Source organism: Mus caroli, unplaced genomic scaffold (genome assembly GCF_978045245.1).
Source record: "Mus caroli unplaced genomic scaffold, Mus_caroli_1 scaffold_20, whole genome shotgun sequence".
Lineage (NCBI taxonomy): Eukaryota > Metazoa > Chordata > Mammalia > Rodentia > Muridae > Mus > Mus caroli.
In genome coordinates, this window is record NW_028227275.1 from 33,616,474 (window position 1) to 33,688,203 (window position 71,730).

Consider the following 71,730-nt stretch of genomic DNA (forward strand, 5'->3'; position numbering starts at 1 on the left):
CACTTCTCTACCCCAAACAACAAACACCACCAAGGTTCATTCCCTTAGTTCTTCCCAGGCCCAGGACGGGACTTCAATCTGCCCCTTCCTGATTTGATTTTCTCTGTATTGTTGTATGAAATTTACTAATTTTTTGTTATCTCCCTCCCACTGCTAAAGCAATCTCTATGGGAATGTAGACAGTTGTCTCCCAGCTAGTGGCAAATCCCCAATGTCTAAAGCAGTGCTAATCACAGGACAGAAGATAGAATGTCTACAAGTTGTAAGACCCCCATGACTTTCCATCCAGATACTACCCTGCACCTGCCAGTGGGCCTGCAGCAAGATTGGCCCCTTCCTCGGTGCTCCAGGATCCAAGATCCAGGAGAGTCCTGGGGAGTTGAAGAAATAACAGTATACAAAATGGCAATATTTGGTTTTGTGAGGTTTGGCTTGGGGTTGCTTTCAATTAGGTTTTGCTATATAGCTTTGGCTGTCGTGGAATTTTATACGTAGACCAGGCTGGCAAAGGAGTCCATGTATAGACAAGACTGGACTAGGATTTCATATGTAGACCAGGCTGTCCTGGAGCTTGCTGCAATTTCCCTGTTGTTTGGCTTCTCGAATCCTGGGGTTACAGGTAGGCATTGTCAAGCCCAGTCTTTCATATTTGCACTCTAGTTCCTCCATGGGGGTTTTATAACAATTATTTTTCAAAGGGTTTTAAATGATAGTAGACACATCATAATGGTAGATATTTATGGCGTTCCAGACAACATTTAAATGACTGGGTGTAGTGTGTAATGATCAGACAAGGGTAGTTGGCATATCCATCACAACAAATATGTATTTTCTTTCTGTGGGAACTATTCAAGAACATCTCTGCCAGGAATTTTATTTTTTTAATTTAATTTTATTTTAGTTTTTTACTTATTCACTTTACATCCTGTTCAATGCCCCACTCCCAGTTACCCCCTCCCACAACCCTTCCTCCATCTTCCTAACCCTTCTCCTCTGAGCAAGTGGAGGCCCCTCTAGATATCCCTCCCACTGTGGCACTTCAAGTTTCTGTGAGGCTGGGTGCTTCCTCTCCCACTGAGGGGAGACAAGGCAGCCCAGCTAGAAGAACATATCCCATGCACAGGCAACAGTGGTTGGGATAGCACCCGTTTCAGTTCTTCAGGACCCACATGAAGACTAAGCTGCACATCTGCTACATATGAACAGAGAAGCCTAAGTCCAGCCCATGTATGCTCTTCAGTTGGTGGTTCAGACTCGGAGAGTCCCAAGGATCCAGCTTAGTTGACTCTATTTTTCTTCCTGTGGAGTTCCTATCCCCTTCAGAGTCCACAGTCCTTCCTCCTACTCTTCCATAAAAGTCCCCAAGCTTCATCCACTGTTTGACTGTGGATGTCTGGGTCTGTCTGAGTCAGCTGCTGGGTGGAGCCTCTCAGAGGACAACATACTCCTGTCTGCATCTGCTAGGTATTTCAAATACACAACTGTTAACAAAACTCATCCTGCTGGTTTAGACCATAAGAAGTCGCACCTCTGATTGTACCACTGATTTGATAACCACCCTTTCACCAATCCCTATCCTTCACCCTTCTCAGCTTTCGTGAGATCAGCTTTTTAACTTCCACCTATAAATGAGAGGATATGTTCTTTGTCCTTCTGAGTCTAGCTTATTTTACTTAGCATGCTATCTTCCTGTCTACCTATGCCACTACAAGTGACAGAATTTCATTCTTTATGTCTGGACCACATTCTGTTGTGTGTCTATATCACATCTTCACTGAATACCACCAACCAATGAACAGCAGTTTAGCCTATGTCTTGGCTTTGTTAGTAGCAATGCACAGAGTGCAAGCGCCTCTTCAGTACACTGGTTGTATTTCCTTTGGGTGTATGCCTAGTATCAGGATAACTGGATCATAAGGTAATTCTATTTCCTTGAGGAACATTCAATATTACTTCCCATTTACATTCCTACCAATAGTGTATGAGAGTTCTCTTTTCTCTGTATGGATGCCAAGAAAAGTGTCCTGGTTTTCCCCTATAGTAGTTTTGTAGTTTGAGGTCTTTCACTTAAGGGTCTGTCTATTTTGAGTTAGTTTTTGTTCCTTAGGAACAAACATAAAGTCCTATTGGGTGTTGTGGCGCACGCCTTTAATCCCAGTACTCAGGAGGCAGAGGCAGGCAGATCTCTGTGGGTTGGAGGCCATTCTGGTCTACATAGGCTACAGGCTATCCAGGCTATCGAGGGCTACAAAGCAAGACTCAATCTCAAAACAACAAATGTGAAGGCACCCCCCCTCAGCATGAATTATGACATAGCCTGAGGGGTGGGGTGGATGGAGGTCCATCTAAGCATCAGAGAGTTTTAAGTTACTAAGTGATTACAAGGCACAGCCAGGGCTGGAAGATACTACCACTTCAGAAACTGGCAGCTTGACCAAAACACTTCTGGGCTGTGTCACCACAAGAGATGGGACAACAGGTTTCTGTTCCCATTTTACAGGAGCCTCAATCAGATAACTGACCTGGCCATCCAGTAAGTCTCCGAGGTGGAACTTAAATCTGTCTTCTGACTCAAATTCTAGACTCTTTTTCACACAAGTATAGCAGAAGCCATCTGTAAATAATGCTGTCTATCCATGCATAACCATCGCCACTGCTTCTTCATATTTAGATTGCATTTCTTTTTCTGTCTTGTCTCAATAGATCACTAACCGACAAAACTTGGGAACAGACCCCAGGCAGCATTATTCACTCAGGACCTAGCATATTCTGGGTTCTGCACAAGTTATTTTTTGAATGAATGAATGAATAAATGAATGAAGCTGTTGTTCCCAATGTTCTCTGAAAATTCTTGTCCTGCTTTAGTGATTGTACTGCCTGGTGGAAGTCACACTCAAAGGTTGGTAATTAGGTCTGGTGAGATGGTTTAATGGATTAAAGGTGTTTGCTGCCATGGTGTGTGTGTGTGTGTGTGTGTGTGTGTGTGTGTGTGTGTGTGTGTGTGTGTGAATGCCATGACACACCACGCATACTTATTTTGAGGCAGATGGTGGTAGTTTAACTCCAAGAACAAGTGAGCTCAGGGCATGCTCCTGGGCCTAAGGAACATGCCCTGACCCCGAACACTTTCATAGCTGAAAATGTCACTGAGTGTTGAGATTTTTAAAATTAAGGTTCTGCTTAGAAGTCTTTTAACTGCAGGCTGTCATAAATAGGTTTCAGTGGAACAACTTGCTCTGCCAGCACGATTGCAAATCTAAGAAGACAAAGGAGGGAAGAATAATCTTGCATTAAGTTGCTTGCAGTTATTTTCCCTGAAGGTGAACCTAATGACTCCCCCAAACTAGAAACGTCAGGTCCCTACCAGGCAGTAAGGCTTTCTGTGGTCTCCTTCTCTAGCTTAAGACTGGAGGCTATGGACAATGGTTTTTCAGTCTTGGCAATAGGGATGTTTAGGTTTGTAGAATGTTGCTGTGGGTGGGGATTTGTCCTATGCACTGTAGGAGTTTAGAGGTGTCCCTGCCCTCCACCAACAGCTTAGCCAAAGCCTTTCCCCAGAAGTCCACACAATCCTAACAGAGGCTCTCTCTTAACCTCTTTCATCCTTTCTCTTCCACAGGCTATTTCTTTTATAACCTCTCTGCCTTTACTTCCACTTATTGCAACAGACAAGCTAACAAAACTGGTACCAAACATGGTTCCACAACGTTGAACGCCGGATGGAATTCTGAGAGTGACCCATTCACTACCACTGGGCAAGGAGGACCACAATCCAAACTGAATATGGGGCACACAATGGTCCAAAGGGCAGCATGGCTCCTAAGTTGCTAAGCAAATCACTATCCATGGGCTAGGATGTCTGATGAAAATACTCTTGCCAGAGCAGCCAGTGGCTCAGGCATTTGGAAGCTTTCAATTATGCTTTTTGTCCATGTACTGTAATGCCCTACAGAAACAACCTAGGAGAGGAGCGGTTTGCATTGGCTCCTGATTCACGGTGATGCAGTGGCTAATCTTGGTTGTCGAAGCAACTGAAACCCAAGCTGCTGAGTACCCCTGGGAGGGAGTTTCTTAGGTAAGGTGATGAGAAAGACTCCCCTAAATCTGGGCCACACCTTCTGGTGGCAGCCCACAGGAAAGGACACCAAAGAATGAAGCTTTGTTTTTTTTTTGCCTGCTTGCCCTCATTCTCACTAACCCCTTCCCTGAGATTAGAACCTACACCTCTGGGGTTTCAATTTAGACTGAAGATTGGCAGTCAGGAATCAGCGATGACACCAAGATGGATGTGATGGTGACCTTTAACCCTCAAGGCCAGTCTCTTAGCAACCTACTTCCTTCAGCTGGGTCCCAAATTCTGAAGGTTCTACAACTTCTTTAAACACTAGCTGGGGACCAATGGTTGAAACACAGGGCCCTGTGGGGACATTTCATATTCAAACCTTGACAAAAGGTTCTGTCAATGGAGTTGAATGATTTCCTGAAGAAGAGTAACGAGTGTCTTTAGCAATGAAGACCTAGCAGGAGGTCCATTGGACATTTGGTAGATTTCAAATAGGCTTCTACCTCCTGTAGGCAAAAGGACAAGCTGAGAGAAAACACATTTAAAAGTCACGAATTTAGAGACTCTTGCAAGTGTTCAGCCATTGTGGTCTATTATAGTCAGGTCAGTGTTCTGGTTGAAAAAACTTGAGACACTGAAATGTGAGCTAGGGACATGAGTAGATACCCAGTGTCAGTACGGAGCACCCCAGCCAAAACCTAGATCCCCTACCCCCCACCCCATGCAGAAAGACATATAAATGTCTCTCCTGTAAGAACCCCTGTCTTCTCTCCCCAGCCAACAGCTGCCCCATTGCCTCTCTTAGCCATCAGAGCAATAACTAAGATTAAATCTCAGCAGCAATGATAGTGATTGCCCTAGAGCAGACTTTCAAGAGTTTCCCTGTGCACACACTGTCCAAGGCAGAATACTGAGAGACTGAATTACAAGGATACTGAACCAAGGGACTAAAGGGAAAAAATGAACATGCAAAGATATACTTAGGGTCACTTTCTCAAGGCATGCTTCTTAACGCCTTGGCATGATCTCCAAAGGTCAGAGCAGAGCCATTGTTATATGGCTTCCCGAATGCCTGAGCTTACCATAGCAGATGGTAAAAGATAATGAAAGCAGTTGGAAAATAGGATGAGAAGCAGTTCAAATTACTTTGAGTGAACAACATTCATTTCTAGTTTTGTACCAGGGCTATGTTAGCTCGCCCACCCTCTGTCTTAATTTAGTCCGAAGAGCTCTGGGCCATCTGGACACTACGCAGAATGTCACTTCATACCAGTACATCAATAAAACAAAGGCATGGCTGGAATGCTAGAGACCTTGATTAGAAACAGGTGTCCCATGGGGCAGGCAGTGAACTCTACAAAGTGGGCCACTGCAGTAAGGCTGCCAGGAATTCCGTGAGCATGGGTGTGACATGGTGACATTTTTGCAGGCTGATACATATCCACAAAGGAAGAGTCACTGAACAATTACTTTAGCCAGTTGACATTAGTCAGTCTCCAGCTATGGATATGATGGGTGTAGTGATGGAGTAACTAGGGTGGCAGAGATGGAATCTCTAGATATAGGCCCACAGCACAAATAGTCACTAACCAAGACAAATGTAACTGCTACTTCCAGTGGCCAAAATCCAGTAAAGGACACTCTATGGCACTTTTACACAAAGAAACCAGTAGGCAGGCCACTTGGTGGCAAGTTCATGACACAAGGGCTCTACTCATTCTGAAGGGACCACTAGTTCCTTCTGATAGAAGCAATGTCCAATTTTAATTATGTTTTGTCCTTTGCCATTCACAGAGCCTCCACTAAGACTTGAATCTACTAGCCTGTGAAATGCCTGGTCCTTGGGCACAAATTCTACAGAACATAGCCTGCACACGGGAAATGTGCATCAGAGTGAAGTAGAAGCAGTGGGGGCCTGTGCCTTGAGATTCATGGGCCATATCACACCCTGTACTACCCAGATACAGGCAACCTGACAAAGCATGATGCTGGCTTGTTGGAGACATAGCCAAAACACTGGCTGAGAGATAAACATCTGTGAAAATGAAGCACTGCCTTCCAGAATACAGAGCAAGTGGTATACTCCTCAAAATAATGCATGTGTGTAAAGATGATACATGTGTCTAGGGACCAAGGGATGGCAGTTCTGAGTGGAGACAGTTACCTTCATTCTCTGTGTCCCTCTGGGAAAAAAAATTATGCTTCCTGTCTCAAACGATAGGATCTGCAAGGTGAAAATAAACAATGAAAAAATTTTCCCAATAGGGACGCACTTGCCAGAGGAGAGAGGAAGAGACCCATTGAATTATGGATGTCATCTAGATATTTTGAACTGGTTGTATCCAAGACCAGCAGATAAGAAGAGGAATCACTCTCGTGGCCAGGAAAATTAACTCTGGTTAGTAGAAGTTATGGCTGCCTCTATACACTAAAGACACGAAGAAGAGGATGAAGAGCCCACTGACCCACTTAGATGTCTTGCAGGGGTTTTTAGCCCCCATTGTAGCTGTAGACATGTGGCAAAGCCTTAGAAAAGTATGCTTAGAAACAGCGCAAATGTTTATGTAAGCCCACTCTCAGAACCGTATGGATAGCGAAAGGTGAGATGAGTTTCAATGAAGAGCAGAGAAGGAAGCCCTTGAGGCCCTGTTGTAGGGGACTTTCGAGGATCTGCTTCCCAGTATAGAGAGATAGATTGTTTGAGGGTTGGACTCTAGTAGCCATGGGAGTGAACTGTTCTGAGTGCTTCCCAAGGAAGAAATTGAAACTAGCGGTGCCATGATTTCAGGAATCACGGTGACACGAATGCTATATCTATGTTCTTCCTAGACCCTCTGTACTGGCTAGTTTTGTGTCAACTTGACACAGGCTGGAGTTATCTCAGAGAAAGGAGCTTCAGTTGAGGAAATGCCTCCATGAGATACAGCTGTAAGGCATTTTCTCAATTAGTGATCAAGGGGGAAAGGTCCCTTGTGGGTGGGACCATCTCTGGGCTGGTAGTCTTGGTTCTATAAGAGAGCAGGCTGAGCAAGCCAGTGGAGGCAAGCCAGTAAAGAACATCCCTCCATGGCCTCTGCATCAGCTCCTGTTTCCTGACCTGCTTGAGTTCCAGTCCTGACTTTCTTTAGAGATGAACAGCAGTATGGAAGTGTAAGCTGAATAAACCCTTTCCTCCCCAACTTGCTTCTTGGCCATGATGTTTGTCCAGGAATAGAAACCATGACTAAGACACCCTCTTAGCCAGTGGTTGAGTGCAGCAGCTACACTAGAGCCCAGATGTTCCTACCCTACAGGCCTTCTTTCACAGTAAGTGTCTACTCTGTTGCTTAGCCAAGACTTCCTTGGAGCTTTTGTTATTTGAAGGCTTCTCACCACAGTCGCCTCCTTCTGTCTCTCCCTTCACAGATGTCAGATCTAAATGCCCCTCCCACCAGATTCCATTTTCCTACTCACTCCTCCTTCACAAAGTCCCCCCCCCCCAGGATAAATCTCTTGTCCCTTTAAATCTATCTTGGCATCTGCAACCTGGCCACAGGTGGAGTTCAATTTTCCCTTCATCACAAAAAGCAGTGGCAGGTACAGAAAGGGGGTTAGGTTATTATTATAAGGTCCAAATCAAATTTTTATTATTTTTTGTTCTTTTGTTTTTTTGTTTTTCAAAATAGGGTTTTTCTATATAGCCCTGGCTGTCCTGGAACTCACTTTGTAGTCCAGGCTGGCCTTGAACTCAAAAATCCACCTGCCTCTGCCTCCCAAGTGCTGGGATTAAAGGCGTGCACCACCACATCCCGCTTTTGATTTTTTGTATTTTTGTTTTATTATTTTTTTAAAGGCGAAATTGTAATGATAATTAGAAAATTATTCATTGGGACTGGAGAGATGCTTCCCTCACTAAGAACACGTGCTTTTCTTCCAGAAGACTTGGGTTTAGTAATTGGCTCACAACTGCATGTAACTCCACGCCTGGGGCTCAAGTCCCCTATCCTGGGCTGCTAGGCTTTCCACACATAAGTAGTGGCATCCACACACAGAAACACACACACACAGAAACACACACACAGAAACACACACACACACACACACACACACAGAGAGAGAGAGAGAGAGAGAGAGAGAGAGAGAGAGAGAGAAAAGAGAGAGAAACAAAGATAACAATAAATCTTTTTTTTTTTTTTTAAAGAATGTTATTCTTGAAAGCACAAGTTTCCTCTCTGTTCATCTAGTGACAAAATATATGCTTTGTCATTGTGTCTTTATTGCTCATGGGTTAAAGAAATCATAAAGTAAAACAAATCGGGGCTTTGTAAAGGAAATAGCTTTCATCAAGTGCAAAAGCCAAAGTTAAACGCTTACACTACAAGCCTTCTTATTGTCCTCATTCTGGTTAAGAGCTCAGAACTCTTGAGAATTGTTAGGTACAACATCCCAGCACAGCGCACTGTGCTGTGTATGAGAGACTGAGTGTAGGCTTTAGGTAGTGCTCATTTTTTCTGTATTTTCCCATCACATGTCGATGTGACAAATCAGTAGAGGTGGCACTAGTACAACTATCAGGTCAACTTTTACCCTGGACACATCACTTTCCTCTTGCTCCAAAGCATGTCACACTAAAAGCAAACAAGGACAAGGTTGACTTCATGTTTATTGGACAACAAGAACATAATGGATAAGTAGTGGTTAGACTCACTAGCTCACATTTTAAGAAACTTGAGGTATGAGAAAAGACAACGTACCTTACCGTGAAGCAGTTCTTTACTAAAGGAAAATGCGTCGATGATGGCTCTGTTTCCATGGATTTATTATTCTAATAGATTCTGAAAATAAAACCACCTTTGCTAAATGTGTATTTATGCTTCACATCAATATACCCTTTATCCCTGCATAGGCAGGTGAGAAACAGAAAACCTAAATTGAAAACACATTAAGTAGAATTTTAAAGAAGTTAGGGGAGGGGAGGTGTGTGGAGATGACACTGGACATACCTTATTTTTAATGGAGGGAGGGAGGGAGGAAGGGAGGAAGGGAGGGAGGGAGGGAGGGAAGGAGAGAAAGAGAGAGAGAGAGAGAGAGAGAGAGAGAGAGAGAGAGAGAGAGAGAGAGAGAGAGAGAGAGAGAACAATCATGCTGAATTGAAAAAGAAAAAAGCAAGTATTTCCCAAACAGGTTTTGAGATACAGTTCAAATTTATATTTTTCAATTTCTCATGGGGATTAATCATTATAAGAGATCTCGGTCAATAAAGGCATGTGTCCAGGACAGTCTACTTAGAGAAGCAAGGATATTACACATTAATTCTTATCTTTGCTGGCTGCAATAAAAGTGAAGACCAGGGCATTGCAAGGTTTAATTAGAAAACCAAATCAACATTTTGAAGCTCATTCCTTAAACAAGTGGCTCTTGATTTAGCTGCGCATTAAGGCAACCCTGGGAGCTTCCACAGTCTTTCCACCTAGGTCCACTCAAGATCAATTAAAGGAGAATTGCTGACATTTTTAACTCTACAGGTGATTCTGGTGTGCTTCCAAGATTGACATAGATTTCCTTGGATACTAAAGCTATTTTAAGCTTTAAAGCATTTTCATCTAAGCTACAAATTAAATATCTACAGCTCCACAGCCTTTCAGTCCTAGAAGTAGTGCTGCACCCAGTTTTAAACCCTGATATAGAGGAGCATCCTTGCTGGGTCTTTTCTTTCTGGGATGAGAACTGAGCCCTTTTAGAGCAGGAAAAGTGAACTTCACCCCTTTGTCCATTCCCCTGGCCCAGGACTGTGCTATACACCCTAAAGGGAAGAGGACATCCGCCCATCAGAAAGTACCAGACATGAGAATAAATACAAGCTAACTATGTTGTCTACATTTACACAGAAGTTGACTCAAAGATGATCACTCTTAACTATATAGCTACAGCAGTGATGAACCTTTTATGTAGATTCTCACCTAACTACAGATTAAACTTTATGCTGAATCGAATAGCCTCAAAAGCATCTAGAAATATGGAGCTCCACACTGAGGTCATTAGATAGTTGAAGGATGGGCAGAGTTACTGGGTTACAAGCAAAATCATAAGATGCAACTTTTGTATTATGCTATAAAAATGAAAAATACTTCCTGAGGGTATGGGGGACTTTTGGGATAGCATTGGAAATGTAATTGAGGAAAATACGTAATAAAAATATTAAAAAAAAAAAAAGAAAAAGAAAAATACTTCCTTACTCCAAACAAATAAAACTCCATGTCAAGAGCTTAGGGGACTAATAATGAGGGCTTTGCTATAGAGCAAGTTTTTATCCCTCTTGGTGGAGAGGCAGATGAGCAGTAGGGGGTTAGTCTATATCTTCAAGAGGCTTAGATGTGTTGTCCAGAAGATGAGGTGCTGCTAGCCCTGAAATTAAAGACACAAACATTTCCAGATTGTGTGGTTGTGGTGGTTTGAATATGAGTGACCCTCCCCCCCCCCCATAGACCCGTATATTTGAAAACTTTGGATTAGAAAAATCTGTTGAATGCCTTAAGTGGGGTTTAGTGGGACACAGTAGGAGCATGGCAGGCAGTGGTGCTGAGGGTGATTTGAATTGTGGGGGCCTGGTTCAAAAGGTTTCCAGAGGAGAATATGTGTATGTGATGTGGAGACTGTTCTTGTGATATTTTGGCTAAGAATGTGGTTGCTTTTTGCCCTTGTCCAGAAAAAAATCTGCCTGAGGCTAAATTGAGTTTTGGATTGTGTTGGCAGAAGAAATCTCAAAACAGCCTGGTATATTCTCTGCCATGAGGTTTATTAGTGTTCACTCTTATGAAAATCTATAATGAAAAGGAGCAAGCTGAGCAAGGAAAAATAGAAAATGTGCAATTTGAGGAGAAAAAGGGCACCAGGAAGTGGAATGGAGCTAAGTCCTGTGTTTAAGGAGATCAGGAAATTAAAGAAAAGCCTGATATTAAATGAAACAAAGGAGGTTGTGACCTCAAGGCAAGACCCCCACCCAAGTAAGCTTTCAAACTTGTAAAAAGGAATTAAAGAAAAGTTTAGGTCCAGGCCTAGTGGTACATGCCTTTAATCCTAGCACTTGAGAGGCAGTGACTGTTCAGTCTCTGAGTTCAAGGCAAGCCTGGTTTTCAGAACAAGTTCCTGTACAGCCAAGCTTAGGCAGTGAAGGAAACCATAAAACCAAAAAGCTGGTGGAGATGTGATTTGATAAGGAGGCCATTTTCCAGCCCAGCAAGCAGTAGAACTTGGCATTTTTGGTGTAGGACCCTGAAAGGCAGCCTGGTTTCTGGTTGAGCTAAGGTTGGAAACCCCAGCGATCCTGAGGGATGGTAGGTGTTTTGCCAAGCTCCTGGACACCAGGCTCCTGGCACGAGGCCATAGCTCTCCATATGTATTTGTGTCCTTCAGTCTCGTAAGGGCAACGCCCCAAGCCCCTCCACAAGTAGACCACAGGTCACATAGCCTCAAGACAGATCTCCATTTTAATGAGGTACCTAAAGACCTGGAGGCTTAGCCAATAAACTCCCCTTCCCAGACACTCTTCCCTGCAAAAGGAATTTAACCTCAGGCCTGCCCTGAGAAAGTTGGGTACGGTTTTATTTATCTACTCTCTGCCATGACAATAAATGTCTTAAAACCATGGACTGTCTCTTTCCATCGGGATCAGCCTAATAATCTGTGGAGGGCCTCTCAGCGTTCCCAGTCACGGCCTCCACCAAGCCAAGCCACCCACTGAACAAGTCAAAGACTCTGCTACCCGCAGGACCCAGCCAGAGATCTCCCTTCTTTTCCCCCTTGGCCCTGGGCTAGATCCAACCTGCGGGCCCATACCCCATTCTCAGCTCTTCCACGGCTCCCAGCGGTACCTGGGTGCTCAAGAGTCTGAGAACCAGATGAGCCCGGCCTCTCTGCAGTTCCGGGACCCCTGAGCAGGCTCCGGCAGTCTCTGGGACCTCAGACCGAGCTCCCCCAGCCCTGGAGCGGTGTCCAGTAGCTTCTGGTAGCCTGTGGGGTAAGCACAGTCAAAACTCCCAGGTCCTGTCTCCACCAGCGGCTGGAGCCCTATGGAGCAGTGCACGTGGGATACCCCACCCCAAACCTTACATTTTGGCCAAGGGGTCAAATCTTGCTCCATGGAAGCTGCTGAGGCCACTTGTGTGGCACGGGTGTCCTTGCATGGAGGCCCAAAGAAACAATTGTCTGAAGCTGTGAAGGTGAAGCCTGGATTGTCTTTGAGACACAAAGATATTAGAGATACACACTCGTGGGATATCTGCCAAGGATAGCTGCAAACAGGGGGTGGAGCCAGCCCAAGAGAAAGACCTGTGTTGTAGTCAACAAAGCTGAATGGAGTTGGAGATCTGAAGAACATTTTGCCATCAGACAATCAGACATGGAGATGTAGTTTGGAGTTTGCCCAGCTGGTTGTTCGTCTTCTTTTAGTCCAGTATTCCCTTGCTATGCTCCCTTTCCTCTGCTTTGGAGCGGCAATGTATAACCTGTGCCATTGTATGTTGGAAGTATGTGATATGCCTTTTCAGTTTGGTTTTACAGGGGATTACAGTTAGGAGACCGCATGGGTCTCAGAAGAGACTTTGAAGTTTGGACTTTTAAATAAGTTTGAGACTGTTATAGACTATGGGAACTTTTATTAAAGTTGGACTAAATGCATTTTGCATTATGATATAGTTACAAACCTATGAGGACCAGTGAGTTGAATGTGGTGGCTTGAATAGGAAAGACCCCCATAGTCTCATGTATTTGAATGCTTGGCTCATAGGAACTGAAACTATACGGTGGTATGGCCTTGTTGGAGTAGATGTGGCTTTGTTGGAGGAAGTGTATCACTGAGGATGGACTATGAGGTCTCCCATGCTCAAACCAGACCCAGTGTGGCATTGCCTTTCCCTGTTGCCTGCCAATCCAGATGTAGAACTTCTCCATCACGATTTCTGCCTGTGTGCTGCCAGGCTTTCTGCCATGACAATAATGGACTAAATTTCTGAACCTTTAAGACAGCCCCAGTTAAATGTCTAAGAGAGATATTTAACTCAACTCTACTCAACTGGAGTTGCCTTGGTCATGCTGTCTCTTTGTAGCCACAGAAACTCTAACTCAGACAGGGGTATTCTGTAGTTCTTTTCCTTCTATGGGGCATTTACTTGTCAGGAGTTTCTAAGTGCCCAATAGACACTTGAAAACCAGGCTCTTCTGGGCCTTGATTTCTTGATCCTTATTTTCCTTTCTTTGGCATTTGTCAAATTAATAAATTCCAGTTTGTTTGTTTGTTTGTTTGTTTTTTCGAGACAGGGTTTCTCTGTATAGCCCTGGCTGTCCTGGAATTCACTCTGTAAACCAGGCTGGCCTCGAACTCAGAAATCTGCCTGCCTCTGCCTCCTGAGATTAAAGGTGTATGTCACCACACCCGGCTCAAATTACAGTTTAAAAAAAAGCAGTACAGAGACATCCCATTGAATTTGTAATCTGACTCTTGTAACCAAAGCTAGTGCATCCCCTGCGAGCCCATACTCCATTCTCAGCTCTTTCACGGCTCCCATCAGTGCCTGGGTGCTCAAGAGTCTGAGAACCAGATGACCTCGGTTCTGAGAAAAAAAAAAATCACCTTCATAATTCTTATTTAATGCATTTCTTCTTAAGCTATCATAGAAACTAACTGGTTTCATTGTGAAATTTTAATATACATATGTGTATATATTTATACTTTGTTCTTATATGTCCCCTCACTGTTCTTCCCACCCCACCTCCCCTCCACTTTCTCCTTTCTCCCTTCAAATATCATTTCTTTGTTTTCATGTCACAAATATATTTTGTTCCCCTCTCCCTGTAAAGCTCCCCATCCCATCAGTCTCCTCTCATGTCCTACACACACTCAAGGATAGGAGGAGTAAATATATTTGTCACAATAAAAGCAGACAAGTATTTATGAAATCTGTGTGCCGAGCAGTGGGATGGGTACCTGAGAAGTAAGTGTGGCTTCTAACCTAGCAAACTGCACCGACTTATGTATATTACCCTTCTCAAGCTGAATGTCTCAAAGAGAAAACACTGAGTGAGTTGGAAGATACGACAATCTTAAGGTCAGTGTCTTAGTTGCTGTGAAGATGCAGGCTGTGAGGATACACCATGACCAAGGCGACTATTAGAAACAAAAGCATTTAATTGGGGCCTGCATACAGTTTCAGACATTTAGTCTTTTATCATCATCATGGTGGGGAGCGCCTTAGAAGCATGGCAGCACTCACGGCTAGATAAGTAGCTGGGAGCTACATCCTGATTCTCAGGCAAAGAAAAGGAGAGAAAGTGGGCCTAGCTTGGGCTTTTGAAACCTCCAGGCCCATCCCTCAGTGACACACACACTTCCTCCAACAAGGTCATACCTACTCCAGCAAGGGCACACCTCCTAGTCTTTTTCAGTTTCATTTCTTTGTGACTAAGTATTCAAACATATGAGCTTATAAGGACCATTCTCATTCAAATGGTGACGCAGTACACCAGGGATCAAATACTAAAGTTCAGCTTTTCCAGATGTAGTTGGCTGGTCTCTGCCAAAGATGTCCAGACTTTAATCCACAGGATATGTAAATATGGCTGGATTTGGATAAAAAGGTCTTTCCAGGTATAATTAGGAACTGGAGATATTATCCTGTTGGATCTTAAAACAAGCTGAGTTCTTTTTGTAGGCCCTTGGTCTTGTAGATAAAAAGAATTGAAAATCAGACTCAAAAGAGAACAACTCAAGGACAATTTTATTGGAGTTTGCTTTTATTGATTTTTTAAGGGTGCTTTTAAAAAATCATATTGTGTGTGTACTTACAATGTTGCATGTATGGAAGTCAGAAGATAAGTTGGACTCCAGGGATTAAATTCATGTCTGTCCTCAGGCCTGGGGCAAGCACCTTCACTTGCTGAGCTGTGTGTGTGTGTGTGTGTGTGTTGTGTGTGTTTGAGAAAACAAAAAGGGTCAGCAAGCTAGAGCTCTTGACAGCTTCCAGGAAGAGAGCACTGGGTAAGGAGAAAGTTAAGCTTTTTCACATTATTAGTCAAGAAAGTAGGCAGGATCAATAACGTGTAGCCTAGTGCATGGCCAGTGGTGGTGGTAGTGGTGGTGGGGAGAGGGATCTTCAGAGAAAACAACCTTCCAGGGAGTGAAGGCAATCCCGACTGGGATCAGGCTGTTATCCAGAGCAGGGAGATAATAAAAAGGGAGGTGGAAGAGTTGGAGTCAGCTGTAATTCCGAAAGCAGGGTCACAGAGCAGAGAGCATCTGTAAGTGACTGCCTTGTGAGAGAAGCTTCGGGGATATTCATAAGTGCATGGCTCACTGAGGAGACAAGCATGCTTCCCATCTTAACATGCTTTTAAGTTTATTATATTTTGTTAAGGTTTCCAGAGCACTTCCTGTCCAGATACTTGACAGGCAGATTTGGATTAACTGGAGGGTCTGATATGTTTTTGTAATTTTATTTTCTGATCAGTTTAGAATATATGTGTTCTAAGTCGTACACAGCAACAGAGGTACGACTTGGGTCTAATGTTTTTCATTATCATCATCAACAACAACAACCAAACAAAACCTGAAGATCTTTTAAAAATTAAAGTAAAACAAAATAATATAGCCAGACTTTATCAGGATATTTATAACCTTTCCTTGATTGGAAAGCCCTGCGACTCCGTTCCTTCATGGAATATCTATGGAATTTGCTTTCATAAACCTCTTGTAACTGCATAATATTAAATATTGAAGGGGAGTTATAATACATCCTTCACATGGTAATTCTAAAAAGGATCAACTGTGGTATATTCCACTTTCTTAAAATAGGTATTGCTGGCCATTTACACCAACTCAAGCAACAGGAAGGCTTTTCTGCCATGACCTCCCTTTGTAAATTTTGTATACTTAGTAGCCGTTGTAAATCCTCAAGGCACAAAAGTGGCTAGGTCTTGGCCTCAGGAGCTCTAGCAAGGGCGTAAAGGCTAAAACAGCTGTAACTGCCTTTCTAGTGCTTCAAGGCAGGAAATGGCCAGACCCCCCGCCCCCCGCCCCCATGTGCCCTTGACTTCCCTAATGGTCATTTTTTAAAGGCTGTAATAGCCATTCCCAGCCCAGGTCTCACCGTATAAGAAAAAAAAAAAAAAAAAGAAAGAAAAAGAAATCAAATCCCAGACCACCCTGGAAAGTAACCCCCACCCCAGAACCCTGATATATTTCTCCATCCCTGATATATTTCCCCATCCCCCAATTCAGCCCAGTTCTCTTTCAAGCAGGGGCAACCACCCTCCTTAGTTTTTCCCTCCAAATTAATCTCTTGCCTGAGCTTAGCTGTGCAGCGAGACTTTGTGGTATTCCTTGGCTCCTGACTGCCAGGATACCTTTTGGAGCAGAACTGTCACAGGGGAAATTTTCTATGAGCCAGAGCAAAGCTGTAACACTTGCATCAGGGAAACTTTCCCAGCAGCTGAAGCCTTCCCCTACAGAGCCTTAACACTTAAAGATGTGTTACCAGAGACACAAGAGACAGTGCCCACAGGGAATTATAGTCTCTAAGCTTATTTGCAAGCTATCTCAACAAACTGACAAGTGTTCTCACAACAAAGACGGAAGAGAATGAAAGGCAGGGGCAGGAGTCAGGTAACCATAAGCCAAGGAACGCCTGAGGCACCAGATGCTGAAGATACATGGGACATCCACTCACTCTTTGGGGCTTCAAAACGGACCCTGCTCAACCAACTAACTAACACCTGCATTTCAGAACTGTTAGGCAATAAGGTTCTGTTGTTTGGCTTGACGTGGGATCCCCTGGAACTGCCGCCATGTAGGTGCTGGGAACTGAACCCAAGTCCTCTCCAAGAGCAGAAAACAGCTTAGCCATCTCTGCAGCCCCCAAGACCAAGTTTGTTTCTATTGCTTCCTCGGTAAAATGGAGTAATACCTTAAACATATATCCTAAAGTGGAACCGTGGGGGGGGGGGGGAATGTATGCCCAAGAATGGGCCTACGTTAAAAACGCCACCCACACATTTATGGAGAGAGCTTTTCACAATATTTGACTGTGCTCCGTTCTTTACACTTATGGTTCCCGAGGGATCTAATTTATCCGGAGATTCGTAGCTAGGGTGGGAAATAAGGGAGACATGGGTGTTGGCAAAGACGATTACAACAGAAGAGACTCTGGTACAGCTTTTACCCTCCAGGCTAGACTAACGACTCAAACAGACACACTAACGGGCGAGCTGTCCCAACGCTAACCCAGCTTGCAGACTTCGCAGTCTTTTAACTCCTTCAGGACCTGGGTGGCCCTCGCGAGAACCCGTGTCGTTCCCAGAAATCTGCAGGCTCAAGCGTCACTTTCCCGAGCCACGGACTCGTCTTCCACCGGACGGATCCCTTCGAGGGCCAAAACTCATGCAGCCATCTTCAGACGAGAGGTGTGGCGAAAATGGACCAATAGGAACTACGGATTTCGTGTTTCCTAAGCTCCACCCCTTGACCCCAGTACCAGGACGTAACGCTACAATCAGCGGATCCGGGGCGGGGCAGAACGCGGAAGCGGAAGCGGAAGCGGCGGGAGGTGGCGGAACTCCGCGAGTTTCTGCCCCACGTGTGCGGTGAGTGTTGTGGAGAGTTTGGTGCGGGATGTGTGGGGCGAGTGTCCGCCGGCCGCTCGGGAGCGGGGAGCTTTGCGGGGTGGTGGGCGAGCGGCGTCTTCAGCTCCATCTCCGGGACGGTCTACCTGGCCGCTTCTATGGCCCGGAGTTGAAGGAACCCTGGCGAGGGCAGGGGTTAAGCCCTCTCTGTTAAGTTGATTATTGTAGAGCTAGAGGAACAAGTTTCGCTGTCAAACTCCGGCCTGTGCGAGTCACAGTCAGCCCCCTCGTCCAGTGTCAGACGTTGTGCATAGCATCAGTGCAGGGAAAACTGAAGTGATCCATAAGCCAAGCATGATGGGAGGCAAGAGTATTTTAAACAGAGGCAATGGGATGTCCCGGAGGTGGGAGTCAGGAGTAAGTCGTGGACTGGACAAAGAGGAGGGTAGAACTGTGGAGCCTTGGTGTCGAGTCTCTTTATTTTTGTGTAGTGGGAAGTATTTTTCTTTGTGTTCCTAGGCATATAAAATAATGAAGGATTATTAGAAAAGATCGGGAGGTTCATGGTAGGTCTTGACTCTCTTAAGGAGATTTTTGATGATTTGCATTGAGTGTTGGTAGTAGAGACAGAGGTATCTTTAAGGAGACTGCAGGGTAACTTACTGTTGACTGATGACTGCCAAAGAAGTGAACATCAGGAGCGGTGCTCCAGTTTTCTCTCTGCGAAGTGGAGTAGATGGTCCCCGTTGGCTACAGCAGGAATAGACAGGGAGAGAAAGATAGTAATTTGTAGTGGAATGCAGAGGATTATGTCTCAGACATTAAGCATAAGATGCCAGTTATATACATAATCAAGAAGTGTTGAGGACTCAGGTCTGTGAGTGTAGGACATTGTCTCAGGGTCTGAAGACACCCTTGGCCCAAGGCTGCACTGTCTAGAATACCTAATTTGCTTGTCTTGCTCTTGGATTAGCCGTTAATTTGATTGCGAAGTAACTTGGTCAACAGTGCTTTAAGTGACCAGGGTTAACATCATCATGACTGCCACATAGCTTTGTCACTGTGATAACAGCACTTCTTTGCTGTCATGTGCCACCCCTTCCCCTGGCCCAAGCATAACCTCAGTCTAATAATGAAAATCTTAAACTCCCAGAGGGGACATAACCTGGAAAAAAAGGACATGTGGTGGCTATATTAACTGTATCTTGGAATAGGAAGAGGACAGGAATGAGAAAATTGATTTCTAAAAAAACCCTGTGTTATACTAGTGTTATTTTCATAAGTTTCATTACACTGTCTTATTAAGTTGTCATTGGGGAAGCTGGGTAATAGATCTATAGGCTCTTTATCGTTTTAACTCTAATGTAAGAGGCATAGTTTTAAAATAGAGTATGTAAATAAGGTTTTTCTAGAAAGCTACATGTGAGGGCCATTGGCACAATTGCTTAGCATGTGGTAGTACATGAAACCTACATGCAGAAATGCAAATGTGAATGTGATTTACCAGGTAATAAAATGACTGTGAAAAAGAGATGCCCTGCAGGAAGCCGAGCAGTTCCTGTGCTGGAATTATAGATCTGTACCCTGTGTACACACTGCTGGGCATCAAACCCACTGCATTTTCCAGAGTGTTTCCTGGACAAATTTGGTTCTATTAGGTTTAGGAAGTCTTGTGCAATAGATAGTTCATAGTAGCAAATTAAGAATTTGGAAGACCTTTCTTTACTTGCTGACTATTGCTGTTTGATTTAGTGTTTCTCAATCTCAAATATAACATGGACCCCTGCCCAAGATGTTCCAGCATCCTAAGGAACATCTTGTTTTGTTTTGAGTTTTGAAACAGTATCTCACGATGTAGCCCAGACTTGCCTTTAATTTATGTTGCTCAGAGTAGCCTTGAACTCACAGTGATCCTTCTGCCTTAGTCTAGGTGCTAGGGTTACAACTGTGTGTCAACATAGCCAACAAGAAATTAATTCTTGAGTGGAAGTTTCTAATCTGTAGACATTGTCTAGGAATTCCGACAGGTGACTCTTGAGGTCATTTAGAGATGGGCGAACATGTAACTTTGGGGACTGTAGTCATGAGCCTGGAGATGCTTGCCTTTGGTCCATATGTGTTCTGCTTCTTGCAGAGCTTGTAAGTTGGTGGGAGGTGAAGGTCACTGGACCCAACAGGTGACATGTTAGACAAATCCTTTGAAATAAAGTATTACATAGCTCTGTGTAACTTAGAGGCCAGCCAGATATTTGGTTTCCTCTAAAAGAGTTGGCCAGTAACCTTTCTTTTAGCTTTCTTGTGTGTGTGTGTTTTCATTAAATTGCAATATGTGCTGAGCACAGCCTATTTCTGGTCCCTGCTTTGTAAGGTGGATGCCGAGAGATCCACTTACTCATCACCAAGGCTACCCAGGTTAGAAGCTGCAGACAGTGGTGTTTACTCTTACAGTGGTCTGTATTTAGCCAGCTAGGGTGTGCTTGGGCTGGGATCTTTTTTGCCCTTCCTTTTAATGTCTTAGAGGTTAACTATATACGTGGTGGACTTGAGAGCCTCCAGGCCGTGCCTGGATAGTTTATATGGCATCTGAACTCAAGGACTAAACGCTGTAGCAACTACTTAATGACTCTTCTTGGATGAGCAAGTCAGTGATTCTTTGTGGTTTTGGCTTTTGTTTTTCAGAAGTACTATGATGGAAGTCAAAGGGAAGAAAAAGTTTACAGGAAAGAGTCCACAGACATCACAAGGAAAGAATAAATTTCATAAGAACAGTGGTAAGAGGGCCTTTCCCAAGGGTGCTTCCCTTCTGGTGGCTACTTAGATGGGGGCAGGGGGTGGGGATTTATGGCAGGTGCCACTCTGTTCATGGGCTAGGATTACAGTAAACGTGGGAGAAAGAGGCCACTGCTACTGTCCACAAATTGACCTGTTCCTCATGAAACGTCTATGAGATTGCCAGAAGAATCGAGGAATTTTTTTTTTTATTTCTGAAAGCTCCTTTGTGTCAGCAGTCGATGTGGCCTCACGGTGTTCACATTTATTCTCTGAACAATTCATTTTAACATTGGTGAGTTGGAGCTGGCTAATTTTGACAGCTTTTGCCTTCTGAATTTTGAATGGTGATACCTCTGTTATTCCATCAGGTGTCAGTATTGCTGAGTAGAAACATCCAGGCCTATATAGATAACTGTTTCCTAAGCTGTCTTATGTTCCCCTTGTAATGGTCTTGTCAGCTATTGTTATTGGCATCCTGTTTATTAGGTATATGTAAGCTTTTTGACCAAAAATTTTAACCAAATAATTTTATTATAGGCTTTAATTTTTTTTTTTTTACAGAATTAGACCTTTTCAGAAATACACTTTCACTCATTTTTATGATATACTTTCTTATCGTCAGTGATATTCATTTTGTTCTTAGACTCTTATAGAACCACTGATTGAGGTTTTTGTATAAATACTGATGGTACGTAGAGCCAGTAACTTCGAGCATATGCTTAGAACAGCAGAACTATGCTGAGCTAACAGTAGTGGTTGTTTCTAGGAGGTAAATTACAGTTAATTGTGAACTCTCTACTTTCTGGGGCTACATCACTAGTCTATATTGCAGTTTTATAATCAGAAAGTTTTCTTTTGATTTGATTGTTTAGGTACGAATCTATTCAAAAGGGTTAATGCATATTTAAGAGTAAGGCTGTCTGTTGCTCTACAGAGCAGTTGAGTGGATGCTGGTGATTAAGGCTCAGAGTCAGTGAACTAACACATATTTGTTGTTACTGCTAGAGTCTAGTTCTTCAAAGACATTCCCAAGGAAAGCTGTTAAGGAAGGCGGACCTAAAGTCACATCTAAGAACTTTGAGAAAGGTGCCACAAAACCTGGCAAGAAGGGTGTGAAGCAGTTCAAGAACAAGCCACAAGGGGGCAAAGGACCGAAGGACAAATTTCAGAAGGCCAACAAATTCAGCAAGAAGCGGAAATTCCAGCCAGATGGTGACAGTGATGGTAAGCTGACTCATAGAGCCATCGCAGAAGCCTCCCTGAACCAAGGCGCGCAGGTCTCCACCCTGTCGGAGACCACCTGTCCTTGCTCCAAGACAGGCAGCAGTCTGAAGCAAAAGGAAGGAAGCACACAAGGTTTTAAGGAAACAACAGCATGTTTCCTAACCAAAATTTCTCTTACTGGGGCTGGAGAGTTGGCTGGGCGGGTAAGAGCACTTGTTCTTGCAGAGGACCCAAGTTTGAGTCCCTGCACCCACGTGGTTGCACACACCCATCTCCAACCACACACCCATCTCTTCAGACTTCCAGTTCAAGGGGATCGATCAGTGTCCTCTTCAGACACTGGTGACCTCCTCAGGCACCAAGCACACATGCTGTGCTCAGACATGCATGTAGCAAAACACTCATAAGATGAAAAAATAAGTGGTATTTATACCTTGGATTTATTATGACTCATTTACTTTTTATTCTTTAGGTTTTTGTATTGAGTCACTTTTATAATCAGAGAGTGGGAGACATTGGAAATAACTAATTTCTAAAGGACTCAGGGAGAAACTCGCATTAATAATACCCTAGTGGAGTTCTCATTTCATTTTTCTCCCTGGTGGGTATTGCTGTTGTGTAACTGATCATGTGATCAGATTTCAGAGACGACGACACAGGCATAGGTGGATACTCAACCTTTATAGCACCGATCTGTAGAGAACGTCGAAGCTTGCTGTGCATGGTCAGGAGTGAAGGGTGACTGTGGGTCGTCCCTGGATTCGTGTCTTGTCTCCATCACGTAGGAGTGAGGGGAGGCTTTGACATGGCACTTGATGTGGGGCCTGCTTCCCTAGTGTGGAGGGGTGATTAAAGTCATAGGTAGCTACCTCATGCTCTAAGAATTAAGTAATGCGTGACGGCTCTTGGAACGTGGAGTTTTGGGTTGTTTGTGATGTTTGCATTGAATGAGGGACCCCACACGTGCGAGTGTTCCACCTCTGAGCTTCACCACCCACTTTTGAACAATGGCTTTCTCAAATTATTTTTCCTGTTTTAACCTGGACTCACTTGTTTCCATTGGAAACTCTGGCTTAAAGGCAGTTGTCTGTGCTCTAAAGTCTAGTGTCCTTTCACAACGGAAGATGGTGCTTCACATTTGTAGGCACTTTATAATCCTCTCATGTTCAGTTCTCTTACTAGGTGTCCTCTTAAGAATAATAAGCCATTAAAATGGCTGTGCTGTGGCCATTGCACTTACTGAGTTTTAGGCTGGCCTGTGAGAGCCTTGTCTTTTAAAAAGCTACTAAATACATTGTTTTAGATACATTTTAAATGTATAGACTGGCTAAAAATTGTGATCAAATGCAAAACTTCTGGGAAATTATGGTTTCCCCTTGTAGCTTCTAGAATGAGATTGGTTCTGGTGATCGCCCTTTGTACTAACTTCACATTCGGGTATAGTATTTGGAATGCTAAACACATTGAATCTGGATCTAGAATCAGGAGCCAAGAAACCCAAGTGGGATGACTTCAAAAAGAAGAAGAAAGAGCTGAAGCAGAGCAGGCAGCTCAGTGACAAGACCAACTATGACATCGTGGTTCGAGCAAAGCACATTTGGGAGAGCTTGAGAAGGTACCTGAGAGCCACTTCTCTCTTTATCCGACCAAGACGAGGGCAGCAGGAAGGGGTGCCCTCCAGACAGACAGTGCTCTAGGCATCCTGTCTGAGACAAGGGCAGCAAGAAGGGGTGTCCTGCAAACAGACCATGCTCTAGGCAGCAAAGACTGCGCCTGGTTTCTTTGTTGTGTACTGGCAGTCTGCTGTCATGGCGGCAGGATGACTGGCTGCTCAGTGTAGCCGTGTGTGAAATCATTAGGATGGTGTCAGATAGCTTTATGGAAATGGAGAGAGTCAAATAGATTTGATATCTATCCTGAAAGATTTCTTAGAAAATGAAGGACAATTTCTTATCAGCTAGGTTTTGAGATGTTTAAGTATTTGCCATCTGAGATTGTTTTATTATTTTTCTTTGCTTCTGAAGTTCTGGCTGTTAAGATTTAGATTGATGCATAAAATTATACCTTGTGAGATGAGTTTCTGTCTCTGAGAAAATTGCTTTTGTCTGGCTGCTCCAGAATAATAATTTTAATGTCAAAGATTTGCTGCCTTCAAAGGAAAAACCTCACTGAACTGGCGACCATGTATTGCATGGTGTTTGGTTTTCATGTTTAAAATAACTTCATCTGTGCTTCCTCTGCAGAAAAGATTGTGACAAGGAAAAACGGGTGAAGCTCATGAGTGATTTGCAGAAGTTGATTCAAGGGAAAATTAAAACTGTGAGTAGAGTGTGCTCATTATTCCATTTAAAAAATAAAAATTGAGGTTTCCTTTGCTCTTAGGGAAGAGTAGTTGGCTGTTGGTGACAGGGGCCTGACACATGGACAAGTGCTAGCTCAGTGTCGGGACCCAGGTGTGGAATGAAACTCTTTTGTTTCATGAATACTTTATGCATTGGCATTGCTTCAGCTGTCTTTGCATATTTTATTTTTAGTGTGCTTGAGTGTGGCTCATGGCTACCTGTGTCCAGGTGTGGAAATTTTCCCCTTGTGGCGTCATGTTAGTGTTCACAGCTTTCAGATTCTCGAACAGCAGATGCTAATGAGAAGTGCTAATCCAGATTGAGGGGCAGTAATGCTGTAGAACTGGGACGAGACTCAAAAGCCGATCAGCTGAGAGTCTCTTCTCCCTGGATTGTCCGTGTGCTGCTTGTATGTGGTTACAGTGACTGATGCAGCGACACTCGGGCATTGGTCAGTCCTACGTCAGAACCTGTTAACCTTCAGGAAACGAAGCAGTAGTCCACGCAGTCCTGTGGTGCGGTTTTAGTTAGCATTGGAACTTGGATGGTGATAGTATCTTCCCATCTCTTGAATTTATTTCAGCTATCAAATATGATAAGAAACATAGTACCTCATATAATTAGATGTATTTTCACCTCAAGCAGTCTAGTGCAGTTTAAGTTGAGAAAAGTAAAAATTGTAAGAAATAGTGTAAATGTAAGAAACAGCTAACATTCTCCTACAGATGGCCTTTGCCCATGACTCGACGCGCGTGATCCAGTGCTTCATTCAGTATGGGAGCGAGGAGCAGAGGCAGCAGGCTTTCCAGGAGTTGCAAGGTATCGCTAAGAGCGGTGCGTTTACCGCGCGGTAAGGTCACTTGTTTCTCTTGGAGTGCTGAAGACGACCCTGCATGCTCCGAGCTTTCTGGGGGGTGATTTTTGTTGCTGTGTGTCTTAGCCTGGGGCGAGGAGAGTTCGCCCGTCCACAGTCTCGCACAGTGGCGTCACTCCGCGTCGGGACACTGCAGTGAGACGCGCAGGGCCTGAGTTGCTCTCTTTTCCCCTCCAGGCGACTTGGTTGAATTAAGTAAAGCCAAATATTCCAGGAACATCGTGAAGAAATTTCTCATGTATGGGTAAGTTGTAAAGTGGTGGTGGTGGTGGGTTTTCTTTCACTTTTAGTTTTGTGGATTTTACTTTTGTCCGAATGTTACTTTAAAATCTCTGGTCTTGGTGATTGCCTCCAGGGACTTGTGCTCTTCCTAGGCCATAACATCTTAAAACGGTAACTGAAATCGAGTAAAAACACGGTGCTGCCTTCTCTGTTGTTAAGGACCTGTTTTTACATCGTGGGTTACAGAACAAAGCATTGGAACACTGTTGGTTAACAGTGTTTATTTAGTTGGTAGTTATTGGAATAACTTCAGTGAACAGTATTTAGAGGATAGACGGTTAGGGACAGATAAACTGACTCTGAACACTGCTTGAGACAGAAATAGGTTTCCTTCTGTTCCTGGCTACTCTCGGCCGCCCAGATTTAGAGTGAATTCTGTTTCCGAGACAGTTGGACTTTACTTTCTCTCCCTTTGTCCCCTCCTTGCCTTCCTTTCCTTGTGGTCTAGTTGAAGGAACCGACTCGGGCACTTTGTATGTACTGGCCACTGCTCTGCGGGCAGCTTAGTTCATCTCGATCTCCTAGCAATTGTCTGCCTGTCTTTCTTTCTTTCTTTCTTTCTTTCTTTCTTTCTTTCTTTCTTTCTTTCTTTCTTTCTTTCTCTCTCTCTCTCTCTCTCTCTCTCTCTCTGTTTCTCTCTTTCTTTCTTTCTTTCTTTCTTTCTTTCTTTCTTTCTTTCTTTCTTTCTTTCTTTCTTTCATTGAGAAGCTGAGAAATGGAAGACTTCAGGGCTGGGGCTGTAACTTCGTGGCAGAACATTTGCTGTCGTTGACCTTTTCTCTGCTCTTTGTGACTTTAGAAGTAAGCCGCAAGTTGCGGAGATAATCAGAAGTTTTAAAGGTCATGTGAGGAAGATGCTGCGGCATTCGGAGGCATCGGCCATTGTGGAGTACGCATACAACGACAAAGCCATTTTGGAACAGAGGAACATGCTGACCGAGGAGCTCTATGGGAACACGTTTCAGCTTTACAAGGTGACCTTTCCGGAGAAGTTCTTTCCTTCCCATTGTGTTTGTTTTTATGTGGAGTCTCTTAGGTTTCAGGGTCCTATATTTAGGATGTGTTTTTACCAGGGCAGTCCTTCAGAACGCATCTCAAATCGTTTGTTGTCTTAGATTATGTCTCTGCAAGAGGATCGAGTGATCATTCTGTGCTCTCTCCTCCAGAATGTTGCCTTCAAACCCCCTTGGGATCTGTGTGTCCGTTTTGTTCCTTCCCCTGCTGTGTGTGTGATGCCTTAGCACTTCTGTCTGTAGTCAGACTGAGATCAAAGACTGCAACAGTGAGCAGAGCTTTTCTGCTCTAGACTCCTCTTCTTGCCTTGTGTTTTTTCCTGGTTTTGCCGTACCTTTGTCCAAGTTGGACCTGGAGAGGAAGGGGACAACAGACTTGGCAATGGATGGTGGGTAGAAGTCTGAGAGTGGCCAGAGATGGGACTAGTACTGCTCTAGGACCTGTTCTCAACTCTGGGATAGGAGTGTCCGGGGGATATGAAAGGATATGGATTGACTGTAGGGTTATCTCCAGTAGCTTCAGTTCCTGAATTGAATTGCTTTATAGCATTTCTGTGTGACACCTGACCTTGGCAATATCCAGCCAATTATAAAACATACTAATTTGTGATTAGGCACATGCTAGGTGCTTGGTAAGATGTAATGGCTGGTGATTTGTTAGAGGTTAGCCTGGTTCTTGAAGTATAGCCAGCTACTCCCAAACCCTTTTCCAGGGCTTCTACATGCTCAGCCAAACAAAACCATTAAGAAAAATCTATGTCTATATTGGACAAGTATGGAGTTTGTTCTTATTGTTCCTTATAGTATAATCTATTTGCAGAGCATTTCTGCTCTGTTAGGTCATGTAAGTACATGATTGATTTAAAATATGCTGAAGGGTCATATAGGTTCTATGCAATTAGGCCCCATCAAGTTTTTGTGTCCTTGGAGGTTGCTGGGGCCAGTCCTCCGCAGGGATGAGCACATGTTGGCAGATGTGTAAGCAGGCAGTCGCTTCTGAAGAGTAATCTTGCCACATAGTAGATATTTGTTCTAGAAAGGTGAAACATCTCAAATTTATCGGAAACTCAGTTTACCATGGCTGTAGCTGTTGCTTGTTTTGAAGTGATTACATTTGGAGTAATGTAATCTTTCTTTCCTTTCAGTCAGCAGATCACCCAACGCTGGACAAGGTGCTGGAGCTGCAGCCAGCAAAGCTAGAGCTTATCATGGACGAAATGAAGCAGATTCTGACTCCGATGGCCCAAAAGTAAGAGAGGGTTTTTATTAACAGACTGAAAGAAGCATTTGAGGGAGCCACATCTTAATCCTTGCCAGAGAGGGGCCGTACTCCTTCTGTTACTCCTCTGTTGTAAATAAGAGCATCAAACTTTTTGTTTGAAACCATTCTTGATGCAGGTAGACATTGTTCTTGCTGATATTGTATCTTATTGGCTAACTTGTAATAGTGATTATAAACTTTCTTAAAGTGACAAAACCTTTTTTCTTCTTTTCAAAATAAAGTGTTATACTGAAGCCTTGTATGTTAAATAGCTTCATAAGTTCAATTGGTTATTTAAACTGCATTAGTTTGAGCTTGTTACCTTCATGTCTTTTGTACCCTAACAAAATGGTTGAACACAAAGCTTCTGGGACTAGGGAGGATGGATGGGACTCCTGATGCCACATCCTGTGTGCATGTGCACAGCTTCACTTCTCTGGGCCTAGTTTCTGGACCTGTGGAATTGAGGTCATAGCAGCGCATCCTCTGTAGAGTGTTATGAAGATGAAATGGCTTAATGTTTGCAAAGCCCTTAGAAGAGTGCTGTGTGCATCACAGTGTCCATGCTCTGTGTTTGCATGGTCCCTGGGAACTTTTAGGTCCTTGATCTTGAACAGCAGCCTGCACTGAACTCCAGAGTGCACCACAGATCACATTAGAGGGACATAGACTAAGTAGGAGTTGTTGCTCCTGGTGCCACTGTTGTGGTCCATTCAAATTGTAGTGCTACTGAAATGATTTCTGATACTGAGACATTTTGAATGCTTGACAGAAAATAACCATTAGGACTTAGGTTTGCATGTGAGTTCTTAATGCAGTACCTAGAGAGGAGGTGCAGCTGATAGGACCTGGGGTAGAACTGTGGTAATAGGGCATCGGTCATCCTGCTAGAGAGCCTGGAAATTTGTATCCTAGTCTCGGTCGTAATGAAAACAATCACAGGCTCAAATTATTTAACCTCTTAGTACTGCTGACAGATGCAGTTGACTTATGACAAAATGTGTTTAGTGAGAACCATTTCACTTGTTAGATGATCTTAGGATGGACAGACAGTTACCTGCCTTTGTGTGACCGTTCTGCTAGAGCTGATATTTGTTTCTTTCTTTTGTTTCCAGGGAAGCTGTGATTAAGCACTCGCTGGTTCATAAAGTATTCTTGGACTTTTTTACCTATGCACCCCCAAAACTTCGATCAGTAAGTGCTTGGTTTCTGTTTCTGTATGAGTGTTAAGCCAGTGCTGGCACACTGAGTTTGGCACTTGGGGGCCTGAGACAGAATGACACTTACTGTATGACGATGTATAGGGAAAGCAAGGCTGCTCTGATGTCTGCAATCCTTTAGACATGCCAGGTTTTCCTTCTCACTTAACTCACTAAACAGGCACTGAACAGATCTGCTAAATCTCTTTAATGTTTCCCCCCCCCCAGAAAATTATAGAATTGACCCTGGGTTTATTAATGCCACTCAATTTTTACATTTTAGTTACAATCCAGAGAGTGTCCTCTAGCTAATCCAATCCGAAGGGTAACTTATATTGAAGCATTACTCAGTGTTCCAATAGTTTTAAATTAAAAAAAAAAAAAAAAGAAGCCCGCTTTACAAGGTTAAGGGAGGATACTTAATGTAAAACTAAATGGCCTGTGAAAACCTGGACCTTATGTGATGGCAGGCGGAGGGCCGGTGAAGGTAACTGCACCGTCCTTCCAAGCAGTGGTGCGAATACAGATGAGAGCTGATACCTCAGCCCCTGACCTTCCTTCGCTTGCCTCATCAGGCCGTGAGTTGCTGTCCCTTTGCTCTCATTGTCTAATCCCAAGGGCTGACTAAGTCACACATCAGATTTCTCTCAGTGAATATGCCTGTCACACACTTGTGGGAATTTTGTAGCCCTCCAATGAGCATGTAGAGTAATTTCTCTGCAGCAGCCCCCAAAGCTTGTGACGAGAACAGCACTTACTCTCTTAGGGATGTTCCTCTTCTCTGCTGAAATCAGTGTTTGAGGGTTTCTCATGGTGAGTGTGTTTGGAAGACAGTAGAAGGCAGCATTCAGCTACAGCAAGGGCTTGGAGTGGCTGGACAGTGACAATTGGAACCTGTGTTATCCTCTAGCCCAGTAGCTTTCTATTGATTCTTTGAGAATTTCACATATGTATATAATGTCTCTTGATCATATTTCTCCCCCTAATTCCTTCCAGATCTACCTCTCAATTTTCTGTCATCCTTTTTTAAATAAATAAATAAATAGCCCCTGAGTTCAGTTTGTGCCACTGTACGCTCACAGTTGTGGGGCCATCCATTAGACATATTATTAAGGGTCAACTGTTAGCAGCTCTTCAGCTCAGGGTGGAAGCTAGTGAGCCCCTGTCCCGCCCCCACGCTGGATCTTGACCGGCAGCCACGCTGCTGTGAGTTTGTGGATGCAGTGGTCCTGTCCAGTCAGGTGCACTCCAGTCCAGAAGACTGTTGGACCTGGGTTCCACAGGCTGTGGCTCATGGAATCTTCCTGCCCACTCTTTCACAGTGTTCCCTAAGCCTTACGGGGAGAAGCTGTGATTTAAATGTCCTGTTTATGGTGGAGCACTTTGGAGAAATTCTTAAGTTCATATATGTGACCTGCAATCTTGAGATTCATCCCTGTAGAGGATGGGGCTTTTCAGGTGAAGTGCAGTCCTTCTGTATCTGCTCACCTGCTGTAACATTTTAAGTTGGCTTCCTAGGTTGCAGAACTCATCCATATGACTTGTGGATATCAACCCTGTGCTATATTCCCCGCAGAAGCTTGAGTCAGGGTACGGTTAGACTGTGTTTGTATGTACACATGTAGGGGGCAGTTTCTTTCCCCTGCTCTTCTGATAAACACTCCTCAGCACCACTCCCCCCGGCTTCTTTTCTATATTCATTAGATTGTACCACCTGCCACCTGTGAGCACCTTTAAAAATAGATATGGGAACAAGTGGTTATGCTGTTTGTTAGACGTTAGCTGGGAGCTGTATTGGTTGCCTTTGATGGAAAAGACCGTGCCTAGAAAGAGCCTGTCTGTAGAACTAAAGTCGCAGGGTTTGACGCCTGGGCTCACTTCACTCTCTTTCACTCTTCGCCTTGCCTTGCTGTTCTCATGCACACAGGGGAGAAATTGCACCTGACCTCTCCTTTTCCCCAGGAACTAATTGAAGCCATCCGGGAAGCAGTGGTGTACCTGGCCCACACACACGATGGCGCCAGAGTGGCCATGCACTGCCTGTGGCACGGCACACCCAAGGTAAGTGTCAGAGCCATGTCTTGCCTGCAGTCTGGATTTGATGAGCCCTTAACTTTGAGTTGGTAGCCTTTGGACTGGCTTTGGTTTCAGTTGTACTTAAGCATTATCTTCTGGAAGTTGTGTCTTAGGGCCTCCCAGGGCTTTGGCATCTTTGAGCCTTGTATTCTCTGCTTCAGCAGAAATGCAAGACTTTACTGAAGGTTAGGAAGAGATCCTCTGGTACGGTTATACTCAGCTTTGGCTTATAGGGGCTTGGGCGCTTGTGTTACGGTTTTTTTACTCTCCATTTAATGGTCATTAAACTCCCATTCAGAGTGGGAGAAAGGAAGAGCTGGTTAGTATTGGATACACCATAAGTATGTTCTTGTGTATATTAAGTTCTTTGAGGAAAAGGTGAGCTCTTGACCAGAGAACTTCCCATCTTCTATATCCTTTAAATGGTGTTGTGTTTATCTTCCTTTTACTCACTGCTAATTTAACTGCTGCACAGACATTAAACACGTCTGTATGCTACATTCTTGACATATCGGATATTGGAAGAGGGAACTTCACTAGGCTTGCATGTACCTTAGACTTTCATGGTTGCATATCTGTGTCTAAAATACGGTGAAGGCTGCAGAGCTTCTTACAGGTGCTCTTGGGGTCCTAGTGCACTGTGTCTCATTTTACCTTATAACGTCTCTCCTCACTAATGATGCTGGTGAGAATGTAATACTACACAAAGCATTAGCCATGTGGTAAGGTTAACGGATACCTAAACGTCCATTGACGCAGTTTCTCCTTTTCAAGGACAGGAAAGTGATCGTGAAAACGATGAAGACGTACGTGGAGAAGGTTGCCAATGTGAGTGCAGCAAGAGCACGTTTCTTAAAGTCTGACTGACTTGATGTGAATCGAGACGAGTTGGTGCCTGCTGGCAAATTTGAACACTACAGATAATTGTTACATTTGTTCATTACATCTTTTCTCTCTATTTTTCTAGGTTAACTTAAACAAAATGGGTTTCGTACTATAGTTCTTTCTTTGTATGGCTTGTATATGTGTGTGTGTTTTGTTAGAGATCAAAGGGCTTCATGTGTTCTGGGAGAGTGCCCTGCCTCTGCACTATACCCCAGATCCTGTTTGGTTGTGATGTGTCAAGAGTGGTATTTATCCCTGCTTTACGAGTGTCTCCAGACCTGTTAGCTGACATGAGATTATAGCTGCCTATTTAAGACATATATATTTAAGTAAGTAATAGGAGATTATAGCTCAGAAACAGGATACTGGTTTTTGCTACCACCAAAACCTTAATAAATTAATAAACCAAATAAATAAAGTTTTGTCTTTTCTTGGCATAAATTTATAACGTACTCATGAAAAGGCTAAGCTATTAAACATTAAATATTTTAGTTCCATGCAATGTTGTTTTTTTTTTACTGGGAATTAATTGTTTCTAGGTGGGGAGCTGCCCAGTGGATAAACTACTTAGAGATGAGGTCTGGCCTCCACACGTGTATGCACAGGCAGTCTCACACACACACTTGCCTACACAGGCAGTCTCAATCATACACGCACTCATACACGTGTGTGCACAGACAGTCTCACACACTTGATGTATAGGCAGTCTCTCACACATGTAGTAAAAATACTGGTAGTAATGTCATTTTAATTATATAGTTCAGTAAATCTGTCAGTTACTGGTGCATGAAAAAAGCCCAATGAGATCAACTAACATTTGTCAAATCCTTTCAGACCAAGGTAGGGTAGATGCTGTGTGATCGAGGTTGTCCTCTGTGGCCCACGTTGGGAGTTGGTATGTCATCATTTGGAGATAGCTGACTTTTCTATGAGGGGAAAAGTACTTTCTCTGCTTGTGGTGTAAAGGGACATTCTACTTAGAATTCACTGTTGAGTAAGCTCTGTCCGTGTGAGATTTAACTGAAATTCTTAAGTTAGGATTGGGTCAAAACAGATGTTAATAGAAGGGTCTATCTAAACTGTATTGGTGTGGTACTTTTTAAATAATAAAATTAGACTTGATTTTAGGTTTTGAGTACATGAAGTAATTGACCAATTCATTTTCTGAGATCCTTATCCTAGCTTGGCATTGTGGTGGTAACACTACCTAGCAATTTTCCATCTTTTGAAGAATTACCTCTGAGGGAGGAGGTAAACAGATATAAATACCCATCAGTTCTTTAGAGTCTCAAGTGCTATTATTGGGTTTTAAGGTTTCTAAATTTTTATTCTATCACTCCAGTGTTTTAAATGTTATTGAGACCCATTTCAGACCTAAGATTGGGTCTGACTTAGTATTTTGATCAGAATTATTATGGAGTCCGTATGGAAGTCTATAACTGTTCGTAGTATAAAGGTGGGGTTCGGGCATCAGTATTTGCTGGGTTCCCATTTTCTAGGGCTCAGTTGCTGAGAGACACATGCTCAGTTTCTAGATGTGGTTGTGGAGTTGCCTGTTGCTCACTACTGTAATTGATGTGGAATGATTGTGGAGCTCCAGTAGGTACGATCATCACTCTTTGCTCTGTATAATTGTGCCTTCACGAGATGGTGCAGCTGTCCACATTTAACATTGACTTGTGGACCAATTTGTCCAGTCATACAGAAATGCTTTGCACTTAAACATGCTGTGCCTGCCGCCCAAGAGTAGAGACCAGCAGTTTGGGTTGTGTGTGTCTTTTCCCTGTTTCCTTCACTCACCTGGGAGCTGCTTTGTGTGAATACCTGCTTGCCACACTCAGGATGACTTTCCAGTATTCACTTAACCACGGTCCCTGCTGTTGTATACTGAAGTTGTTTCTAGAGTCATTAGCATTCCAGCACATATTTTATGTGTGTCTGTTGTTTGTGGAGGCATGACTGGGGTAAATCCCTAGAGTTAGAATTGCAGGGTGAGCACATGCGTGCATGTTGTATTGAGGTTGCCATCTGCTTCCCAAAGAAGGAAACCCCTTTACATTCCGGCCAGCGTAGCCATCCCTGCTTGACCCCACATCGCTGAACTTTTTAAAAAACTCTTATCTATAGGTAGAGTTGCATGCATTTCATCGTTTTATTATCCTTACTATTTCTCTAAAATGTTTCACACATTTAATATCATTTGCGTTTTCTGTGAATCAAGTCATCCGTTCTCTTTGAGTTGATCTGTGGTTTTTGTATAGTGTGTGTCTTAGCTTAGTTATTCTTTTCCAGTTAATTTTTTTAGGCACAATTAGTAAATTCCTCATTGCCTCTGGCCATTCATATTCCTTAGACCTAGTTCTGATTAAAGCAACCTCCACCCCTCAAAAGGCACGCCCTCTGACACCTCACAAGGAATGTGTGAGGAGCTCTGAAAACTGGGTTCCCCAAATGCACCGGGTGACATCTGTCACAGATGCAGGAACAGTTCAAAAGGTTCTTATGAACACTGTGTGTGTGCATGCCTGTGTGTAAGCCTGTTTACACGTTGAAAGCAGTGATTTATCTGGTTCTCAGAGTCATTGTGTTGTGCACTTTGTTTTTCTGTTGTTGTTGTAGACTTAGGGGCATTTGTTTCTTTGTTTTGGAACTTGTGATTTTTTTTCCTGTTTGTTTACATGGTTTGGATTTTTGTTTTGTTTTTGGTATTTGTACTTAAATATAGTTATTGTCAAAGAAACTAGACAATATAAAATCAATACCGTTGAGCATAAATAGGATACAAATAATTTATAGCTCTTTGACCCAGAGGTGACTATGTTTTGCCTTCTAGAATTTTCTGTGCACATGTTTATGTGAATGCCCGAGGATGCTCATTTCTATTTTGGTGATTTGAATAGTTTCTATATGAGGCTAATATTGTGTTTAATTATCTCATTTAAAAATTTTTTTCAAATAGCCATTCATTAATTCATGAACTGAGTGCTTGCTTAGATGTTGGATTCTGGTTCTTGGGCTGTTTGATGACGTGTTTCTCTCTCTCTTTTTAAATTAATCTTATCTTTGATATATAATTAGCTAGTTCATTTGAGTGGCTTTGATTTACCTTGCTTACCTGGGGTTGGTGCTGACTCTATGGGGAGACTGCATAAGAAGGAACCTTTTTTCATTTTTTTTTTTAAGACTGACTCTCACTATAATAATAATGTAGATGTCAAAGAGATCTATCTACCTGCTCCTCAGATGCTGAGATTAAATGCATATGCTATCAGGTCTGGGTTTCTGGGGTTTATTCTTATTCTGTCTTGTTAAATTTTTTATTACATGTATATGTTGGGGGATATGTGGTCTGCACATGTATAGAGGTCAGAGGATAACATGGGAGAGTCTGTTCTCTTCTTCTACCACATGGGTTTTAGAAGATTAGACTCAGGTCATCAGGCTTGGCAGCAAGTGCCTTTACCCACAAGAATGGTTTTGCCAGCTCTGTGTGAAATCTTTTAACCTTTTCTGTCTCCCCTTTCTTACAGGGCCAGTACTCTCACTTGGTTCTCCTGGCAGCGTTTGACTGTATTGATGATACTAAGCTTGTGAAACAGATAATCATATCAGTAAGTAACTTGGATGGGATGAGTGCTGGCGTTGGTCAGTTGCTGGTGTTGAAGTTTAATGTCACACATGTTATATAAACACTTTATTGAACCTGTGCTTTCTGTCTATGTTTTCCATGACTTTCTAGTCACCTGGGCTATGGATTATTTTAGAGTCTTGTTCTGTTCCTGTATGCATTCCAACCTTGTAACTGGATAGTAATTGTTTTAAATGACCATGGTGAAAATGACATTTTACACACACACACACACACACACACACACACACACACACACACACACACAGTGGACATCACCACCTCTTGAAGTCAAATTGTTCCTATACCTATGACAGATGTAATGTTGACACTTCTACTTTTGAGTAAGGTTGATTAAATTCTTCTTTTTTTTTTTTTTTCCGCAAAACAGTGCTTAAATTTGATTGATGGTTGCCTACGTAGTGATGGCTCAGTTAAACACACTTTGTGTGGACAAGCAGCCTCTGCAGTTGTCCTTGCCATCCATCCCTGTGTGCTGGGTTATGTGGATGGAGAAGACAACACCCAGCACTTACTCAGTTGTGCTTGTGACATCCTTTTATAGAATCAGGTTAAATGTTATTAAAGTTGAAACATTAACTTCCTCTTACAACCAATTATGCAGGTCTAATCCAATGACCAAAGGTGGTAATACTTGAGTAAAGGTCTCTATCCCTGCACTTGACTTTCAGAACTCTTGGGAAAGCTACTCCGAAGTAGATACAGTCAGAACTATCTGTCCTTTGTGATGCTCCTTTTCTCACTCTGCTTGTGTGAATCCTTCTTCCCTATGTGTAGGATGCACAAATATTGAATGGATAAGGTTGAGATTTCCCGAGTGGGGAAGAGAAAATGCAGTATTGGTATCAAAGACCAAAACTGAAAATGATTTCAAAACTGCTTAGTCTTTGTGAACACAATTGTTCAACTGGAAATCATAAATGCCATTGTGTTTGCACACGAATGGAGCCTTAGAGGGATCTTACTGACAACCGAGACTTACAGTGTCAGCAGAGAAAAGAAAGACTGTGGCTAGGTGGGGGTGCTGTCGCCTTCTTAGTCGCAGATGAGGGTGGCTGGGTGTTGACTTGTTTATCTCTAGTAGAAGGGAGGTGGGGAAGGTCTGTTCAGATGGCAGCTGTCAATCCCTGCTGTGGGTTCTCATGCCCCGCTGGCACTTTCCAGCTTTGTTGTTGACTGTTTTCAAGTTGTAATGACATTTGTAGGGGACTGGGTTGTGGGAAGGAACATGTTGGCAAGATTTTGTGTCACAGACTGGGTATTTTGACATGTTCCTTGGGACTTTAGTACCCTTTGACTCCAAGCAATAGTGGTTGTTTTTAATTTCTGTGACAGAGATGTGAGGGTGTAGAATTGGCTATGAATAAAGCTGTTTCACAAAAATGGAAACTGGCTGGCCTATTGAAAGTTTGCTTTTGTGTAGTATTTCACAAAATTGAAAATGTGCATAACTGTTCCAAATGGATTTCAAGGGAAACAATCACCCTTCAGGACTTGCCAGAACTATCTGCTGGGTTAGTCTTTCCCAGCGATTTATCTCACTTCAGCTTGCTCTTGGAGCCGTTTTCATTTCTCTTGCTTATCAGTTTGAAGTCCACAACTGTGGAGCCCATGTTCCTAAAGACTCATGGACATGCCTCTCGCTGACAAATGCTCTACCAGTTTTGTGTACCATTAAGCCCCAAAGTTAGTGATAAAGCTGTACTTAATGTTCATTGCTCTCGCATTTTCCCACCCATCCATCACAGAGTCTGTTGTAGTGCTTTTTGAAAATAGCCAGAAAAGGCTTAGAATTGCCAGGTGCTCCTCAGGGTATCCATACTTCCCGGAATGTTAAGTCAAAATTTCAACCTGGTCAGCTCTATCTTTCTTTCTTTCATTTTTCAAACTAAATTTAAGCTGTTTCTCATCTACTTTCCTTTCCAAAATGAGCATTTTTATAATTGAAATGTGGTCCCATTTATTTTAGTGTGCACAGGCTGGTGTGATAACAGTGTTCTTAAGGAAAGGAATGAGAAGCTAGCCCATTGCTGTTGGGAATGAAGCAGGAGTAATGCATATTTCAGATGCCTAATCTTCAATGTGTACTTCAAGTTACAAAGAGTAAGGTGTTGAGTGCTTGGCCTTCCATCTTGTGACACAAAGAAAACCTAGTCAGGTCTTAGTGTCTCACACCTATAGTCTCATCACTTGAGAGGCCGAGACTGGAGGATTGCCATGAATTGGAGGCCGTCCTGGGCTGGAGAGTAAGATACTATTTTTAAAAGAGTGGGTTGGAGGGGGCAGTAAAACTTGACAGAGTTGAGGCTTCTTGTTTTTAAAGAATTAGATAGTAATCATTTGGGCTCTTGTGGGCAATATATGGTTTGTCTTGTTTGTTTATACTTTTAAAGAATGTTTTGCAATGTAAAAAAAAAAAGTAATCATTAGCGGAAGGAAGAGGAGAAAGGGAAAAACCACTCTTAGCTTCCTGGGATTTGACCTGTGGTCCATAAGGTCCCCGCCTTTGTGCATTTTATTTACTTTTCAATGGCAACTAGAAAGTAGTCAGCTAGTGAATATACTGGCTTGTTAGTTTTTATTTTCATGGTGATAGTATTTCTTACACTCTTGAAAACTATTATGGACCTCATCTGTGTAGTTCTTTTGATAGAGTGCTTTTCTATATCCATAAAGCCGTGGGCTCCATACGCTGACCACATAAGCCAGGCATGGTAGCACAGGCTTTTAGCAATTCTAGTGCTTAAGTTAGAGAGAGGGTGAAGGCAGGAGAAGGGAAGGTCAAGGTTATCCTTGGCCACAAAGCAGCTCTGAGGCCAGCCTTGGGATACATGAAACCCTGTCTCAAAAACAAAAACCAACCATTTTTGGAGGAGTTTGTATATATAGTTCATTGTGGGAGCACTTGGGCAGTCCACAAGAGCGTCAAGCCCGAGCACTGGTTACCTCAAGCAAACAACAACAGAACGCAGAGAAACCCAACTTAGCAGTTACTCTTTGATTTTTATTGGCTTTTGCTAGTCCATATAATTCGTAATCACGTGTATTCTCGTTTTATTACTGTAGCTTTAAAAAAACGAACGAAAACCAACCCTGGGAAGGAAGGGTTTGTTTGGCTTTAGTTGAGAGGTTTGGCCCCTTATTGTGAGAAGTCAAAGCATCACATCATCATCACTGGCAGGATAAGGACATGGCTTCTTGCTTGTGGTCAGCTAGGTTTTTTTCTTATACTGCTCATTACCCTATACCCCGGGAATGGAGCTTCCTATAGCTATCAACAGACAAGACAGTTTGCCCACAGTAGTACCCACAGGTCATCCTGTTCTTGGTAACTCTTCAGTAAGATTCTTTCCAGATGTTTCTAGGCTGTGTCAAATTGACAGCAAAACTAAGCAGTAGAGTCCTTTGATGGTATTCCCACCTAGATGCTAAAACCGTTGGTAATTGTCCTTACCAAAATGTCAGGTTGAAGTCAAGGGCTGATAATCACTCTTTGTTTCCTAAGGCTAGTTGCCAGGTAGTGCTCTCTGACCTCTCAGCCATATCTCTACCTGTCCCTTAAAACTTTCCTTAGGTTATTTTCATTCATATTTAGTAGTTAACTGTGAAATGTCAGGACTTAAAACTTAGAAATGTCCATAGATCAGATACTTGCTTGAGTGAGATGGACTAGGTATTCAATAAAGAGGGAGGTTGGGGGCTGAGACTGGAGAGAGTACTGCCCTGAGTGCAGCCAAAGGGTGCGCTTTGGAGTAAACTCATATTCTTAAAGTCCTCAGGCTTCCTAGTCATCTAGCCTTCCCTTGGCTTTTCTGTTGGTATCTATTAAAGTCTCTTCTATTTGTTTTTAACTTTCCATTAATACTCTTGTCTATTCTGTTAGATTTAACTCCCTGTGGCTAAAGTAGCTTACAGTTTTTTCGGTTTTTGCTTTTTGTTTTTCCTCACATAACCTATTGTAGAACTGCACTTACTATAGATAGGTTCAGGTCTCGGGTTTCTGTTGCTTGTTCTGTTTCTGTCCTCATGGAAACTGTGTGAACACTTTAACTCCATTGCCTGTGTGCATCTTTGCTTTGAACCATTCACCCTCTTAAGAATGCCAAGGAGCCTAGGCAAAGGCCTGCTTGGTCAGAGCAAGGACCTGACATGTCAATTACAGAAGTTGTTCATCCTGGCAGTGCCATTAGAGTGGTTCTTATGTGTGGGACCTGTCAGGGAGGTCCATTCCTTATCTTGGTGCCTCTTACCTTTCCTCGTTATGCCATGAAAAAGAGTTCAGGTGCGCTGAGGACAACAAAGGCTTCCCTGACTTTGGAGCATTAAATATTTCATTATCAAAAGCACAGATAATGCTACTTTGGGGGATTTTATCATCAATACATGATTCTAAATTTTGCTGTATTGTGATGCTGTGGTTGATGACTGACTTTTTAGTTTAATCCTTTGTACTAAAACACTAATTTAGTAATAAAGAGGTATTTTTGTTGTCTGTTTGTTTGTTTGTTTGTTTTTTAAGAGCAGACTGGGGACTGGAGCAGTGCTCAAGAGCACTGGCTGCAGTTCCAGAAGACCCAGGTTCAGTACCCAGCTCACAGTGCTCTAATCCAGTGGATCCCAGGTTCAGTACCCAGCTCACAGTGCTCTAATCCAGTGGATCCCAGGTTCAGTACCCAGCTCACAGTGCTCTAATCCAGTGGATCTGGGCCCTCTCCTGGCTTCTGCAGGCACTGTATGCATCTTATGCACAGACATACATGCAGACAAAATACCCATACACAAAACAGATACTTTTTAATTCTTGAAAAAAAAATAGAGCAAAACAGGGGCTGAAGAGATGGCTGGGAGGTTACAAACACTGACTGCTCTTTCGTAAGTCCTGAGTTCAGTTCCCAACAACCACATGGTGGCTCACAACCATCTGTAATGGGATCTGATGCCCTCTTCTGCTGTGTCTGAAGACAGATACAGTGTGCTCATATATGTAGAATAAGTAAATAAACCTTAAAGCAAAACTAGAAACAGACCCAAGTATGTATCATGTTAGAGAAGGCTTTCCTTTCAGAGGAGGGGTATGCTTGCTTTGGATCTCACAGATTTGGAGTCACATTCAGGTCTAGTCAGATCGATGCTTCTAATCCTGACCTATACACTTAGCAAGTAAGCTAGTACTTACTAGCTAGTGGCTTCAGGTAACTTCTGCTCAGTTGTGTGCGGCTTTGGAAACAATGTCATTGGAAACAGTGTTGTGACAAAGTCATGATGGATTCCCTTTGCATTTTCTCTGTTAACAGTTGAGGGTGTGGTGGCTCATGCTGGTAACCCTAGCATTCAGTTCAAGACCTTTCCAGGCTACCTAGCAAGAACTCTTGTCTCTCTCTCTTTTTTTTTTTTTTTTGGTTTTTTTGAGACAGGGTTTCTCTGTATAGCCCTGGCTGTCCTGGAACTCTCAGCTTTGTAGACCAGGCTGGCCTCGAACTCAGAAATCCACCTGCCTCTGCCTCCCAGCTGCTGGGATTAAAGGCATGCGCCACCACCGCCCGGCAAGAACTTGTCTCTAAAATAAAGTAGGATAAAGGAATTCAGTGACTTTCTGTGATGATTTCCTTAGGCGTTTGTGGGCGTAGCAGTATCACTTCAGTTCTAACCACTGGCAATGCTGATGTTGACTCAGGATGGTGGGCATCCTCTTGCTAGATTATTTTCTCATCTCCCTGTGTGTATTTTTTACTGCAGTAAACAGCCTTCATTTGCTGTGAATAAGCAACCTAGCTAAGCCTTGATACTCTTTGTGATTAGCAGAGCAGCTTCCTGTCTCATGTCTCAGCAGGGAGGTTCTGAGGTCCGTGCTTCATCAAGGCTCATGCTACATTAAGTGCTCCTGCAGATTGACTGTCCACTCAGGTCACAGCAGGTGCTGTCCTTAGTAATAGTGGCCCGACCCATACTCATAATGAGTGGAGTCTTCTAACTTTAAAAAGTCCTTGGGTTTGATCAGTTAGTTCAAACAGATTGTTCACTAATGGCCACCACAGCAGAGAATGAACAGTTCTGAAAGTAATTCTTTGTGCTTTGATAAGACATGTCAGAACTGACGTCACAAGTGACGTGAGTGGAGTGAGGAAAAAACCCAGGGTGTGTTCTTCATCCCCATCAAATCTCAGCGGAACTCTGGGAACGTATTAAGCAGTGGACGTTTTTGTTTCCATTATCTAGGAAATCATCAGTTCCTTGCCCAGCATAGTTAATGACAAATATGGAAGGAAAGTCCTCTTGTACTTGATGAGCCCCAGAGACCCCGCCCACACGGTGCCCGAGATCATCGAGCTTCTGAAGAAGGGTGATGGCAACGCGCACAGGTGAAGGCCAGCTCGTGACTCAAAGAAATCCTCATAGATGCATCCCTCTTTCCCTCCATTTCCCTAAGACTTCTTAGTGAATTCCATAGTCTCAAGAGCTTACTTTGAAGGAAATGGCAGTATCTGGCTGAAAGAACACAGCTGAACCTGGCACACAGTAGGCATTCAAGTGTATAGTTTGCTTTTTGTTGTACTTTACTTTCAGAGTTGCCAGTATCTTATACTTAAATGTCCTGAGAGCGTCTATAAAGTACTCTGAACACGTCCTGCCTCGCATGATGACTTGCTACTACTTGGTTTAAGATTGGCAGCATTGGGAGTGGTTGGTTATTCGTTTGTGACTGTGGTGTAGAAAACAGCTTCCTTTATTGAAGTCTTGCTCCATGCCAGATAGTGTTCAGATCCTGGGGATGGAAAGATGACACCTAGTCTGCCCTTGACTCACTCACTGTCCACATGCTCGGCAGGACAGACAGTTACAGGAGATAGGGCCCTGGGTTATGATAAGCTCCTAGAGGTTTGTGATAACAAGACTGGTCACTTAGCTTACCACCTCACTCAACATATTCCAACAGCAAGAAGGACACTGCAATCCGCCGGCGTGAGCTCTTGGAGTCCATCTCTCCAGCTTTGCTGAGCTACCTGCAAGGACACACTCAAGAGGTGGTGCTGGATAAGTCTGCATGTGTGCTGGTGTCTGACATCCTGGGTTCTGCTACTGGAGATGTTCAGCCTGCTATGGATGCCATCGCCAGTTTGGCAGCAGCAGAACTGCATCCTGGTGGCAAGGACGGAGAGGTGATGTACTGTGATTATAGTAGGAGAGCCCCGGGGCCCATAATATCCCCAGATGTGGATTCTGCAGAGTGTTAACAGTCATGCCAGTAGTACATTTAAAAACGGTAATTCAGAGCGCCGGTGGTAGCACTTGTTTTCCCCAGAATGCAGAGATCCTGTAGTGCCTACAGACATGTGCTATGACTTATGGTTATCTGTGATTGCCCCTTCACTACCTTTCCAGAGTAGTCCATGCTTGCTGTGGCAGCTGCTTCCTGTGGTGTGAAGTGCTGTTTGTCCTGTGCTCCATCAATTCAAAGCCTAATGCATTCCAGTGCCCATAGTTCTCCTTGAAGGCTTCCCTAATTTTGTTTGACTCATTAAAAAAGACTCACTCAGCCGGGTGCATAACCACAAACCTAGACTTTAGACTTGAGAGGTTGAGGTAGGAGAAATAGGAGTACAAGGTCATTCTCCTACACATGGAGTGGAGGGCCTGACTGAGCTAGGTGAGGCTGTCTCAAACAGAACAGTTGTTCATTCTTGTTTATAGTTACATGGGCATGGTGTGATTCTACATTGCATCTGAAGTTCACTGATTGTGTGTGCCTTGTTAGTGCTGTACTGCAGGCAACACCGTCCTCTGCTGCACCCCAAAGCTTTCGGAAGACATGCTATTTAAGGAAAGTAATTATTTAAGTTAACATGGAAACTAAAACTGAAGGACAACTGTGGATTCTAAGGGGTTGTATAAGACCAGCTTGTCCCCAGGTAGCCTTCCTGGAATTGGAAAAGGCTACACTGAGCCCTGAAGGGTTAGCAGTTCAGTCAAGAATGATGGAGAAGAGCGTGGGCTGCAGGGAGTATACTGCAGCCCTGAGGAGGGGGGCATTAGGAGCTCAAGACTTGTGTTTGCAAATCAGCCGGCAGACAGGAAGGCAGGGGCCGATCGTACTGCCTTTGTCCTGTGCTGGCTTGTAAGACCCTGGAGTTCTGAGCTAGCAGCTGGTTACAGGGAACCACCAATTTTATTTTATTTTATTTTATTTTATTTTATTTTATTTTATTTTATTTATTTATTTTGAACCTTTGACCTCTACTGTCAGTCTCACAGAAGCCTTTATGTGCTAAATAGAATAGCCTTTCATTATGATCGCTGGCATTGCTCAAGGATATAAAATAAGCTGTTCAAGTTCAGCCTTTCATTCATTAATCGAAAAGGCAATAAGTCTGTCAGGAATGCTTAAAGAGATACTCGAAAGATGAAATGACAGTCCCTGCCCTTCAAGTTTGGAATCCATTGGACAGAAGTGTATGTGTCACTTTTATGCGCACCTTTATGTTAGCTGAATGCTAACAGCTGCATTTTAGTTCTGTCCCAGGGACTTTAAACTAGTGATGTAGTTCTGATGACAGTAAGCTACACATAATGGAATGCCTTGTGGTAGCAGCACTAAGTCGTCACAGTACAAAGGCTGTGCTGCACAGGGCAGTCAGCCTCCCCTGTTGGGCTCCTTTGCCCTGCCCTCTTTCCTGTGTGTTCTAGTCCGAGCCAGCTTCCATAGCCACAGCACTTGCTCACATCAGGCTCTCAGGCAGGAAGGAAAGCAAGAGCAAGGAGGCCTTTTCTTGTCAGGGAAGACCATCTCCAGCCAGGCTTTCCTGCCATGTCATTAGCGAAAATTGGTCTGAGGCACACCTGCGTCCAGATCAGTCTAGCAGAGTGACTGGATGGCAAGGGTTACTTAAAACCATTGAGGATGTAGCCCCTGAGAGCACAGTGGAGCCTTTAGAGGAAACAAGCTGGGGCTACCTGTTGAGTAAATAGTTCAGAATCTTTTTCACAGCACAGTTATTCATTCCATCTCTAATTCCCTTTAGCCATGGGTCTAGTCTGGCACTCAGCAGTGTTAATCCCCACTCGCACTTGATTCTGGTATTGAGTGTCTGATGTCTGACATGTGGCGTGCTTTTGATAACGTGGATTGGAAGAGACAAGTGGACTGTCAGCTGAAGCTCAGACCCCTGCCTTCCTGGAGCAGACGGATGAATGTGATGAAATACTGCTCTCTATGGAAGTAGTGCTCATTGGTTCTCATCCTAAATGAAGGGAGACCACTATTACTGTGGGAACAGTTGATAGGGCCGGCAAGCAAGCTGCAGAATGTTTTCTTGGCCTGCTGATTAGGTCACTGTAGAGAATAATATTTAAACGCCATGTAGCATTCTCCCCAGAGATTTCTTTATATCTTAGAACAATGTTGCCATGGGAAGAGTGGACAGATTACCTGATTTTTTAAGATGAGCATTGTATGTTGCTATTCAAACAAACTAATTTCTGCACTACCTTGTAGGGGCTATGATCTTCTTCTTTGCTGTTTGTTGCACCCTAGGTATATGATGGGCATCCTGGGTTAAGATTTCTTAAAACTGAAACATAACCACATATGTGTCTACACGTAGGGTAGAGATAGGCTCAGGGACCAGAAGATATTTACTAGCTTCTGCAATAACGTGTCGGGTTCTATTGTAGCTTCATGTTGCTGAGCATCCTGCAGGACATCTGGTTCTCAAATGGTTACTAGAGCAAGATAAAAAGATGAAAGAAAGCGGAAAGGAAGGTAGGCTGTGCAGCTTATCTTTTGTGTGTGTGTGTTACATGGAGTTTTTGCATTCCTTGACTTTATACTGACCATTTAGGTTCAGGTACTATTTGCCAAGTATGTGGAAATCGTGCCTGTGAATAAGTAAGTAATGATTAAATGTCAAGGGCTGGCTACAGCTCACTAGTAGACTGCTTGCCTACCATGCAAACACCATGAGCTGTTACGGTGGCTGGAAAAGCTTTGAGCTGACGTCATGGATTTGTTTCTGGAGACAGCTTCCAGTGGAGGGCGGAGGGTGGTACTGTCACATAAAGACCTAGGACTGGTTTCTGCCGCAATTTCATTATTGGAAACATTGATGCTCTGTTTAGGTGAGTTTGACAAGTTACTAATTTCCAAACATTTTTATAATGATTTTTTTATAATTAAGACGCCAAAAGCCCTAAAACATGGTTGGTGGGCTTGGAGTGGTTGTTGTTTCAAGCACGAATAAGTGTCTGTTATCCAGGTTATGTATTGCTGTGTGACAAGCTCCCTCGGCTTAGTGGTTCACTGAGCAGGATTTCGGCTTTAGTTGAGCTTGTTCCTGCCTACCTCTCAAGGCTCCTTGTTGGGCACTGGAGTTTACACAGTGTTGCCGGCCCAGCCACAGGGCTGCCAGTGTTAGCCGCACTTCCTCGTCCTAGACTGCTTGGGCCTGCACACATCATGGTGGTTAATTGTTTTTTATTTATTTTTATTCTTTTATTTATGGCATGTATGTGTATGACTATGGACATAGCATGTCATGGCACATGTGTGGAGTGCAGAGGACAGCTTCAGATGTCAGTCTACCTTGTTTGAGACAGAGCTTGTCTTTTGTGATGTGTCGCTTCATATGCTGGGCTAGCTGGCCCCTGTGCCCTAGGGGCCCTGTTTCCACATCTCATCCCACCTGGGAATATTGGGTATATAATAATAAAAAGCTCCAACCATACATAGTTTCTGAGTTGAGGTCCTCAGCCCCGGGTGTTGGTGCTTAGATTGAGCATCCCAAGGAAACAGCCCACGTATGCTTAGGCCTCAGGATTAGTCCTTAGATGCCATCTCATCTCACTTCTACCCTGTTCTGTGGTCCAGGCAATGAGACCACCCAGATTCAACAGAAGACTTAGATTCTACCCTTAATGGGGGACTGGCAGCATCTAGGAATGCACACAGTGGAGAACATGTTGTTTTTATCACCTTTGGAAAGCAAACAGCCTCACTAGCTATCCCTGTTTACCACAAAGAGCTAAGTGTGCTCCATGCGTATCTTTGAATTAATTATTATATATACACAGTACCTACTTGAGGTTTTTGCCATCAGCATAGGTCATCCTTTCCTTCCCAAACCCCAGTCACTAGCATTCCCCCACTGGCTGAGAGTGAGCTGCACCTAGAGGGTACGGGGAATAACAGGCTAAGACCTTGGAAATAGAGTTACAGATGAACGGTGTTTGGGATGGAGGAATCAGATAGCCTGAAACTCATGGCAGTCTTCTTGCCTCAGCCTCCAGAGCTGGGACAACAGGCTATGGTGGCTACGAAATCACTGTAGATAGAAATTGCCATGAGTAAGCCAAAATGTTCATTCTTTAGTCACTAGCCATGTTACTGGTCCCTTCTAGTTAATTTTTTTTTCTGTAGGAACTAATTTGGGCTACAGGTAAAGTGATATTGTCAAACATTTACTTGCTGGTCAAGGTTAAATCATTAAATATTACAAAAGTACAGATGTGATCAAATAAGCTTTTTAAAAATAATTTGTTTTTCTTGGGTAATTATTGCTAAAAGATAGTTTAGAAGTTGCATCAGAGTTAAGAAACTTGGCTTTATTAACACAGTGCTTGATCTATACTAGAATTTTAGTGTTTATATTAACTTAAGGGGATATGCATGTGGCGACTACTAAGTATCAGTCTACTTTGCAGGTTGTTTTGCAAAAACCCTTGTAGAGCGTGTTGGTATGAAGAACCTCAAGTCCTGGGCCAGCATCAACCGAGGTGCCATTATTCTTTCCAGGTTGGTAGCTGTGTCATGAAGCACACGCAGACACTTATTTCATTTCTTTCTTTTTCCCGAGTTTATTCCCAATAATGTGGGATTACTCCATCACTCTTAGTCTAGAGAAATATGAAAAAGTACTTGTCGAGGCGGTGAGACAAAGGCATTTGCCAGTAAGCCTGGCTACCAGAGTTGCATCTCAGGCCCCACATGATACGAAGCGAGCACTAACTCCTGCGAGTCGTCCTCTTACCCATACTCTCATGCTGAGGCAAGGAGCTTTGTGTGCTCGCACACAAAACAGTAAACAGTGCGATTTAAACTTTTCTCTCTTTTTTTTTTTTTTTAAGATTTATTTATTATATGTAAGTACACTGTAGCTGTCTTCAGGCACACCAGAAGAGGGTGTCAGATCTCATTACGGGTGGTTGTGAGCCACCATGTGGTTGCTGGGATTTGAACTCAGAACCTTTGGAAGAGCAGTCAGTGCTCTTACCCACTGAGCCATCTCGCCAGCCCTAAACTTTTCTTTAAGCAAATACAGCTCTTCAGTCCTCAGATCTAAGTGTCATCTTTGGGTGTCAGGGGTCACAGAAATTTACGTTTACAGTGTACGTAGTTTTACTACATTTGTAGATTTGACCAAAATATAGTTATATTTTTTTCTTAATGAGTAAGATGTATGCCTGTGGAAACTGTCACAGAGCTGTTTAAGCCAAGCCTAACTTTATAGTTTATTTTGTTGTCTTTAGTGATTTCCAGATTGATAGAGATTTGTTAAAGTACAAGAAGTTGATGATATGGAAATGGAGGTCAAGTTATAGACTGCTCTCTGGAATTGGTTATGTTGAGTTTATAATGTATAGATCATTGTTTAAAATGTTCATTTTATAATATCTGTGTGCTGTTTAAGTCAGTTACTGGTTTTCTGCTGTGTTGCTATCCTGGTTTGCTTCTCAGTTATAAAACACTAGCCAAGATCAGCCTTGGGGAGCTTATTTTATCTTAGAACTCCTGGGTCAGAATCCATCACTGAGCAAAGCCAAGGCAAAGCTTAAGGCATGGGGCTGAGACTGTGGGCAGATGCCGCTTCCTTGCTAGTTTGCTCCCAGGTTCACCTGCAGCTGCTTTTCTTGCCTGGCCCAAGACCACCTACTGGGGATGGCACTTGTCACAGTTTGCTGAGCCCTCCTACATCAATTAACAAGAAAGCGACCCATGGCCAGTCTGTTGGAGGCAATTCTTCATTTGAGATTTCCTTTTCAAGTTGACAACACTAGCCAGCACATTTACCGACAGTGAGAAGCTTTTTTTTTTTTTTTTTATAAGCTTACAACTTATATGTGGAACTTGCTGTCCAGCCTTGCTGTGATTTGTAAACTAGGCTCAGTATTCCAGTATATGATTTGATTTACTGTAGATACATGAGAATTCATTTTTAAGCCAGTCATTTTATTTGATTGTATGTTATTACATGTATATTCAGCTGTCTGTTTCTTAGTAAAATGAGTTAATATTTGAGGGGATGTTAAGGAGTCAGAACCCATTAGCTGCAACAGGAACTTTTTTGACTTGCATTTCTTTACCAGGCCTTTGGAATGTTAACACCTACTGACACATGCTTTCATTCTGCCCAACTAAGTGGAAATTTCAGTGATGCTATGAAATTAATGGGTGAAGTTTGCTTATCAGTCAGCGCTCCCTTGGGTAGCCCAGACATACGAATGATCCAGTGTGCTTCTTGTGGAGCTTTGCCTGGAACTATATGGAGATACATAGTGTTTAAGGTTCTAAACAGAAGTTCAACTGTTGTGTGGCTTCAAAGGTAGTCTTCATGTTTGCTGGACAGTTGAGTAGAATTTGTTTGCCAAATTTCCCTGCCTGTTTACATTGTAGTTAGAATTTGTGTCTTCTTTTGGGACATTTTAATGTTGTTTGTTCACAGTTGCTATTAGCTTACTGAGGGAACATTTTGGGTAGAAAGGAAAAAGCCTTGTATGCTGGCTGAGGAATAACACTGGAGAGTTCTTTAGCAGCTAGGAAAACAGGCCTTAGTCTGCCTGGGCCTCGAGCCCTGCCTGCTGTATGGTTTGCAAAGTCATTGAGCTTTTCTGGTTGTAAAGCAAAAAGTTAATAATCTTAAAGTTACTTTGAGAACAAGGCATGTAGGGTGCCTTTCACTGTGTCTGTGTGTGACTTACTTATGCATACCATGTAATACAGTGGCTGTTTAGCCAGGTTGCTAACATAAGGACACTAAGTGACAGGTCCACTACAGGGCACTCTACTAGTAGCTGTTGTCATCTCCTGTGAGCTGTAGGATGCTGCCTAATACTTTTAACACAGCTTCCTCGTTATTGATATAAATGAAAGTTACTGGGACCAGGGGCTCTTGAAAATGCCAGGTGATCTCCTTATAGAATATATTTCAGAGGGCAACATTTAAATGTAGTCCTAAAGAACTTGGGGGAGAAAAGGAGATTTGGGCCTGGTGGCATGCAGTCAGGTGCCTGTGACCCAGCCCTGTGTAATGGTTCTCATTGAGTATTTACTAAGTATCAGTGTCTAGTTTAAAAAAACAAAACAAAACAAAAAAACATCCCTCTGGGAACTGTTATCTCAGTGGCTGAATGTGGGCTTAGTGTGAGTGGGTTGAGCCTGAGTATAGCTCAGCTTGGCAGCAGAATGCAACCATAAACTACTAATCAGGGGTGAGATCCTGGATTCAGTTCTCCAACCAAAAGGAAACAACCTGAAGGAGAATGTGAATTCTGTTGTTAATTCTATTCTGCAGACAAGAAAACGGAGTCTAAGACAATCACCATGCTCTTGAGTTACTGACAGAAGGCAGTTTCTGGCCGAATCAGGGACGTTCTAAGGTGAAGGCCTTCCACTTCCACAGCATATGTTGTAGGTGTAGAGCTCAGTGACAAGGTCACCAAGGTCTGCTTTCCTCCCATGCTTTGTCTGCCATACCTGTTCACTAGGGCGAGTTCATCTATGGAGCCATCTGTGTCCGTAATGAGTGAACCATGTGGCCTCTGCTTTTGAGATTGTCACCAGGATAAGATTGCTGTCTTAGTCCATGTTTATTGCTGTGGAGAGGAAGAGGGGAAGGGAGGGAGGGAGGGAGGGAGGGAGGGAGGGAGGGAGAGAGAGAGAGAGAGAGAGAGAGAGAGAGAGAGAGAGAGAGAGAGAGAGAGAGAGAGACCCATCACCAAGACAACTAATAAAAGGTTTTTGGGAAGGGGTTGCTTACAGTTAGTTTTAGAAGGTAAGTCCATGCCCATCATGGCAGGGAGCATGGCAGCATGCAAGCAGGCAGCATGCTGGAGAAGTAGCTGAGAACTCATATGTAGTCACAGGTAAAAGACAGGGTGGGCAAGACTGAGTCTACTACAGGCTTTTGAAACCACAAAGGCCACCCCAAAGGCTCTACCTCCTGATCCTTCCCAAACAGTTCTGCCAAATGGGAGCCAAACATTCAAAGGTAGGAGCCTAGACCACCTCGCCTGCCAAACAGTGTTAAGGCAGGATGCAAGTGAGTCAGAAGACAATCACCACCGATGGAGTCTTACGCGGGGTCTCCACCCACAGGGTTATAAAGCATTTCATCGTTTCAGAGTGTGGACTACTCTCATTTGGTGAATTTTAATTCCTTTAAACTACATTTCTTTGTTCCTTTAGTGGGTGTGGGTATCTATATACACATACATGCCACAGCACACGGATGAGCCAGGAAGCAAGTTGCTTTATTCCGTTTTCCTCTTGGACCATGTGGGTTCCACCTGCTGAGTCATCTTGGTGGCCTTCATCTGGTAAATGTTTAAAAATCTGTATAATATACTGTACAGGAGGTGACTCAACAATGGATTGGTTACCCTGTCAATATGGGTTGTGTTGTAGATTCAGGGCTTGTGTGAAATTTAATTTTTTAATCCTTTTCCTCTTTCTAGCCTTCTTCAGAGTTGTGACCAAGAAGTTGTAAACAAAGTCAAAGGTGGACTGAAAACCCTGATTCCTACCTTGGAAAAAAACAAAAGCAGCAGCAGAGGCATCCAGACCCTGCTTGAGAAGCTGACTGCATAGGCATGCAGGATGAGCAAGCAGGAACCCGCTTCCCGGAGGAGAAGGTGGAATCTCTCATACTCACAACTGGATGCTCTGTGCATGGATTTGTTAAAGGACCTATTTATATAAAATTGTTTCTAAAAGAGACCTTTGGTTTAATGTCAACTGTCTGATCTGTCAGACTGAGTACTACACAGTGTGGCAGTGATCTGTGGGCCCAGGTGTGTGCTCTGTGGTTGAATGGCTTGATTTAGGAAAGGAGACAGCTATGGTCTGAGAAGGCTTCCTGGTGTAGGTGAACTTTAGAGGGATGTTATAACAAAAGAATTAAGGACCTGAAGTTCAAACAGAGTGTGTATAGTGGGAGCAGTAGTGATCTGAACTCCGGGAAGCCTGTGGCCAGGGCAGCCTGCACTGGGGACAGCTGCTTCCTCAGCTGCCGTGCAGACTGAGTTCCATCAGGTTTTCTTTGGAAGCTGCTCTGGTTAGTCCAGCACATGGAAGTGTGCTAGAGGAATCAGGAGATGATGGGTCCTTGCTTGAAGTCAGTGTTGCTGGGAAAGTCTGATCTTTGTATTAGGGCCTTCAGGGTAAATACCTTCCAAGGAGAATGAGGACATTGTCCCATGAACAATCCCTAAAATAGTCAGAGCCCGTAGTGTGACTAAAAGGGGGAACTGTAGAGGATTGAGTGTAGGTAGTGTGTTTGGACTTTAAAAATACAGCTGGATTTCAGCAGCAAAACTGGAGATCTGTAGACCATGAGAACTTGTGTAACAGGCATTTTTAGTAGAGGCCTGTCCTTGCTGCTCTGCATGTCTGATATATACTGAGGCGGCCATCTGACCCTCTGAGGAATTGTCTGTGCCTTACCTGTCCCAACTTAAGGTTCCAGGACTACTAGTGCAGCTTCTGGACCTCTCCTGCCCTCTCGTGCTGGGGTGTAGTAAGCCCTTTCCCAGGCATGACACCTGCCACTGTTGGCTGGATCCTCTAGGCATGGAGTGAGGAGGAAAATGGGGAAAGACAGTTTGATTTGCTTCTGTGTGGCTAACATACCATGATTCGAGTTTGCGTTCTCCGTAGAAAGGACCATTTAGAGAGATGAGAGTCGGTGCTAACATGTTTAATCTTTAAAAGTGAAAAACACGTACATAACTTGAAAGGTGCTTTTGTGCAGCTTGTAGAAAAAGCAGCTGTTTTCTCTGTAGTTCTAATTCACACTCTCCATAATGACTTGAGTTCTTAGCTCTGGTGGATTTCTGAACATGCAGTATGAAGTCCCGAGTACCTAAAATGTATATATTCAAATATACAATAAAGAGCATGTTTATTTTTTGTTTTTTAAGTCAGGATCTCGCTATGTAGCTCTGACTGTTTTGAAACTTATTGTGTAGACCAAACTGGCCTCAAACTCACAGAGATCTGCCTGCCTCTGTCTCCCTGGTGCTGCAATTAAAGATGTGGGCCACTACATCCAGCTGAGGACACAGTTTCTTTTTATGTATGTATGTATGTATGTATTTATTTATTTATTTATTATAAGTAAACTGTAGCTATCTTCGGACACACCAGAAGAGGGCATCAGATCTCATTACAGATGGTTGTAAGCCACCATGTGGTTGCTGGGATTTGAACTCATGACCTCTGGAAGAGCAGTCAGTACTCTTAGCCTCTGAGCCATCTCTCCAGCCCAAGTTTGCATGACCAAACTCAAGACAGGAGTTAGCATTTCTTTTTATATTTTCCGTAAAATTTTATAAAAGATTGAATTTTAATTAGAGCAAGCTAATCTCTTCTGAGAGTAAGTCTTGGGCAGGCAAAATGTCTCAGTGTGTACTTGCAACCAAACCTGACAACCTGGGTTTGTTGACTGGGATCCACTTGGTGGAAGGGGAGAACCAACTCCCCCAGATTGTCTTGTGACCTCCATATATGCATTGTAACATGACCACATACACTCTGAATGAGTGTAAAACCTTTTAAGTTGAACTTTGCAGAGGTGTATGCATTCCTTGAGAATAATGGTGAGCAGAACACGAGGAAGGCTGCTTGTGCGAGCTTGCCTGTAATCCCCGCACTTGGGGACCTTGGCAGGAGGGTCTTGAATTTGAAGCCAGCCCAGGCAAAAGTGGAAAAAGTAAAAGAACATGAAGTCTTAGAGCATCAGTTTATATGGAGCCAATTACAGTGAACTGAACAGCCCTACCACTTGGGGCTTGCCGTGCAGCTCCATGGCAGAGAAGTTGCCTGGCATGCAGGACCCGCGAGTTCTGTTACCAGCAGCTCAAGAAAGAAAAAGCAAAACTTGGCCTCTTAACTTTGTGATGGTGCTTAGCCAGGGAGACAGGTCACACCATGTTCTCTCCCATTCCTTTCTAAATTTGAGACATCACCAAGGTGCTCCAAGTCCCTTAGCCTATGTTGTGGGGAGTGAAAGCGAGTGTATTGTTGACATGGGTGTGGCCAGGTTAGTGATCTTACTGTCTCAGCCCCATAGAAGTTCCAAAGCCTGCCCTGGAGATTGCTCCTATGGAGATTAGACTAACCTGCCTCCTTGTTCAGCTGTAAGCTGAACTGATACATAAACACACTAAGCTCCCTGGGTGCTGCGGCTTCTCCCTCAGTGATCCCAGGTCCACCTGATCCCAGCTTTCCTATGTTTGTCTTCTCTTCCCTTGCCATCCCTGTTATGTTTCTAGGACCTTGCTGCATGGAGCAAAGCACTGTGTCTGGATGAATGCTTAAGATTTTCACATGAGTGGTCCCACCCAGAAGATGCCTTGTGCTGTTTGTCTAGTCTGCGTTTTATGGGTAACACAAAGTAGCTACTCTGCACTCCAGCCTGCAAACACGCTGTACTCCACACAGTGTCCTCCTGATGCCCTCTCTCCCAGAGCTGTCAAGGAATCATGCTTTAGAGTCTTTCATAAAAAGAAAAATGTCCCACTCATTTACCCCACAAGCCAGCACGCTTGTAAGCCTGTAGATGGATAGAGTTTCAGAGGTGTGGGAGTGAGTAATGTTAGCCCGTGTTCTTTTCTTAATTACATCCTGAGAAGACATGACTCTCTCTTGGTGCCTCATGTGTTGAGTATCATGGGGGTGATCACGGTCTGGTAAGGTCATGAGAATCATCTGACTTTGCGCTCTTAATGACTACAATTAAGCATAATGAATAAGTTAGATATTTTAAATCACTTCCAGATGCTTGAAAACAGACTCTCCTTTTGAAAACTGACTCTCCTTTTAAATAGAACTTGTCTTGCACTTAAGGCTCATGTTGCCAGCCCTATCCATGTATCTGCTAGTGGGTACAGATGACATGTTGCTTCTCCTATAACAGGCAGTGGTGGGCTCTTAGAGACCAGCATCACAGAGCAGGAATGTGCTCTTTGGAAGCATTTGACCAGGTAGGAGTTTTGGTCTTCTTACTAGATCAATCATTCTGCCATTTGCATTTCAGTAGCTAAGCCAAGTCTGCATATGGATCTGCTGGAAATAACAGCCTTCTGGGGACATATGGTCCATCTGGTACCTTGCCAGCAGTTGATTATCATCATCATTATCATCGTCATCGTAGGCGAGAAAGAGGAGGTCATTTATGACCTGCCCCAATCATGACCTCATGTCCCCCCAAATTACAGTTGATTCTTTAGGGGAAAAATGGTTAACAGACCAAAATACTCTGCTTAAGTGAGAGCATCCAATCAGAATGTAGAACATTTGAGTTCTCCAGCTTAGGTGAGCAAAACTGTGAAAGATACTCTCTCTGAATCCCAGGCTACTTGGACCCTGAACTGCAAGCTGCTTGCATAAGTATTGCCATACTCTATCACTTCCATTCTGCACACTTGCGATTTGCAAGTCTTTCAGTTGCATCTTAGCAGTGATACATGAACATGGCCGATACTTGACAGGCAGCTCATTTCTTGGTGATACATAAGACGACAGAGTTGGGCTCATGGAGTATAAAGCACAGAATTCTGCCCTTCCTCGCCTTCTCTGCAGCAGTCTGGTTTGCTCAGCCTCTCAGTCCTCCTCCTTCCTGTCAGTTAGCATGGTGAGATGGCATGGCTTCTGAAACACTGGCACACAGAACCCACTGCTTTTGGAAGACAAAAACCAGGTGAAGTGAGAGGCAATAAAAAAAATACTGTCTGGGAGCGCCAGCCTGGAGCAAGTGATTTGAAGCCTAGCCCTGCGGTTTGGTGGGCTGTGGGAAGTTTGCACAACTTCAGCTTCAGTTTGCTCACTGATGGAATGAAAGTAGCACAACACCTCTTCCCCTCGTCTTTGTGAAGATTCGATGAGTTTGTTTATGTGAAGCGCTTAGAACTGGATCTAGCCCAGTTGGGTCGTTCATAGCCAGGCTTCCTACACAAAGGATCACTGGAGTTTGGAAATTCTTCTAAAGGCCCCGTGACAACTCTGAAACTTGTGACTTGAAAGTGAAATAAACTCTCTCTAGCCTTTGGAGGTAGAACATTTCTGCCTCCCCTTTCCTGCACACAGGAGTCACTGGAGCTAGGTATTCACTGCTTCAGCTATTGTCTGGGGTAAGAATATCTGCACTTCCCTCCAGTCCCTTCTGCCTGTGGGTTAGGAAGCCTGGAGGAACTCTGAACCCAAATAAAAATCCTTTTGAAATGCAAATGATCTTGATAGAAATAGCACCTTGAGCTGTTGCTTGTCACAACACCTTCTTGTGAAGTCTATCAACCCCATTATGTAGATGTCATAGTGCAAGACTTGTTAGAAAGGGAGGCTGTTTGCATGGGGAAAAAAATGAGGGTAAGATGAGGTCACCTAGGCTCAGTAGGTGAAGGTACAGAAGAGAAGTGGGGCCTTCCAGTCTCTTGTCTTAGCCTCCAGAGGTCAAGTTTGAATCAGTCAAGAGACAAGGCAGGGATAACCCTTGGTCTTGGTTTTGTAGCAGAAATGCTGTGGGCTTTTATTTTGGAGAGGGCTACCATAGGGGCCTACCTACTGGCCAGCCGGTGATCTTGATCCTATAAAGCAAAAACCACCTGCTTGAAGCCATCTGCTTACTTAAGTCCTCAGAAGATCTGATAGTGCAGTGTTGCCCTGATTCTGACCAAGAATTCGGGCAAGTGTCCATCCCCAGAGCACTCCACTCATCCCTGTGAAGGTAGAAGTTATGCCTGAAAGCCCTCAGGATGCTGTGTCAGGCTCGTAGAGGCTGTGTGTGTGCCAAGATGTCTTGCAAAACATTAGGTAGTCACGTGTTGCTAGGCTTGTTTTAGACCCATATTACAAGATTGTAGGTTAGAGATTTAAAGGAAAGACGGAAAAACCAGACAAAAACAAAATCTCTATTGCCTGGCAGAAGGGTCCAGATTTGCCCCATTCAAGAGCATGCTCCAGCAATGTCTGCCTGAATATGGGTCATCAGTCTTTCTAAGGGAGTCATAGCTATTTGAAAAGTGGATGATATAACCGGGCTGCCTTGTCTAGCCTCAGTAGAAAACATACCTACCCCTACTGCAAATTGATATGCCAAGGTGGTTTGATATCCATGGGAGGCCTCCATTTTTCTGTGAAGAAAAGGAGGACAGGAGGATGTGGGCACGGGGTGGGAGGAGATAATGGAAGGAGAGGAAGGAGGGAAGCTGGGATCAGAATGTAAAGTATATAATTATATAGAAAAACAACAATGAAAAGAAAAGTGGGGATTAAGATGGTGTGTAGAACTGTAAGCGTTAGCTATCCAATAGCATAGGAAACACCTAAGATGAGTTGGCCTGCAGAATTTACCCAGGTTGATCTAAATTTGTCATCTTCTAGGACCTTCATTATGTTTGTGTGTGTGATTTCAATCAAGTGTGTCCTTTTAACTTACTGTCTTCCTGCTTATTTTTTAATAAGTTACATGCAAATCATTGTATGTTTATATAAGGATGTATGCTTTTTCTCACATTATTGTGCTGTGTTTTGTTGTTTGTATGTTTGATGCTTTAGGTGTAATTATGTTATTTTTCCACCTTTTGGTTCAACCAAACCCAGACAACATTTGGCCCTGGTAAAAGGTAGTAGCCAGGCAATAGCTGATTGCCAAATAGAGAAAGCAGGCTGCCCACTGCTATTGTGGTGTCCTCGGCAGTGCAGGCATGGGTATTCTATGGATAGCCATTTTCTTGCATTCAGATTGTGTTTAAATTTGTTTTGAAGAAAACATTTAAGAGTGACATTTCAGTTCCTGAGTGTCCTAGTTGCTGCTCTGTGGCTAACATGAGAAACACCATGACAAGGCAGCCTATAAGAGGCTTCTTATTGGGGGCTTCATTGCCATTTCAGAAGATTAATCTATGATCATCATAGCAGGAGGCATAGCAACAGGCAGGCATGGAGCTAGAACAGTAGCTGAGAGCTTACATATGATCCACAAGCACTCAACAGAAAGAGTGGACCTGGTTGGGGTTTTGAAACTTCTAAGCCCAGCTCTTCTAACAAGGCCACACCTCCCCCAGCAAGGCCACACCTCCTAATCCTTTCTCAACAGTCCATCAGGGAGAAGCCAAACATTCAAAGACATGAGCCTGTGGGGACCATTCTTATTCAGACCCCCACAACGATGAACATTAAAGCTTCTGGCTCAGTTGAAATTTGTTCCTTGGCATATTATAATTGAGGAGCAAGACTCCTCATTAGAAAACTAAGTCATGGATCTTTGCCTGTATACAGTTTAATGATAGGACTGTTTGAATGAAGAAAAACACATACCATGCAGGGAACATTTGTTTCAGCACTCAAGTGGGCAAAAAGCAAACTGATATTCTATGAAAATGAGGAGCAACTTAAAATATCTTTCTAGAGAAGCTAAAAAGGCCAAGACTAGAAATACAATAAAAAAAAAGACACCAAGTCCCAGCAAGTGGCGAGGAATAAGTTTGCAGCCCATATTTAAGTCAGTCAGTAATAAAAATGAAAGATAGAAAAACAAGTGTGTGTGTGCCTACATACAGTTCCTTAGCCCTCCCTGGGGCTTTTTGAATGGTTGCTTTTATCTCTGTATACGTAGATTCAGTCAACCCAAGATCAAAAATAGTGTTGAGTCTGTAGCACGTATCTCTGGCTAGCCTGTAACTTGTAATCCTCCTGCCTCCACTTCCCAAGTACTGAGATTACAGGCATGACCACCATACCCTGTTTGTGTGTTTGAGGGCACAGATCCAGGACTACTAGCCAGCTGATAACTGCTTTCCAAATAGGAAAATCGAGCTTTTTGTGTGCATGCCTGGCAAACACTGCCAACTGAGCTACATCCCCAGCCTCAGAAAAAAAATGTGTTTTAATGTTTGGGACAGGACCTGGATGGTGGCTCAGTTGGTGAAGTGCTTGCCTCACAAGCATGAGGGCCTGAGTTCAGATCCCCCACCATCTATATAAAGAGCTGAGTGTGCCAACACACAAATCACAGTGATAAGAGTGGGGTGTGGGATGAAGACAGAAGGATCCTGGACTTGTGGGCCAACTAGTTTTATCAAGTTGATGAGATCTTATGTAGCAAGAAGCCCTATGTCAGACAAGGTGGAACGATTGAGGATGCACCTGATAGTGATCTCTGGCCTCCACTCCTGTCATGAATATCTGCATAGCCATGCACACACATACATACACGCACAATGTGTGTGCTGAGCATGTATAGACCTTTTTGCTATTTAAATGGTATAAAAGTAATTATTTGCATAACATTTACATTATCTATTATGTAAACTATGCAAATATTTGATAGGTGACGTAAAATGTTCAGGATGTGCTTCGGTGGGCATGTGGGCCTCACCATATCCTGAGGAGGCTCCTATGGCCATAGCTGTCTAGAGATGAATTATATTTCATGTTTCATGGAGCCAATGCCACACGCTGGCTTTCTTCTCAGCCTCTTGCTTTCTGTATGTATGCCAGTGACTTAGCCAGTGGCACAGTATGAGGTAAGGGCAGGCAAGATCTGTACAAGGCAGAGGCTTCACTGACCAGGCTGAGGGGAGGAATACCTACCCACCTTCCTGAGCCACAGTGGGAGAAATTTTCTGACTTTTCCATATAAGGGGTAATACCTGCTGTAATTCTATCCTGTAAATCCTTTTAATAACCCTATTCTGGGGAAAAGGTGGGAGACAACTTGATAAAAGACTGGCTTAAGAGTCAAGGTGGTGTTGTGATGCAGTGTAAGATCTGGGGGTAGACAAGAGTTCTAGGTGCTCTTGCCCAACACTTACGCATGCAACGTAGGCTGAGCTATCCAAACTTTCTGGGTCTTCACTCTGTCCACCATAATAAGCAGACCTTGAGATATATCAGGTAGTTTTCAGACGAGATCCTTGAAGCCTTGCATGACACATCAGTAGCTGAATGGAGCTGAATCATGGCAGAACAGATGGAACTCTAGAATCCCCACCAGGACTCAACCAAGTCGCCCCAATCATATCTGCTTAATATGTTCAGATGTGGAGTCAGACTTCCTCTGTAACTGTGCTGTGGTCAGGAAACAGCAAGCCACGGCTTTGAGATTAAGAATGCATGCTTGAAGACGACATTCAGTTTGATGCTTTCAGTGACTCTCCATTGCTTTCCATTCATGGACATATGTTGTGCTGGTTGGCTTTAGCCAACATGAAACAAAATTTCAAGAATATGTCAATTGAGGGATTGTCTCCATTAGACTGGCTTTTCAGCCTGTCTGTGAGCCTTATTTTAATTGCTAGCTGTCTTATTTGGAATTACTATTGGCCGTGATGAAAGCATGACTAAAGACAGCTTGGGAGGGAAGGGTTCATTTGGTTTATACATCCCAAGTCATAGTTCATCTAAGGAAGGCAATGCAAGTCAAACTGGAGGTGGGCAAACAGCAGAGCCTGGAGGCAGAACCTAATACAGAAGCCATGAAGACTTGCTTACTGGCTTGTTCCTCGTGGCTTGCTCATCCTGTTTTCTTATAGCATCGAACACCACCAGCTGAGGGATGGTACCACCTCTAATGGGCTGAGCCATCCTGTGTCAGTTGATAAGTAAGAAAATGCCTTTCGTTTTTCTCAGTTGAGGTCCCCTTCTCTCAGATGACTCTAGCTGGGTCAAGTTGACATAAACTAGTCAGCATCCTAATTCAGGGAGGGCCAAGACCACTGTGAGCTGTGCCAGCCTTGGTCAGATGGGCCCGGGCTTTATAAGAAAAGTGGCAGAGCAAGCCAGTAAGCAGTATTCCTCCATGGTCTCTGCTTGAATTCCTGCTCTGACATTACTGACTGTGATGTACCTAAGCCAAAGAAACCCTTTCCTCCTTCCTGCAGAGTTTTATCATAGCAACAAAAACCAAACACCTCGACAACCTCTTTAAGCTCCACTTTGCTCCTCTATAAAATGAGAGCAACAATTCCCCATAGGACTGTGAAGAAACAAGATACCATGCATGATGAGCTTAGAGTAGTCTGCATGCTTAGGTTGTGTACATAGGTTTGCTTTTCTTATTGCCATTGCTGGGTAACACCACAAACAGTCCCTTGATTGCTTTTCCTTTTTTTCATTTTGAATGTGTGTGTGTGTGTGTGTATCTATGCCTGTTTTTGCATGTATATATGTGTGCATGGGTACACATGTGTGGTGTGTGTGTATACCTCTCTCTCTCTCTCTCTCTCTCTCTCTCTCTCTCTCTCTCTCTCTCTCTCTCTCTCACACACACACACACACACACACACACCCACACACCACTACTGCGTTTTTTTTCTTTTTTAGAACCTTGATCTTGAACTGGGTAGTTCAGTATCCAACCAACAGTCATTTTCTGCTTCACAGAAAACAAAACAAAACAAGATGTGCCTTGTTTTTGCTGTTCTTTGAAGGTTTTTATGTTTGCAGTGTGATGTGAGAAGCGGCGCTGTGCTCTGACACAATCATGCTAAAGTAGAATGTGTGCTCTCTATTCTACGCCCTTAGACCAGCTGTGATCGCTGGATCCCAACTGCTGCCCTGGTGAACCTGTGCACAAGGTTCATATGTGGCCATGAAAATGATGAGCAGGGGGAAGTCCAGGTCCCTGGCAGCTTCTTGGTTCTGCTGGACTTTCCTTGGGTGGCCTCCTCCTCAAATTCTTAGAGTAGTGCTTCTTGAATCCATGGAGGACTCACTAAAAGGAGTTCTGTATCCTGCCCAAACAGTTTCTCGTTGCACAGATTTGGTTTGAAGTCTAAGAATTGACATTTCTATGGTGCTAGTGAATGCTGAGACAAGATACAATAAGACGTAACTCCTCCCTCATGTAAGCCTGCTGTCCAGAATGCTCAGTCAACAACAAAGACTCTCTTGTTACTGACGTTTTATAGCTCATTTTTCTTGTTCTGATGAATAAAATAAGCACAGCAAAATGGCTAAACAGAAAGCCAAGGCAGATCGCAAATTGAGTCGCTAACCTCCGCACTATCCATGCATGCAATGCGCATTGAGGATCACAGATGGGCAAAGATGGCCAAGACAGGCAGTTGGTGCTTAGCAGATACTAACGGGAGTGTGGGTCAGTCGGACTGACAGCCAGGGTGCTTGTTTCTCTTTCCATGACAAAAATAAAATAAAATAAATAAATCCTGACTATAGCAACTTGAAGAAGGGAGGTTTTGTTATGGCTCAGTTCGATAGGTTACTCCACCGGGGAAGGGAAGATGACGGGGTGCTGCTGAGCCGAAGCTCTCCTTCACCCCTTGTGTTCCATCTCGGACTCCACCCAGTAGGATGGTGCTTGAGTCTTCTCAGTTAAACCACCCTGGAAAACCATTCACAAACCTACCCAGAAGTGAGCGTCCCAGGTGACGATTCCAAATCCAATTGAGCTTAAGTATCACAGCCAGTGCCAGAACCGAAAAGAAGGGAATGAAAGAAGCCAATGGCTTTCCATCATTCGTAGAAATGGGGAGATCACAGAGTCCTCTCCATGCACGAGTCGTCCAGTCCACCTGCATCTAGAACTCCTCTAAAGAGCTTAGCTTATTTATCAAGGATTCTTCTGTAGTTGCCTGGGGTGGGGATCCGGTATCTGGAATATTAAAATATGCTTGATGAATTTGCTGTGGCCTCAAGGTTGAAAACCATGGGTCTAGCTCTCCAGAGAGGCTGGGTGGCTGGACCCAAAGGTACTGGTGTAGAGAACTACAGGCAGCTCTGCTGTGCTGTGCAGTGTTCTTTAAATGCTGGGTCTTCTCACCAAGGCCAGGTGCAGGGTAGTCCTCCCTCCCTTGTGTTCAACAGGCAGTTCTGTGATCATGTGTTCCCAGCTCACTAACAACCCGCTGCAGCTCATCAGTTTCCCTAACAAGATTTTCCTTGGTGACAGAGAAACAGATCATTTTAATTAGCATTAGATAATGAATTTAAATGGCATTGCAGTAATTCCAAAATCTCCCTTAACTGTCCTAAATAACATCATGCAGGCAGTGCTCTAGTGGGATTTATTGCTGAGAAATATCCATGGCAAGAACACAGTTCTTTAAAGGCTCCCTACATGAAATTATTTTCTCCTGATACAGTCAGTTTAGAGCTACGCTGGAACGATTTACATGTCATCTGGTGGCCTTGCTTCTTGGCTATGTGAATATCTGTCTCTGAGTAGAGGGGGTTTGTTCTCTGTCTCCTGAGGAGTCCCCGTCCCTTCAGAAAGTCTTTTCTACTACTCAGCTAAGAAGGTTCCTGTGTCTTCCACCTCCATTCTCACTTCTGCTGTCTGGGAATTCATTCTCTGCCTCTCCATGCTAAGGCAGTACTTCTGAGAGCCCCATATTGGATGTGAGCAGATGATGCTTTAGAGTGAATACTACTGTATCAGGTCTGGGACTGGAAGAACCAGGAGAATATGTGCTATCCTTGTCACTCTGGAGGATCTCGAAAGCCATCCCTCTACATAACATGGCTGGGAAGTTGGTTGTGTATTTTTTGTTTGTTTGCTTGTTTGGTTTTTTGTTTGTTTGTTTTTGTGTTTTTGTTTTGTTTTGTTTTTTGTTTTTTTGAGATACAGATTTGGTAGTCCTGGCAATCCTGGGACTCACTATGGAAACCAGGCTGGCCTTGAAATTATAGAGATCTGCCTGCCTCTGCCTCCAGATTGCTAGGATTAAAGGCATGCATCACCATGCCCAGCTTGTGGTGAATATTTTTCATTCATATTTCTTAAAGAAAAGGAAGGCAAACGAATATGTTTGCTTCCTTCAAGCCACTAAACCATGGGCTTGCTTGTGCTGGCTTGTTTTTATGTCAACTTGACACAGTCTAGAGTAATCTGAGATTGGGCTGCGGACAAGTCACTAAGACATTTTCTTAGTGACTGATGTGGGAAGGTTCAGCCCACTGTGGGTGCTGCTAGCACTGGGCTGGTGGTCCTGGGTTCTACAAGGAAGCAGGCTGAGCACACCAGTGAAGAATAGCCTATGGCCTCTGCATCAGCTCCTGCCTCCAGGTTCTTGCCTTGAATTCCTTTTACCCTCTTTGATGATGGACTGTGATCTGGAAGTTTATGGAAAGTAAACCCAAGTTGCTTTTGGTCCCAGTGTTTCATCACAGCAATAGACACGCTAACTTAAAAAAAAAAAAATACCCTGTTCTTATTGTGGTGTTTATGTCTCAGGCCGTATTCTGGTTTAGAAAGAGGGGCTCTGAAGTCTGGGTGTGGAAATAAATGCCCATGATCCCAAAACTTGGAAGGCAGTGGAAAGATTGTTATGTTTGAGTCTCTTCTGATCAAAATAGTAAGTTCCAGGCTAGCCAAGACTATATAACAAAACCCTCACCTAAAAACAAATGTGAAAGAGAAGCTCTGCCTTCTCTTCCTAGCTGGCCTTGCCTTCCTGTGGACAGACTGGTCATCAGTAGTCTTAGCTATTCAATGCTAACCCAGGTCAGTAACCTGCTATTCATGAACATATCGACTGATTCGGTTTTCTCAGTTACATAGGGTAAATGGACTTGAGAGCTTTAGTCTCTGAGACTCCAGGCTACAGTTCCTGATTTACTGACATGGTCTGAGGACAGTCTTCTCTTGGTGACTTAAAATCTCAGGGGAAGTATAGTATGAATAACTGAATACTATACTCCAGGAGTAATTAAATAGAACATAGCTGTTAAATGTCTTAACTTGATATTCTGCCTGTTGAGTCCATCATCCCCAGATGATACTTGTTTGCCTGAATTATAATGCCTTGGTCTTTTTCACAGAGCAAATGCACTTGGTTTTGGTTTCCCAGCATCCAAAAGAACATGATTTTTCTTGATCATCCCTTTCACGTCCCTGATTCTCTGTGCCCAGAGGTGAGAATGTTCCGGAAGCTCCTGCCCAAACTGTTGAAGAGCATGGGCTCTTTGTCCACCATGTTCCGATAACAGTGTGATGCAAGCTTTGAGTTACTATTGCATGTAACCAATGGGAAAGAAGGCACAATGGAGGAAATGGGCGTGGGGATAGCCAAGTCTATGTAGCATTATTTGAACCCCAGTCCAACTGTGCTTGAAGTCAGATTTAACTTGCAGTCAGTTCTCAGTTTGTCAAAAATAAAATCAGGAAGAAGTTTAATTCATGCACCAAGAAAAAAATATATAGAACAATCCAAGAGAGTTGGACCAGAAGGTTGTAAGAAACTCCACACAGAGGTGAGTGCCAGCTTATGGAGCAACAAAGATAAAAGATAAAACATGCTATTTCTTGTCATGACTGGCAAAGTTTACATTTCTCTCCAGGTAGCCCTGCTCCGTGAGTTTATGCACTCACTTCTCATTGGCTAGGAGTTTGAAGGTTCATGCTGGCCTGGGAAACCTTGAATTTTGCTTCAGGTGGAGCTTGCATTTCTGAGGAAGGGAGCTATTTTCAGGTTTGGTTACCTCAGGTGTTTGAGGTAAGGACTTACCAGACAATGGCCTCCAGAAAGTTCTCTGACTGCCTCACTCGTGGTCATTCTCTCAGGGAAATTAGGCATTTCTGTGGTCACTGCTGCTTTTCTTCCTCTCAGGGGATTTCTGTTGCTCATTTCCCAAGGATTCCATCCCATGAGCTGGTGACCCCTAGTAAACATGGACGCCTCTTCACAGCACACAACTCAAGAATGGTTTTCAATATGACTAATAAGAGGGTGATAGCATGAGTGAAACATAACCCCATGGCAAACCCTCCCCCAGCCCCCACATTTGAGACTTAATCACTTGACCAGGTCAACTGATTGTCCTTTCTCAGGTAGAATACATGGACAAGACTGTCCAGGTCTCAGATTCAAGACTACAGTCTCTGAGTTAGTGATATAAAATACCACGTTGTTTCTAATAAAAGCACATAGCTCCTCTTTATTAAGCAGAGAGATTATTAAGAAATTTCCTGTTGGTTTAATTTCCAGTACCCATGTGGTGGCTCATAACTATCTGTAACTCCACTTCCAGGAGATCCAATGCCCTTTTTTTGGCCTCTGAGTGCACTGCAGGCTCATGATGCACAGACATATATGCACATAAAAGATAAAGGAAGAAAGTTAAATGAAAGCATACAGTCAATGCAAAATGGGGCCAAGTTAAAGAAGTCAAAGCAATTAAGGAAAGAAAAACCTGAGCCCATTGCAGTCCATTTGGCTCAGCTGGTCCCTTTGCCAATAGGATGTTAGCATACAGTGAGAACTCTTGGAATAATGAGGGCTGGGGAGATGACTTAGTTGGTAAACTGCCTAGCTTACAAGCATAGGGACCTAAGTTCAGATCTTCAGTACCTACTTAAATGTGTGGGGCAGAGCCAGACACGGGGAAATCTCTGCTGCTCACTGGACAGCTATTTTAGCCAGTTGGTGATCTCTCACAAAAACAAACAAACAAACAAAAAACTGCTGGAGAGCAATAGAAGAAAACATACACTTACACACACACGTCCACACCCACGCATATCTTGGACTAACTTCTACTTTCAACTACAAGATATCTTGCAAACTTCCATTTTTTGTCCCTGCTTTTGTTTTGATTTTTCTTTTTAATGGGCAGGGTAGAGAGTACCATTGCAGAACAGTACAAGGAACAATATTACTCTTTGTTATTTAAATCTTTTATAGAGTAAGTCCTTGTCTAAGCTCGGTTTTAAGAGATAGTCCTTTATTCAATGCCCTTTCTGTTGGCAATACAAACAAATGTCTTCATCCCAAGAACTCTAATCTAAAAGTCTTTTAAAGCCAGAGCGAATGGACTGGGATACGACTGTGTGGTTAGGATGTTCATCACAAAAATGTAAGAACCACAGTTCAGATCCCCAGGACCCATATAAATACTGAGTGGAAACAGCAGCCCAGCTGCAGTTCCAGTGCTCAGAGGCAGAGTCAAGGATCTCCAGCATTAGCTGGCTAGGCAGATTAGATTATCAGCAACCTCTGGTTCAGCTGAGAGGCCTTGCCTTGGTGAAGAAAGATGGACAAAACCCCCTCAGTTCAACCTTGGGTCTCCACGAGCATGTGTGTGCATACATACATACATATATACATACATACGTGAATCCACATACATTTGCTCCTACATAAACAAATAATTGTGTGCACATTGGACCCCCCCCCCACCACCCGACACACACACAAAAGAAAGAAAAATTAGAACAAATATCTTGGAACAGTTGTAAATACAGAGCCATTAATATGCTTGACAGTGATTCCTCGTCTGTCCTAACATCCTCTCGAAATGCTCTGCTAAATGTTGTCATTCTATCAGGGGACAGGGGAGAGTCGCTTCCCATTCTAACAGATCTTTCTTGAATCACTTATCTCTGTATGTAGTCCATTAACAACATGGAATGACAAGACCACTTTATCAGCTCAGCCAATAAGACCAGTGTTATTGATATGTTCTTCTAACTGCATAGCAGATTGGGTGCATGTGTTTGAAGACTGGGCTGTTTATTCTTAAAGAAAAAAAAAAAAAGCTAAGAACATTCTTAAGATTTACTTTCCTGCTTTTCTACCTCTTATTGATCCATCCTTGGAGACATGTTGCATAGAATCACCACGAAGCCTGGTGGGACAATTCCTGTCTAAATCAAGGGCTATCAAATAGACAGATTGGTAGAATCAGGGATTCCTGGAGCTTACACACAAAGAACTTCCCATTTCAAATATTTAGTTTGACCTTTTTTTCAGGTCTGAAAAATACCGTACCATGGCTCAGAATTTGTCTTGAGATGAAGGTTCCAGTTCTGCTTTATTGAATACCTCAAGCTCATCACCTTAAATGGCATTTGCTGTGAAGAAGTTCATGAAGAAACAATCAACACTGTTAGTATATTCAAAATAGGCAATAGAAGTAAATGGAGGATAAGTGAGGGTGCCTACTGCATCTAATATGGTTTTAGTCTTGAATTTATTAGCACATTATTAAAATTCTTATAGAGAGAATTGGAGTATAATTCCTCTAGAAACCTTTATATGCCAATTAAATGATGCATCCCATGGTTTGTGGAGATTTTATATTCTATTTTCTCAAGGGCACTTCCAATAAATGACTATTTTATCTAAGGGAAAGATCCCAAAAGTGGCCACAATTCTAAATTATCCTTAGTGAAGTTCACCATTTTTTTTCAAAAACACAAAATTCCAGTCTTTAGTGTTTAAACTGCAACTGGTCCCAGACCTTAGCACAACTGACCCTGTTCAGGCCTTGGAACCCAGCATGTGAGCAGCAGTACTGGCCAAAGCAAGAACAAAGATCTAGTCTACCTGCCAAGACAGGAAGAAAGGCTGTCAGTGATCCCAGATTGGAGCTAGGAAAGTCTCTAAACATACTAGCCTTGCCTTTTGGCTTTAGTGTTTCCATTTCTTACTAACTGTTCTTGTTAACCGAAGTGATTCGATCCAGGATATGGTCTTTTGTGCTTAATAGGCCAAGAACAGTATGGCTCAGGCCTGCAAGATTTGGGCAAGTTCCCCGTGCAGCCTCTGGCTATAAAGGCTTTCTGTTGGCTTTAAAAATCTGTGTGTTCAAGCCAGGCGTGGTGGCACACGCCTTTAATCCCAGCACTCGGGAGGCAGAGGCAGGCAGATTTCTGAGTTTGAGGCCAGCCTGGTCTACAAAGTGAGTTCCAGGACAGCCAGGGCTATACAGAGAAACCCTGTCTCAAAAAAACAAAAGACAAAACAAACAAACAAAAAACCAAAAGAATCTGTGTGTTCTCTGAAGGAGTTACCGTACAACAAAATTTCTAAGCAGCTCTAGAGCCAGATGAAGCTAACACTAGAACTCCACTCAGCCAGGATAAAGTGAGTACAGTGGACTCTGTGGGTCCTGCTCGCTTTGAAGCTTCTCTGGACTGTTTAAGTATCCCTCCTCCAACACTGAACTAGACCAAACTTATGATGCAGTGAACGTAGGCCACTGGGAATACATGAAAAGGACAAAAGGGGTCTCCTGTGCAGATGTGGGGAGAATGCCTCATCTTCACCCAGACTCTACATTGGCCAACCCCTTCGGGGACTTGGTACAGGGAAAAAAATCCTCAGGGTCTTTCCCACATGGATCAGCTCTGATGGTTTGAATCGTGATGGCTCTCATAGGCTCATATATTTAATCCTTGGCCACCTGTTTGGTGAAGCTCTTTGGGAAGGATTAGGAGGAAAGTCCCTAGGGGGTGAGCTCTGAAGGATCAAAGGACTTCCACCAACCCTACTGTGCCTCTCTCTGGTTCCTACTTGCCCATCAAGATGCAACCTCTCAGATGTTCCTGCTGCCACACCTCGGCTCTGGCATGACTCTAACCCTCTGAAATAATAAGCCCATTTATACACTTTCTTTTCTAAGTTGTCTTGGTCATGGTGTTTTATCTCAGCAATAGAAAAGCAAGTACTGTATCAGCCAGCTTAACTTCTTATACTTAGTCCTTCTTAAGCAGAGAGGTTTTCTTTAAGACTTAATATTTTAAGTGTGTGTGTGTACGCACGCACAGATGCCCACAGAAGCCAGAAGTGTCAGATACCCTGGGTGGTGCTGTGGATACCGTGTGGGTGCTGGCAACTGAACTGAGGTCTTCTGTGAGAGCAGTATATACTTTTAACTACAGAGTCATCTCTTCAGTTCAAACATTGGTGATGACCACTTGGTATGAGCCTTTAAAGAGGTCCATGAGAGGAAAGAAAGTCTTTCTACTGTAATTGGAGAGGAAAAGGCAATCTTAGCCCAAGTGGCTATCCCATCCACCTTGGGTGTAGTCATTAAAGCCTCTGAAAACAAACCAACTTCTTGCACTGCTGCCAACCTGCCAAGTGAACCCATTCCTGCACTGTTTGGAATGTTCTTTAGCTTTGCTAAGTAAACCTCTGCTTAAACTGTCGCTATCTGCTGAAAATTCTTTCCTCTGGAAAAACAAAAACCAAGAACCTTTTACCTGGCAGCAGTATGAAAAGAGAAGGACAGAGTAGGATTCAGAAAATTCCATGCTAAAAATGGCCAGAAACTCAGCTAACAGTAGGTACGACCCTACTTCATCATCAAATGATAAAGGGCATTGCTTTCTGCCTTCACTGACTACTTGAAATGTGCATTCCTTTTAGGGTAGCAACACTGCATAAGCTTGTTGTGGCTGACTGGCTAGGAATTGTTAAGGTCAGGATGACCTGGGAAACCTTGAATTTTGTTTATGGTTACAGCTTGCAATTTAGGGAGTTAAGAATAGCTTTTAGCTTGTTGACTGCCCAGTGACAATGAAAAGTTATTCTTGGTTTAGTCCAGTAATGGTCTCTAAAAAAAGGTTATCATTAGCAAGTTACTTGGAGGAACAAATTGCTGGGGTAGGATGTTGTTTGTCTAAACTACTTTGAGCCTTACTCAAGAGTCCTAACTAAATATACCAGTTTTCTAGGTAGTAGTGTGCTAGTAACTGTTTACCAATCCATTCTCTTTGGGAAGGGAAAGAACAATACCTCATGTGTCATGCTTTCCTATTTTATAGTCTCTGCATTCCTTCTGTGAGAACACAGCTATTGTCACGAAGCCTACAAGCTTTCAGATACCCTTGCCATCCACTTTCATAAGCCAGATTTAAGACACTACCTTTTTCTTGGATTTGTCAAGTTTCAGTTTGTTTTGTTTTGTTTATCAAGACCAAGCCAAAAACCATCAACTAAGGAACTTTCCTCTCATAGCAACTTGTCATGGTACTTCAACCAACACCATTTTGGCAAGTCCAGCAAGCTCCACATTTAGCTGTTTATACTGCTAGCCAACTTATTCCTATTTGGTCCAACATAAAAGGATGTCCAAGTGAGCAGGGGATGAGAGACTTTGGAGAACTGAGTCCTAATTGGGATTTCTTCATCAAATCCTCTTCCCTCAAGGTTCAGATATCTGGGTGGCAGAAGAGGAGGAAAGATTGAAAGAGTATGAGGTGATGGATTCTTGTCTACACATCTTTAATGCTTACTCATCCAAGAAACAGCATCTTCCAGACACAACAAGGCTGATATACATATGAACTCACAGACACAGTGACAGCACACATAAAAATTGCACAAGTTTAAGCCAGACAAAATTCCAGCACTAAGAAATGGAAATGGACATGAAGTCCCACCACAAACGAGAACTAGTCAGAGTTGATATCTGCTAAGAAAGGAAAAATCAGTTTTCTCCAATGGAGTGCCCACTGGGCATACCAACTACGTTCCAGGGCAGGCTCCATGCCCAGACGTTGACCAATGTAAAAGGAATTCCTTTTTGTTTATGTGCTTTTGGTGGTTTTTTTTTTTTTTTTTTTTTTTTTGGCCTTTAATGTTTTTTGTCATTTGTTTTGACTTTTGTTTTTTGTTTGTTTCACTAGCGTGAGAAAGAACATGAAGGCAAGTACAAAGGCAGGTGGGATCTGGGAGGAGCTGGGGGAGGGGAAAATATGATCAGGATAAATTGTGTGGGAAAAGATGAATAAAAAATAAAAGGATGTCCAGTATCCTGCATCATTCTGTCAGTCCATTCATCTTGTTGGACTTTACCATGGCTGATTTTTTTTTTTTTTTTTGGAATCCCTGCGGTCTCCTAAAGATCACTTTCCATTCTGAATGGCCAACCACTCGCCAAGCACTCCAGCCTAGAGTTTTGATTACACAGCAATTGTCTCACTATTTTTTAAATCTAGTAACTTTTTTCCTCTGTAAACTTCGTTGTGCCTACAGCCAGTCATCGTTAGCATCTCCTTCCTCCCTTCCCCGACTCCCTCTTTTTAAGATGGAGTCTCATTTATGGAATTCCAGACTAGCCTCAAACTGGGATGCTCCTGCCTCAGTGTTTCAGATGCTAATACAACGTGTATGCATTACTGCATCCATGAGTCTGTTCATTGTCATCAAATATTCTGCACATACATAATGGGAAAAAACAGAAACAATTAGTGTTGCAAATTTCATATAACCTTACCATTTTCATCTGTATAATTTTGCCAATATCTGATTTCCCCCCGCCCCCAACAGATTCTCAATTTCAAATGCTTCTAGAAGACTGCTCTACTTAGAGAAACTGGGGTTCTTTTATAATCTTCCTTCAATCTTTATATTGATTCCACTATAAATAATATTTTCTGGAGCCCTTTGATAAAAGCATATTGGTGCAGAGATCATATATTTCCTTCTCCATGTCCTTTGCCAAATGTCCTTCCCTGTCACCGTTTCGTCTGTGGATTTCCAAC

General features: G+C 43.3%; 1 protein-coding gene across 2 annotated transcripts; it reads left to right on the forward strand.

Annotated features, from left to right (window-relative positions):
- The first annotated feature begins 17,597 nt into the window (after positions 1-17,597).
- On the forward strand, positions 17,598-51,211 carry Pum3 (pumilio RNA binding family member 3). Of its 2 annotated transcripts, none has more exons than XM_021151372.2 (18): positions 17,598-17,674; positions 20,333-20,424; positions 21,431-21,649; positions 23,129-23,264; positions 23,893-23,968; positions 24,717-24,810; positions 25,043-25,109; positions 25,947-26,121; positions 27,306-27,409; positions 28,537-28,615; positions 30,583-30,681; positions 31,471-31,524; positions 35,112-35,192; positions 41,447-41,589; positions 42,165-42,387; positions 44,900-44,987; positions 46,925-47,015; positions 50,954-51,211. In XM_021151372.2, exons 2-18 carry the CDS (start codon positions 20,340-20,342, stop codon positions 51,084-51,086), a joined length of 1,947 nt encoding a protein of 648 aa, XP_021007031.1. In that variant the 5' UTR covers positions 17,598-17,674; positions 20,333-20,339; the 3' UTR covers positions 51,087-51,211. The 2 variants fall into 2 exon arrangements, with proteins under 2 accessions (XP_021007031.1, XP_085689943.1); XM_085833817.1 differs by having other exon boundaries at positions 17,608-17,674; positions 24,717-24,825.
- Positions 51,212-71,730: the final 20,519 nt, after the last annotated feature.

Excerpts from the sequence above, each read along its gene's own strand:
- Pum3 (XM_085833817.1), top strand. The coding sequence starts at position 20,340 with ATGATGGAAGTCAAAGGGAAGAAAAAGTTTACAGGAAAGAGTCCACAG. Across the intron at positions 25,110-25,946 it reads AAGAAATTTCTCATGTATGG|AAGTAAGCCGCAAGTTGCGG; the intron begins GTAAGTTGTAAA and ends TTGTGACTTTAG. Across the intron at positions 47,016-50,953 it reads GGTGCCATTATTCTTTCCAG|CCTTCTTCAGAGTTGTGACC; the intron begins GTTGGTAGCTGT and ends TCCTCTTTCTAG.